Source organism: Lissotriton helveticus, chromosome 3_1 (assembly GCF_964261635.1).
Source record: "Lissotriton helveticus chromosome 3_1, aLisHel1.1, whole genome shotgun sequence".
Taxonomy (NCBI): domain Eukaryota; kingdom Metazoa; phylum Chordata; class Amphibia; order Caudata; family Salamandridae; genus Lissotriton; species Lissotriton helveticus.
Genome location: NC_136061.1, coordinates 12031815 through 12103903, shown reverse-complemented (window position 1 = coordinate 12103903; position 72089 = coordinate 12031815).

Genomic DNA, 72089 nt, shown 5'->3' with positions numbered 1-72089 from the left:
CTGGAAGCACGCAGAGATCAACGCCCTACTGAAGAAACCCACGGCGGATCCCAAAGACCTCAAGACCTTCCGCCCCATCTCTCTTCTTCCCTTCCCGGCGAAAGTCATCGAGAAGACCGTCAATAAACAGCTGACCGCTTTCCTCGAGACAAACAACTCGCTCGACCAGTCCCAGTCCGGATTTCGAGCAAACCACAGCACCGAAAATGCTCTCATTGCAGCCACCAATGACATCAGGACCATGACGGACAACGGAGAAACAACTGCCCTCATTCTCCTAGACCTCTAGGCAGTGTTTCACACCGTTTGCCATCGCACCATAATAACCCGCCTCTTCCACATTGGGGTCCAAGGAAAGGCCCTGGAATGGATCACCTCCTTTCTCTCCGACAGAACCCAGAGAGTCCGCCTCCCTCCCTTCCGCTCAACGGCAACCGAGATCATCTGCAGCGTACCCCAGGGCTCCTCACTCAGCCCAACGCTCTTCAATATCTACATGAGCCCCCTCGCCGCCATCGCACGCAAACACAACATCAACATCATCTCCTATGCCGACGACACCCAACTGATACTCTCCCTCTCCAAGGAACCAGCCACCGCCAAAATCAAGCTCCAGGAATGAATGAAAGACGTTGCAGAATGGATGAAGCTTAGTCGCCTGAAGCTGAACTCAGACAAGACAGAGGTCCTCATCCTCCGGCAATCCCCCACGGCCTGGGACAACTCCTGGTGGCCCACAGCACTGGGCTCTGCGCCTACTCCCACGGACCATGCACGTAACCTGGGATTCATTCTGGACTCCTCCCTCTCGATGACCAGGCAAGTCAACTCCATCTCTTCAACCTGTTTCAACACCCTGCGCATGCTCCGAAAGATCTTCAGGTGGATCCCCACCGAAACCAGAAGGAACGTCACCCAGGCCCCCGACTGGACTACGGAAACGCCCTATACACAAGAACCCCAGCCAAACTCCAGAAATGACTTCAGCGCATACAAAACACCTCCGCCCAACTCATCCTCGACATCCACCGCCACAGTCACATATCCGCCCACCTAAGAAACCTGCACTGGCTCCCCATCAACAAGAGGATCACGTTCAGGCTCTCACCCACGCACACAAAGCGCTGCACGACAGAGGACCCGAATACCTCAACAACCGCCTCTCATTTTACACCCCCACCCGCCAGCTCCGCTCAGCCAGCCTCGCCCTCGCTGCCGAGCCGCGGACCCACAGAACCACCGCCGGAGGATGGTCTTTCTCCTACCTGGCCTCAAAGACATGGACCTCACTCCTGCACACCTTTGACTGGGAAGCACCTCAATACCTGGCTATTCAAGCAATGATATCACCCCTCCCTCCCTTTGGCGCCTTAAGACCCTCACGGGTGAGTAGCGCGCTCTACAAATGTATTGACTGATTGATTGATAGGCACAGCCCCAGAACCCACAGACCACTCACGCAACCTGGGGGTCATCCTCGACTCCACCTTCTCCATGACCAGGCAAGTCAATGCAGTCTCCGCGTCCTGCTTCAACAACACCCTCTGCATGCTCCGCAGGATCTTCAAATGGATCCCTCCCGACACGAGAAAAACCGACACCCAAGCCCTCATCACCAGCAGACTCGACTACGGGAACGCCCTCTACTTAGGAACTACTACCAAGCTCCTGTGACGACTTCAACGAATCCAGAACGTCTCGGCACGACTGATCCTCGACGTCCCCCGTCGCAACCACATCACACCCCACCTGAGAGGCCTGCCACTGGCTCCCCGTTAACAGAGGATCACCTTCAAACTCCTGACCAATGCACACAAAGCCCTACACCCCCACCTGAAACCACCACTCAGCCAACCTCGCCCACACCACAGTTCCTCGTATCTGGAAAACTACCGCCAGCAGCAGATCCTTCTCCTACCTCACCGCCAAGACCTGGAACACTCTCCCCACCAGCCTACGACAGACTCAGGACCTGCTGGCCTTCAGGAAACCCCGCAGGACCTGGCTCTTTGATCAGTAGCTGCCCCCCCGCTCCCCCAGCACCTTGAGACCCTCATGGGTATGTAGCGCATTTTATAAATGCAGTGATTGATTGATTGATCATATGTGGGGAATCGGATGCTCCTATGGCTGTGGTATTCGCGCAGAGCACAGGCAATGGGTTCGGCTACCAGCGTATATAAAATAGGAGAAAGGGGACATCCCTGCCTCGTGCCTCTCCCTATCTGTATGGGGTCCGTGGTGAGAGAACCTATGCATATGCGAGCAGTCGGGGAGATGTACAGCGTGGCCAACAGCTATAGAAACAGCTCTCCTATACCCATGCGGCTTAAGACCTGTCTTAGGAAAGGCCATTCAATAGAGTTGAAGGCCTTTTCCATGTCAAGGAAGACAGTAATCGCAGAGACCTGCGGGCATGTATGCTGGAATGCCGCAAAAAACGTCCTAAGCTTATACGTGAGATTACGAGTGGGGACAAAGCCAGCTTGTTCTGGGGCCACCAGTGTGGTTACATGGGGGCGAGGCAATTGGAGACTAGTTTAGCGAATATCTTTGCATCAACGTTCAATAGCGTCAGGGGACGGTATGAAGCACAGTCCCTCGGGTCCTTACCAGGTTTGAGAATAGCTACCAGTATAGCCTCCCGCAGAGTAGTCGGCATAGTGCTCATGTCTGCCATATCCTCGCAAAGGGTAAACAGATGGGGTATCAGTAAATCCAAGGAAGCCTTGTAGAAGGCAACAGTGAGGCCGGCATGCTACCAACCTTCAATGCTGACAATGCCCACATGATTTTCTCCCGCTCTATCGGGCGTGCCAAGAACTCGGGGCGTGTATTGGAAAGCCAGGGAAGTTCTATGTGGGTAAGATAATCAAGGATGCGCTCCTCTGGGGCGGGACCTCTCGAGGAATACAGTGTTGCGTAATACTCCCGAAAACTCTGCGAAACTTGTGCGTCTGAAAGCAGCTGCTCAGTCATTGGGGACCTCATTACGGGGGTCGTCATTCTACCTCTGCTCCGCTTTGCCAATTGCGCAAGCAGCGTGTCGGGGCGCTCTCCCTCACTGTACGATCTGGCTAATGCATATTTACCTAAATACTTGACTTCAGAGTCGGCCTCGTCGTTGTATTCACGCAATGTTTGAGATAGTTCACGGGTGAGGCTCTTGCTACCATCATGTAAGCGTTTCTGTTCTAGTTCCGTAAGTTTGGCTTCTAAAGTGCGAAGCCTGCCCCTAATCGATTTAAGGACCCCCGAATGTTTTGAGATGGTGATCCCCCTGACATACACCTTGAACGTCTCCCATATAGTCTGAAACGAATCGACAGAGTCCACATTGGTTTCAAAGAATGTCTCAATGCTTGCCGCCAGCTTTTCCCTGAAAGAGGCATCCAGTAATGAGTATGGAGGGAAGCGCCAGGTAAATGGTGGGATACGCCTCGTCGGAGCAATTATCGTCAGCAATATAGGAGAGTGGTCTGAATATGTATGTGGTAGTATAGTGCAGTTCTGAATCGCCCAGGTTAGATGTGCTGTGGCAAGTCAACAGTCTATCCTGGTGTGTATGTTATGTGGGGCCGAGTAATGTGTGTAACCACCTTGGGTAGGGTGTCTGTGCCTCCACAAGTCACATAAGTCCAGCCTAACCATTTGCGTCTCTAGCACTCTAGCAGAAGCCGAGGGACGACGATCGGGACCATCTGATCTATTAATTTGTGGTTGTCTGGTCATTGTGAAATCGCACCCCCAGAGTACATCCCCTCCATAGTGCTTTGCGACCTTGGCCTCTAACTCTGTGTAGAAGTCCGGGTGGTCATAATTGGGGCCATAGGTGTTCACTATGCAGAGCTCCATACCCTTACTGCAGCACCTCGTTATTGTGTAACGTCCGTCTCTATCAGTCCCTAGAGGCGTCATCCTCAAGAGCGTCTTCGGGTTGACCCACTTGAGCACTCCCCTGGCATGTGATGTAAACCCAGCTGCCTGTATATTCCCCATAAAGCCCCTGTAAAAAAGTATGTGGCTGTCTGGGTGTAAATGCATCTCCTGTAATAATGCAACATCAACACCATGTCTCACAAAGTATTGTAACACCTTCCCGAACCTTCCTGTGGTCATTAAGACCCCGGACATTCCAGGTTATCAGCGTCAAAGTGTCTAAATTGTCCCCAGATGTGGTCATCCTATCTACAGCGTTCTGTGTACATTTCCCAGTAAAAATGCCTGAACAAACATCCTAACATTGTATCATACCTTAGTCATGTGAGGTAACTTGCAAAAAACACCTTCCAACTGCAAACATTCCCCATGGCGCGCCAATAGGACTCCACTGCGCCATCTTATCGCCCCATTCCCACCCACGCCTGCCCATCCCAAACTAGGACGCGAGCAATCCCTCTCCCCATCAAAGCCTCCCTAGTCTCCCAGTTCCTCCCCAAAACTCCAAAACCCCTTAAAAGACAAACAAAATATTTTCCAAACTCAGTGGGATACACACGAGGGCAGAGGTAGCCAACAATATGCAAGCTCTCTGGAAGGTCAAATCAAAAATCCGCACGCCCCACCCCCATCTCAATGGAAAAACGTCATGTGTGTAACCAAAAGCACTATCATGGAGCACTCCAGGCTGGGCAATAGTAATTATGCACTCAAACATCAGTAAACAGCATAGTGCACAAAAAATGTCCTACAGTCCTTAAGTATCAATAACAGCCGTGCATGTAAGTAAAGCAGAACATTCCCGAGCTTGGGAAAAAATAATGTACATCTGTGATTCTTGGCACTCCCGCTGGTGCACACCCATGCCTAGACAGCACCCCTAGCACCCAGCTGCACAACCCCCCGCAATCCACTACCCAAATGACATAAACCCTCCAATAGAGTGAAGAAGCATCATGACCACAGCCCAGCCCCGCACCGTGTCCCCCCACCACCCCGCACAATGCAATGCAAAACATGTTGCTTATCTGCAAGAGTCACAGCTAGTCCTGTTCATCCATTGAGCCTCCCGCAGCATCATCCGCCCTATTCAGGGGGATAGCGTCTCTCCTTCCGCCAATCCTTCAGGGCCCTCTGAGGGCCTTAGGTTCCGTAAAGATCATGGCTTTCCCCTGTCTGTTCATTTGTAACTTCGCAGGATACAACATCGCATAATCTGCGCCCATTTCACGTAGCTGTCGTTTCATCGGTATAAACCGGTGCCGCGCCTCTTGCACCCTCACAGTGAAGTCCGGGAACAGTGAGAGGGTCGAGCCCTCGTATTGGAGTGGCTGTTTTTCCATTGCTAGCCCTAATGTCGCGTCATGGTCCCTGTAGTTGAGCAACTTGGCAATGATAGGCCACGGTGGTGCCCCCGGCTTTGGTCTTGGGCCAAGAGAACAGTGGGCTCGTACGACGACGAACATGGCAGAGAAGGCGGAATCACCGAGGCGAGACTTTAGGGGATTTTCAGTGAAGACTTCCATATTTCCGGTCTGCGTGGTCTCCGCCAGTCCCGAGAGCGGACCTCCAAGTCCTCCGTCTTGTCCTGGAGCATCTGTATCGCTCTACTCAGCTGTTTGTTATCAGTATCTAAGGTGGTCTGGGCTTCCTCCACCTCGGTGAGCCTGCGCTCAGACATGTCCAGGTGCTCCGCATGCTTGTCGAGCCTCTCTGCCATACGGTACATGCGGTAGGTGAGCGCATCCATTTTGGTGCCTAATGAAGCTATTCCCTCCTGCAGACTCTTTTCCATAGCTAATAGTAGGCCGCGGATATCTTGCTGGGAGAGTTCTTCCATCGGCTCCCGTTCCCCTGTAAATTGTAAATTGTAAGCGCACTGCTCACCTGCAAGGGTCTCAAGGCGCTTGTACGAATACCGCTGTGGAACCCATCCTGGCTTTCCCTGTGAGGTGTCCACTCCTGAGCACCCCCAAGGTGGAGGCCATGCATCCTTAGCATTGTGAGGGCCATTGTGGAGATTAAGCAAGCTATTGCCCAGAGTTGCAGAGTGGGACTCCATGATTGGAATAGGCACCGAGGCGAGTATTATCAGGTCCGTGGAATTTTTGAGCCCAAGACCCGCCGAGGCGGGGAATTGAACCCTGGTCCGGGCTAGACCTTTGCATCAGGGTCTGCCGCTCTAACCATTGAGTCACACTTCTCCGACGCAGAATCACCAGGCTTGGTGCCTTTAGGATCAAAGGACAGCTTGGTCTGTGTCCTATCAATGCGCCCCATCCCGACAGGGCCCAGTGTCCAATCGCCGTCCGGTTCGGGCAGAGACTCTCGGTGTGTTGTAGTCGAGGACTCAGCTGTGCAACCCCAAGACCAGCAGCAGCGTAACGTGTCAGGGCCGCGGACACCACCCCAAACTGGCAGTCCCCTAGATCGATCTGGATGCCTTACAGTACTCTCCTGCCCCAGGGCACCAACTAGCATGATCGCCTCGCAGTTCGACAGGATATCAATGTCCCCCTCTTAGTCACACCGGGACAACGAGTGGGCACAGTACCACTGCGTTATTGGTCCTTCAAAGCATCCAGGCCCTCCAAGGGCAGAACACAAAGACCCTAATGCATGGAGGGGGGTAGACGGTCACCCCAAGGCTACATAAAGTCCCAGGCCCTGCAGCAGTGCACCAAGGCCACGCAGGGAGCCTCCCAGCCACTGTCGCAGTGCTCTTATGTGTGGTCTGTACTCCATCGTGCCATACCACTGTCCGTATGGCCACCGGCGCCAGCTCTGCACGCTTCCTAAGTTGGATTGCCGCGTTAGGCACCCAGCGCCACCCAGGCCTCCCACTCCTGACCAGCGTGCCTCAGCTCCGTCATGTCTCCACGCCTCAGACCGGGGCCCTAACTTCGCACGGGAGACCCCAGCGTCACCTCACGTAGCCTCTACAGCAGTCTCAGGGCTCTCTTAGGCACGGGGGAAATGCAAAGACCGCAGCCGGGGCCGCAGCGCCCCTTCCAGGACCACCTGCCGTGCACTGCCGCCCCCACTGCCGCTCTCTCTCCCAGGCTTACCAGCTCAATCTGCGGCATACGGGCAGGGGTTCACAGGATATCACTGCCCTCTGGGCCTAATCACAGCCCAAACCTCAATGTCTGGTGGGGCACCCCAGGCATCAGGAGCTTGTTGTCCGCTTTCTAGCCCCATAGGCGTTGCCCGCTGCAGCGGCGCACTCCTCAGCCCGCTCCCGGACCTGCGGCCGGGAGGGCCCGAGCATCAATAAAACCCACAGCAACAGGCTCTCCTCTGGAGCAGGGGAGGCTCTGCCAGCAGGAGCGGGGATTAGGCCTCTTCTGAACTCCTCAACCGCCAGGGCCCCCTCCAGCGGCTTCAGGCAGCCGCAGCCGCACCGCCGACATCAGCCCGCCTCCTCCACCCAGTCCGCTGATCTCAATCGCCGTTCACGCCAGCAGGCCCCATAGACCGCAACTCTGCCAACGGGGGAGGGCGTGGGGGTCAGACTCGCTCCCACCAAGGTCCGCGGGAGTTCAGCGTCACCAGGTTGCGACCAGGGATCTTCAGAAGCTGGTTAGCATGCAGGATAATTGTAGGATTATTGTTGAGACGGGGGAGCTGTAAGCTCAAGCAGCCATCTTGGTTGTGAGCTAGCTCCACCCCCCCAGGGGATGCTTCCATATGTGATTGCTGAGCATACTTGGGAATCATACTTGGAGGATTTCTATGGTTCCCCGTCAACACAAGCCAATGAGTAAGGATTATATGATTTGGTTTTGGCTAAAGAAATCAAGGTCATAATCCATTCCCTCAAGTTAACCAGGGCTACAGGTCCTGATAATATTCCAGCGGTCTTAATTAAGGTAAACAACTTTGGAGGGCTTGGGTTTATGGGATTCTGTTTGGTTGGATAGCAACAACACGATCTATCTGCCATCATATGAAGATTTGTTATAAAACCCTTTCTGAAAGCTGTGCACTCCACATGGGGCACAAGAGAAACATGGGTCTCCCCTTCCCTACTAAACAAATAAATCAGCCCAGGAAGTGGGTCACACATTGGATGTGGCCCACTTGCAGGAAAAATATAGTTTATGTTGGGAAGATGTTGTCCTATCTTTTTCAGCTGTCAGATCCCATGCTGCATAAACAGATTTTGAAAATGAGAGTGGGGTGTAGCCCCATCTCTTCTAGCTCAGATGGGTGTCATGAAGTGCACGATACAAATGGGATTCGTGTGTGCTCTCAAAATGCTCATTATAACACATTTTGTTGGATTGTATTTTTATGACTGCTCGTATTAAGGTTTCAAGAACATTACAGACACGCTGCGGGTTGCATGCGATGGCACTGCAGGCTGTTGTTACAGTGGGAACTGGATGTTTTATGCCTCCAATTAGGCAGTGTTTTGCCGGTTTTAAGTGTATGTTTTTATGACGTATTATGTACTACTACAACACACTAAAGTGCACTAATAACAAAGAACAATAAATACTCCTGCTTGAAGTTAAGATTAGTTCCAAAAAAGAGAAGATAATTATGGGGTGGAAGAATACATAAAAACTGGTGTGCTTTGAGCTCAGTATGGAGCAAAGTGCCTCTTTCTCTGGGAACAGGAGCAGGTTGGCTTTAGGGCATAAGTGCATGAGGTACCTATGATAGAGCGCGCAGGTAACCCGGCCAACAATTTACCACATAGGTATCGGGCCCATAAAACTTCAATATACCATATTAATAATCGGGTCACCATACACTCTACTACCAGTATCCCTTGTTCTTTCCTATTTATTTCCAATGTACCCGACGTACCATTCCACTGTCACGGGTACCTAAGATCACAATGGATCAGGGAGCTAGCTGTAAAAGAAAGGCAGACACCAAATACTTATACTTTGTATTTTCTATTTGTACTTTTATAATAACCACAAACTCGAAAAGTTTTGAAAACCTTTATCTAAAATTCTTCAAGTTCAGAAAACATGAGGTTTACAACAAGCAAGCAATCGATAACCAGAATTACAAAGAGCACGTATCCATAAAGGAAATAGATCAGACCAACCATCTATGAGTCTACAGTAAAGTAGGAACAAAGAACATGCTAAACAGCAATTTCAGAATTTTGACTTAGTAAGGAGAGACTACAGGACGGGGAAAAATAAAGAACAATACTAGAAACTTCACAGTGAAATATTTCCCCATAAAGAGGAACTACAGGTAAGGTGCAAATAGACCGTACTAATAAACCGGTGCAATTACTTGAATCAACTAAAAGATGTGTAAAACAGGGAACATCGATATATTATGACCTGAAAAGGAAATGAACTTAAAGGATGGGTAGAAAGTGGAACATGCCAGAATAACGACAATTTATGTATGGCTGGTTCATTCAGAGATGCGAAAATGCATGGAAAATTAATTTGCAAGAGTATAACTTTATTAAAGCAAAAGAGAGGAAAATATAGAAGGTGCAGAGTAGACTTTTCAGCACTATATTTACCTAAAGTGGTGTGAAGACCAAACCTGGCCACGGGTCAGTTAAGGACGGGAGGAACCTCAAGGAAGGACAGTCATCAGTAGGACAGCAGGTGCAGAATGGACACCCCAGGACAGGACAGGAAACCCAGATTAGGATCAGGACAAGACCACCAAGGCAAGACCAGCACCCGCAGTTTGGAAGCAACGCCTGCGCTCCACCCTCTCTGCAGCTATCAGTCAGAACCCCGATTGGGTTTTCGAATTCCCCAGCAAAGTGCTCCGCCAGCACTTAAGGTTTAAAACCTCTCGAGTTTATGGAAAGTTCGGACAGAGTGCTCCGCAGCCCTCTGTATCAAGTCACCTATTGAGTGCGTTGGGTCAGTGACAGGTCAGCTATTCGGACAAGTCGGACAATTTCTCTAGCTAAACCTAGGCTAGTTATACTGTTTTTGGGTCAGTGTACCACCCCCCAAATGTTGCAAGCGTAAGAATCCCCAATTTTGATTGGTCCCCAAGTAGGATAGGTCAACACACCAATCACATTTCACTTCTACAAGCTCACATTTACATGGTCTGGGACCGCCTATTGAATTTGGGGTTAACCATGAGAAGTTCTACAGAATACAATGGAACATGTATAAATGTATCTTTTGCAGGACATTTCAGCTTCTTTCTGCTGGGTCGCAGGTCACTCTCTCAGGAGCATCTTAGCTTTAGCTGCCAGCTGGCTGAGTGCCACTGTTCAAGGTTTTCTTCCCTCTGCCAGGGTGACATGCGCAGTAGGGACTTCTAAGATGGGGTTTTCTTCCCTCCCAGGCCCATGCATACGATACATGAAAAGTAAGCGAAAACAAATTAGAAATATAAGAAAAAATTAATACACTGTATACCGTGAATAGCTACTCTATACCCCTTATTTTATAATAACTATAGCATTAGTGTTAGAGGCTCACGAAACAGCAGCGTAAAAGCAGCAGCACAAGCATTGGCATGTGAGAACACAAAGCAGCCATCTTAATGCTAGTGCGCAAGTGCAAAAGATTCCCACCAGAACTGCGAGTACGTCACGTCACGTGATTGTGACCGACGCATGCGCAGAAGAAAACCCCGCTAAGCCTCGGCCATTTTAATGACAAGCGTCGTTAAGGTTAATACACACATATGCAAGCATCTCTCGGATACCCCAAATGTCAGAATAAAGGGAAATTAGTAGAACAAACAGGTTGAATTAATATATTATGGTTACATGAGGTTCATGAGTACGAGCAAGTTGCATAACGTGCAAAATCTTACTCCATCACCTACACCCTTCAGCACCACTCCAAGTGGGCCACTGTCAATCCGGAAGCAGAAGTGGTTGGCACCACTGTGGAAATCTTAGTTTAGCTGCCTACTCCCTAGCCAATGCTTGTGCCCCATTGGTCAGAAGGGTGAACCATGAGGCTATACAATTAAACGTCATGTACTGTGGTACTGTGGAGAACAACCCATATGTGGTGGGAATAAAAGAGTAAACAACCCGTAACATAATGTAACGCAGATCAATTCCAACACTCTCTTTGTACATAAAGCAAATGGCACCTCAGTAATCTTGTGTGAAAGAGCACAAGGGAAGAAACACACTGAGCAGTAATCACCAGCTCAGAAAACAGAAAACAGATTTAAATGTCCTTCCAAAGGAACATAGCAAAGGGTGAATGAATTGCATGAAGTGTTCATGCAGAGATACACACACCTGTTGTGGGTAGAATGCAATCTGTGGATTGTGTAGAAGGAGAACAACTATATACACTTCTTCCATTAATAGAAAAAATATGTGCATGTGCCTTAATGTGCAATTAAAGCCCTTTATTGGCAATCCGTCCAAGATATGGGTTACCTTTGAAGAGGTTAGACCCAAATGTCTAGACCACTTCTTCGGCTAATGGAGACAATGTGCACACACACACACACACACACACACACACACACACTGCTGTGCAATTAACAAATTCCTTTACTGGCAAATCTGTACCAGGAAAGGGTTGCGTTTTAAGGTCCCTGAATGCATGTGGATGGACAGGGGTGAATGGCTACTCTCTCTGTTCTAGGCCGCTGGCTGCTCTTAGTGGCGTGTAAGATTGTGCTCGCCCCACATCTGCTCTTAAATGTGATGAGAAATAACTTTTCTGTGCTCTGCCTGAATGATGTTGCTGTGAAGGGCCTTTGATCTCCTAGCTTTCAGTCTCCACCAAGCCCAGCTGCATGCACTGACTCCTCTGCTCCAGGCCAGACACATCTCTCCTCTCTTCTGTCAGAAAACGTGCATGGCTCTCTGTGGGCTAAACTCTTTTAGCTGCACTCTCACTCCTTGAAGAACCCCAGGCCATCCTACATGGTTCCCTTAACTTCAGGTCAATACATTGTGTACTCTATAATACATATCACTTTGCAAAGCTCCAATGTTGCATGTTAAACATACCCAACCCCTCTGCTCAATATAGTGCCTTTGGCATGCATTGTATCTATCACATTAGTGTTTAAAAAAAATGGAAGCCACACCGTTTCAAGTGTTTTTTTCTATGATAAAAAAACATCATACCTATGCTATACCACACATTCAGTGAACCTCAAAACTCAAGGGCGAGAGCTGAATCGTAAAAAGATTGTGCAAAAATGCCTGTTAAATGTTGTGCAGGAAGGATCCGGGGCTCCAAATAATCATTGGGTCACGAGCACTGCATACTTGGCGCCTTCTGCAGGGTCACCCCCAAATGTTTTTCCTTCACTCTCCATGTTTTTGAATTTTGGATTTGTTGGCATTAGGACTTTGCATTTTACCATTGCTAACCAGGCCTCCAGTGATTGTCCCCTCTCCTTAAAACATGGTGCAACTTGTTCCCCGTTCCCATTTAGAGGCGAGAAATCACAAGAATGCGGTACGGCTCACATCTGTTTTTAAGACTAAGGTGCTGAACTCCCAGGAGTTATAAAATGACCATCGGTCTAACAACCAGTGCATTCCTTTGGTTCACAGAACGGACGCAAACATTACGGTGTTACCATTGTAGTAACGAGTGGCGGCCACAAACTGTTTCCCAAGCTGCGGCAGGTATGTAGACTCAAGATGGGGAAAATGCATGAGTTACAGCGATAAAATCATGCCCTGGAAAGAGCAGTTGTTTAAATGCTTCCCTTCCATTTTTAGGTCTCGGACTAGGCAGCGCATGCACTGTATCGTCAAGACATGCTGTATACAGTATTGTGGGGGAAACTCCGCCCACTTTCCAATCTATGTTTTCATTAGCTTTAATTGCAAATGCTGCATTTTCATTGGTTTTTAGGTTGTTAGTTCCTCCTCCTGACAGCCATGTTGTCACGTATATCCTTCCCTGGCTATTGGCCCCTTTACTTCAAAACTATTTTTGCCCTGTGTTCCCTCATCCCCTCCCAAAGTCTGTGACTTTTTGGACCCCCTTTCACATCCCCCACTCCCGTTTATGCCTTGCTGTACCTCCATCCTCCCATTTCCAATGCAATAGAACTCTCGTAAATACGAGTCCTATTGCATTAAGAAATGCTTGTTTGTTGTGGGATTGGCTGGTTGCTTGCACTCCTTTTCCATGTCGCGCTGCTGACAGCTTTTTTTTCCTGACTCTATAACACATGCGCGATACTCACTTCCACCTCTAGTCTCTCACCGCTTCTTCCTTTTGGTAGCCTGCCCTGCCCTCCTTCGCCCTCTCCCTCTCCCCGGAAATTACCACACTCCTCTCCACGGCTGCTCTCCTCCAGCACAGGCGGGCCCTGGCCAGAAGGGTAACAGGAGACCCCCTGGTTCACTGCACTGGGAGGTGAATATTTGGCTAAAGACTCCCCTAAGGATACAGAGCTAATAAAGTGGACGTCCAGGAAGATTAGGCAGGCTTTTCATGTACTTGTGAAAGAAGATGCATCAGGGGGATATCGGGTAATGTGCAGACAAGAACCCACACCGGCCTGCCAGGAAGGTCGCAGGAGGTTACTATCACCTTGCCTAGTACTGAGGTACTGTATTGTATGGAGGACTGCAGATCTCAGCAGCTGAAGTGCACCTTGTTTCGTTGTCATAAGATAGGTCTTGGGATAGTTCACTGGGTTATGTGCCTGCTGCTGGGATCTAATTGTAGGCTTCAGAACACAGCTTTCAGTTCTGAGAGGGCCGACTGTCCATTTCAGTCTTCCAAGCTTAGGAACATGCATTTTGTTGGCTAATAATGATAGGTATTATTTAAGTATCAAGAGACGGACCTGCTGATCTTTCCCACAATGGTTGAAACTCATGACCAATACTGGGAGAGAAATCTCTACAATAGCTGCATTAAGCTGCATAGTTTTCCAACTGCGACTGGACTCTGTGGCCTGGTTTATATACAAACACACTCACGTTTCCATTTTTACTCTGTTTCTCTCCAATCACCTTTTTTCCTTCTTAATTATTTTGCTAATTTGGCAATTCCCTCTTATCTCTCAACATGTGTGAAGTGTGTTATCATCATTTTCTATCTTTTTATTGTATTGTTTTGTAATTGCATTTGTATAGCGCTTTTCTCGCGAGTAGCACACTACTCCCAAACCCATAAAGGATTAGTGTTGAAAATTAGTATAGTGAAATATGAAGTAATTTGAGCTTTTTTTTTTATAGTGCTTAATATCCTTGTTCACAGCGTATAAGCGGTTAGCGTCTAAACGCTTCTACGCTGCGAACAGGGATATAATTGCAAGTTACGCATTATTACATCTTAAATTCCAGTGTGGATATCTTTCTACGAAAAGCTCTGCTCTGCTACAATGTTTATCCATCTCTGCCCGCAAATGATTTCCTCAGAGGTCCAGAATATTGGCTCCTGCAGTGCTTGAGAGATGTATTGGTTGAGTAAATAAACATCTTTATTTTAAATCGACATCTTTGTTTTAAATAGACATCTTTGTTTTAAATATAGATCTTTGTTTTTTTATGGATTATTTTAGCACAGTGAAGTAGGTGTGTGTTATGTGTACATTTTGGTCAAAAAGCAAAAATGTCAGGAAGCAGTTAAAAACTTTTGTTTCAGGAGAGTACCTGCTTCATTGAATTGGCGAGTGGGGGTGGTGCTGCGCGAGGGTCATTAATTGAGCTGTGGTGGTGAGGCTCGTTGAGCTGTGGAGTTGTGGGTTTAATTTGCTGCAGGTGGTTCATACATTAGTAAGATGCTATAGGCTTCAATGGCACGGGGTGTTATTTTGAGCTGTATATATTGGATTCAGTAATATGTTGGGTGATACTTTGAGCTATTTGCTCATTAGCAAAGAAGAGGGGTCATTGAGCTGTGGACCATCATCGAACTGTGGGCAATTTAAATTAGCTGTGAGTTGTGTCTTTAGACTGGGGGTATATGGAGGTGCATTTGTGCTCATTAGAGCAGTGAGTTGTTGAGCTGTCCTTAAGTTGATCTGGGGTCATTGTGGTGTAGGTAGTTCACTGTTCTCCGGGGGAAGGATTCCTTCTGTCACGGTGCCGTACATTGTGCTTCCCGTACAGGGTTCATTGAGTTGAGCTGTAATGTGATGCGTTTGGTTGAGCTGCAGCAGGTCCTTGTGACGTGACGTAGTATGTTAATTTGCCGGTTGGTCACTGAGTCTATGGGCGTTTCATTGACCTGTGTAGTGATTCCTTGTACTGTGGGATCCTTGAGTTGATGGGGGAGGGTTTCATTGAGATGTAGGTAATTATCTGATCTCAGTATTATGCTGTACATTGAGCTGTGTGTGAGGAACTTATCAAGTTGAGCTTTGGGGAGGTTGGTTGAGCTGTAACAAACACCTTGTAAAGTGACATAGTCGGCTGAGTTGCTTAGAGGGGTCACTGAATTATGCGGTGGGCTTACGTGCTGTGGGGTCCAATGAGTTTTGGAGGGTTCAATGAATTGTGGGGGTACAATGAGATGTATGTGGAGGATCCCTTGAGATGTGACTGAGTTGTGGAAGATCAGTGAGCAGCGGAACAGATAGTTGAGTTACTTTATGGCCAGTTGGTCGTCTGTGAACTAGTAAGTGGAGCTGTTGCTTAGTCTGTTGAGCTTTGGGCAGTTAATTGGCTTTTTAGATTGGACTGAGCTGCTGTGTCGTTCAGTGAGTTATGTGACTGGCTCTTTGACCAAGATATTTGCTCGTTGCATTGGGGGAGGGGAGTGGTGGGTGTTCATTGAGCTGTTGCGCATTTCATTCAGCTGCGTGTAGTTTGCAGTGGCTGGTTCTTTGAACTGTGTGTGACTATTGAAGTGCGTGTTATTTACTTTTTTTGCAGAATGGCATGCTGAAATGAGTAACTGAGCTGATATGTGGCCAATAGGGCTATGAATTGGTTCAATGAGATAGCAGATTGATTTAATTTACATGAGTGGTGTGGGTCACTGGGCGGATGGTTTGTGTGAAGGTTACTTCTGATACTAAACACAGTATAATAATTTATTTATAATAGCAACTACACCACTAAGCTCATTAATATGCCGAGACCAAATGGCATTGCCAATGCTTGTTTATATTGAGTCATATGCTTGGCAGTGGCTTTTATGATAGAGCGCCTTTCAGACTCGTAGCACCCATGAAAGTCGAGGTATGTACAACAAGCTTGTAGCCATGACACAAATGCTAATTAAGTATGATTAATACGGAGAGTCTAATTAGACTTTTGTGCGAACAGGGCCGTCCAGCTTGTTCCCCCTATTTCCCAACAGTGGCAAATCTGAAGAAAAAACGGTAAATCAGCAGGTAGGGCACATTTGACAGAAGAGAAGTGAGTAACTGAGATAGGAGGAAGAGTGACACTTTTGTTTTATTTTGTAGATCATACCAATGTGTGCATAATTGAGAAGCCCTGATGAGAGCCCCTGGAGGTCCTGTGGGGTTTGAAACGCATCAGCATGTGCAATAGGCATTTAGACCATGATAGAAGGGTTGTTAGATACTGAGGAATGTTGAATGTAATTGGTGTTCCCAGTTTCAAGAACTGATTTGTATTTACCACCTATAATATAATATATTGTTTTTGTCAAATGTATGTATTATGTATTGTGGTAAATGTTGTAAAAATATGTGAATAGGTGTAAATAGTGGAATTGATGTGATATGTGTTGGATTAGAAGTCTTTTTTCACCTACGTTCTTCTCGATGTATATCATTTTCAAAAGATAAAAAACTACTAAAAAGAAACAAGGTTTAATAAATAACCTAATCATATGAAATTATTCAATGTGATTATTGCTATAAGGAAATTTCATGAGTAAATCAGAATACCGGGTTCCCCTTTGTTGTACTTCTTGAATATAACCCTCCCTGGTATCTGTCCACTCATTTTTCCCTAGTTTTTTGTGCCCTTCTGCCCTCTGTTCCATTCATTTTTTTGTGCCCTTCTGCCCTCTGTGCCAACAGTGCCACTCGTTTTTCTGTGCCCCTCTGCCCTCTGTGCCACTTTTTTTTCCCTCATTTTTTGTGCCGTTCTGCCCTCTGTTCCACTAGTTTTTCTCTCTTTTTTGTGCCTTTTCGCCCTCTGTTCCGCTTGTTTTCCCCTCATTTATTGTGCCTTTCTGCCCTCTTTTCCATTCGTTTTTCCCTAATTTTCTGTGCCTTTCAGCCCTCTGTTCCACTCGTTTTTTGTGCCTTTCTGCCCGCTGTTCCACTCATTTTTCCCTAGTTTTTTTTGCCTTTCTGCCCTCTGTTCCACTCGTTTTTTGTGCCTTTCTGCCCTCTGTTCCACTCATTTTTCCCTCACTTTTTGTGCCTTTCTGCCCTCTGTTCCACTCGTTTGTCCCTCATTCTTGTGCCTTTCTGCCCTCTGTTCCACTTGTTTTCCTTGTTTTCTGTGCCCTTCTGTCCTCCGTCCAATCGTTTTTTGGGCCCTTCTGCCCTCTGTGCCACTCATTTTCCCTTAGTTTTTTGTGCCTTTCTGACCTCTGTTCCACTCGTTTTCCCTCGTTTTTTGTGCCTTTCTGCCCTCTCTTCCACTCGTTTTTCCCTCATTTTTGTGCCTTTCTGCCCTCTGTTCCACTAATTTTTCCCTCACTTTTTGTGCCTTTCTGCCCTCTGTTCCACTCGTTTGTCCCTCATTCTTGTGCCTTCCTGCCCTCTGTTCCACTTGTTTCCCTCATTTTTTGTGCCCTTCTGTCCTCCGTCCAATCATTTTTTGGGCCCTTCTGCCCTCTGTGCCACTCATTTTCCCTTAGTTTGTTGTGCCTTTCTGACCTCTGTTTCACTAATTTTCCCTCGTTTTTTGTGCCTTTCTGCCCTCTCTTCCAATCGTTTTCCCCTCACTTTTTGTGCCCTTCTGCCCTCCGTTCCACTGTTTTTTGGTGCCCTTCTGCCCTCTGTGCCACTCATTTTGCCCTTATTTCTGTGCCCCTTTTGCCTTCTGTTCCACTCGATTTTTGTGCCCCTTTTCTTTCTTTTACCTTCGTTGTCCCTCACCGCCTTCGCCACTGCGTCCCCTGCGGCCCCACCCCCCTGACTGCCCGCTAGTCATTCGCTGCCCCTCCTCCCGCCTCCCAGCTGCTCCTCCCTCCCACCTCCCCATATACGCCAGAAGGCGCAACTAAGGCGAGCCCTGGGACCTGCTCGACACAACATCCCCAGACGTCGCCTTCCTGACAGAGACCTGGTTTAAAGACTCCTCCGCACCCGACATCGCCATAGCTATCCCAGATGTCTACAAGATCACCCGCAAAGACCGCACCAACGAAGTCGGAGGAGGAATCGCCACGGTCCACAAGAACAGCATCAGAGTTTTGACTAGCACCGACGACGAGCTCAGCACTGCTGAAAACATGCATTTCAAGATCAACACAGACCCTAATTCCACCCTCAGAGGCACCCTTGTCTACCGACCCCCCAGACCGTGCCCCCAGTTCAGCGACTCCATCGCCATCCTGATCAGCACGCACTCCTTGACCTCCACCGACTACATCCTCCATGGAGACCTCAACTTTCACCTTGAGAACAACAACGACAACAACTCCACAACCCTGATCGATAACCTCACTGTTGTAAATAAATAGTCCAAAGCGTAAGCCAGGTGGTAGTTCCAAGTAGTTCCTTTATTAGCTTTAGTTACAGTTGTAGAAGAAGATGGTAGGATGGTAATAGGATAGAAGTAAGGATATACAGCAGCCCCACCAGGAGCAGTCTCCCTCTGCTCATCCTCTCATCCTCCAACTGACACTCTCCACTCGTCCACACACCAACATTCCATGACATCATACATTAATCTACTGTCATGCAGGCTGAACAGAGAGAGCATTGATGTGAAGAAAGAAGAAGGGAGTTAACCATTACAACATATCCTCTCTCTTCACAACAAAAGGAAATAGAAGAATAAGAAGTAAAGAAACAGAAGGAATACAAAGTCATTGCAATAATGGAATGCAATAAAGCGATTAATAAAAATGGAACATAGTGCAATAATGCAAAACAATGAAATGCAATATAATAATAATGAAATTGCAAGCAATGAAAGCACACCGAAATAAAAACAACTAAGAAATGCAATGTAATAATAACGCAATCAAAATGTAAGCAATGAATGCACAACGAAATATAAGCAACTTAATGGCACTAAGAAATGCTATGTAACAATAACGCAATCAAAATGTAAGCAATGAATGCACACCGAAATATAAGTAACTTAATGGCACGCACACCATCCCCATTTCTCTCAAAGGAAGGCAAAACCAGACCTGTGCCAAGAAAATACCGACAAAGAAAGAGACAAAACGTCACAAGCAAAGAAAGAAGAAGAGAAACACACGCACAACATAAGTGCACCTGACGTCTCAGGCTCGCCTATGTGTAAGAGATCCCATCCTCGTCGCCAAAATGTTGTAAGGTGGAAGGTATATAGGACCAGAGGTAGCCAAGTATTTCAATGTAGAGGTTTATTAGTCAAGTTCCAAGATAGTAGTTACAGGTTCCAGGCTAATTCAAGAGCTGGTTCAAAGCTGGAACAGAGCCCCACCAGGAGCTGCATCTTCGCTGCTCAGCCCACTCTCACCAACTGTCATTCTTCCCATCCACCATGCACACCAACATTTCACGCAGTCATCACTCATTCCAAGGTTCCATACATACACACATACACACTGGCTGAGCAGCATAAATGTAAGTACAACATACACCAACCTCGGAGTGAAGCAACTCGTCACAATGTCCACCCACTCTGTCAGCCACACGCTCGACCCAGTCTTCTCCTCAAGCCTGTACGTCTCCATCAGCCACACCACCGAACTCCTCCGGACCGACCACCGCTACATCCACTTCACCTTGCAGAAACCCACCAAATACCACCGCTCCCAAAACATGCAAACCTCGCTCTCAGACCACCCACCGAACCCTCCAACACCGACGATGTGCCCACAGCCTCAGACGCTGGATCGAGGACTGCGCCAACACCCTCGCCCTGCTGAAGTAACCCTCCCACAGAGACACAAGCAAGAGGGGCAGCTGGCTCACCCCAGAACTCCTAGCCTCCAAGACAGAGAGAAGAAATAGCACATTCAACAAACTAAGGACAGCCACGTAGCACACAAAGATGCCATCCCAACCACCATCACCTCATCAGGGGGGCCAAGAGGACCTCCTTCAAAGACTGCCTCGACAACAACGCAGACAATAGCAAGGAGCTCTTCAACATCGTGAAGGAACTCTCCAACCCCAGCTCCAACACCAACAACATCCCGCCATCGCAAGCCCTGTGCGACTCCCTCACCACCTACTTCCAACGCAAGATAGCAGACAACCACGATAGCTTCAACACCCAGACAGCCCCTACAGACAGCAACACAAGAGACCGTCTGTACACCATCGACCATGACCCCCTGCTAGCCTGAGCTGGCGTGAGCATTGATGACACCATCAAGACCGTGCGCTCAATCCACTCTGGCTCTCCATCAGAGCCATTACCGTACCACGTCTTCAACAGAGCAAGCAGCACCATTGCACCCCACCTGCACAACGTCATCAATCTCTCCCTCGATACCGTGACCTTCCCAGAGATCTGGAAACAAGCCGAAATCAATGCCCTACTCAAAAATCCCAAGGCAGACCCAAGAAACCTCAAGAACTTCCGGCCCATCTCTCAGCTCCCCTTCCCGGCCAAGGTCATCGAGAAAACCGTCAACAGACATCTAACCCGTTACCTTAAAAAAAAAGAATCCTGGACCCTTCCCAGTCAGGGTTCCGCAGCAACCACAGCACCGAGACTGCCCCCATCGCCACCACCGACGACATCAGGACCCTGCTGGACAACGGCAAGACTGCAGCACTCATCCTCCTAGACCTCTCTGCCGCCTTTAACACCGTCTGCCACCGCACACTACGTACACGCCTCCACGCCGCAGTTATCCAAGACAAGGCTCTAGATTGGACCACCTCCTTTCTCTACGGCAGAACCCAGAGCGTCCGCCTCCCCCATTCCATTCCAAAGCCTCCCAGATCATCTGCGGCATACCCCTGGGATCCACCCTCAGTCCGACGCTGTTCAACATTTACATGGCCCGCTCGCATGTAGCCCGACAGCACGACCTCAACATAATCTCCTACGTCGACGACACTCAGCTGATCCTCTCCCTCACCAAGGCTCCCATCACAGCCAAAGCCAACCTCCAGGAAGGAATGAAGGCCGTCTGAAGCTGAACTTGGACAAGATGGAGGTACTCATCCTCTGCTCCAACCGTTCAGCCTGGGACGACTCCTGGTGGCCGAGGGCACTGGGGGCAGCCCCGACACCCACCGTTCAGGCACGCAACCTGGAAATCATCCTCGACTCTACGCTCTCAATGACCAAGCAAGTCCACGCTGTCTCCTCCTCTTGCTTCAACACCCTCTGCATGCTCTGTAAGATCTACAGATGGATCCCGACAGATACAAGAAAAACAGTCACCCAGGCCCTCGTCAGCAGCAGACTCGACTATGGAAACGCCCTCTAAGCCGGAGTCCCGACCAAGCTCATCAAACGACTACAACGCATCCAAAACGCCTCGGCATGACTGATCCTCGAAGTACCACACCACGGCCACATCACCCCCCACTTGAGAAACCTGCACTGGTTCCCCGTCAACAAGAGGGTATCCTTCAAGCTCCTCACCAATGCACACAAGGCACTCCACAAGACTGGCGCAGCCTATCTCAACAGACGGCTCTCCTTCTACATCCCCAACCACCATCTACGCCCCGCCAACCGCTCACTCGCCACGGTCCTGCGCATCCGAAGAACAACCACCGGTTGGAGATCCTTCTCCCAACTCGCCACCAAGACTTGGAACACCCTCCCCATCCTCATACCCAGGACCTACTAACCTTCAGGAGGCTACTCAAACGCTGACCATTCGAACAATAGCATCACTCCTCCCCTCACAGTGCCTTGAGACCCTCAAAGGTGTGTAGTGTGCTCTACAAATGTTCTGAGTGATTGATTGATTGATTGATTGACCATTCTAGGCTTTTGTTTTGTAAGCATTTTAAGTAATAAGTGCTTTGTGTGTGTGGGTGAGGAGCTCGAAGGTGATCCTCTTGTTGACGGGAAGTCAGTGCAGGACTCTCAGATGGGGTGTGATGTGACTGTGGCGAGGGATGTCAAAGATCAGGCATGCAGAGGAGTTCTGTATGCATTGTAGTAGTTTCAGGATTTCGGACGATGCTCCTGTGTACAAGGCATTTCCGTAGTCCAGCCTGCTGCCGACGAGGGCCTGGGTGACCGTTCTTTTTGTTTTGGTGGGGATCCACCTGTAGGTCTTGTGAAGAGTGTTGAAGCAGGATGATGAGATGGAGTTGACTTGCTTGGTCATGGAGAGTGTTGAGTCGTGGATGAACTCCAGGTTGCGTGCCTGGTCGGTGGGTGTCAGAGATTCTCCCAGTGTGGTTGGCCACCAGGAGTCCACCCAGGCTGAGGGGGTGGAGCCGAGGATGAGGACCTCCGTCACAAAGTCATTCTAAAACTAAGCATGCTGGCAAACATAATTGTACATATAAGCAAAAACCCACATATACAGTATTTCACATTGATACGCCCACTGACATCTGCCTCGGACAGACAAAATAGGGAAGTTTTTTTTTATTTAGCCATGTAACTCCAGATCCTGCCAATGAAATGTTGTTTGTCATTGTGATAAAGTTTTTAAGTGTCATGACCTGCTGCTTACATTTACCTCTCCGCGTTAAATTTGCACGGAAGCGTGAACTTCCGAACTACCTGACGGTGAACGCATTCAAAAGCAGGAAAGGCTGGTAGGGTGCATGGAGAGTTAGCTCCTTCTGAAGAGAGGATTCACATCTTTGCTGCATGCACTTACAATAAACACATTAGTTCAATAAAGGAAACTACATGTCGCATGAAGCCTCAGAGAAACCGCAGGGCTCTCAAGATATTCGCAAGCATTGGTCACCCTTTTGAAGTCACAGTTTATAAATTCATCATAGTCCTCATTGTCCTTGCAAGCAGTCAAGATACACAACTGCTGCCGTGGGCTCTTGTTACCAAAGTATAGAAACTTCAAATACTGTTGTCATACTCAGACATCATCTAAACACTAAACAGAGTTTAGAGAAATAATGTAGGTTATTTTTGTTGTTGCAGTTTTATATAGCGCAAACTCGACTGAAAGCCACTGAGAGCTTTACATGTGCACCAGTTACATTAAACAAGGAAACATTCTTTTGTTTTGGGCACAGGGAGATTAAGTGATTTTCAGGAATCATCCTTTGAGTATTATAAACTCACATGTTGTACATTCTCTATTTCTATGTGAGGAGCAAATATGATCCTCATCGCTGCACAGACTTTGAAAAACCTTCCTTTTGATGCTCCCATAATATTAAGGGATTGATATAGGGTCAACATGTATTTGCCTATTGTTGAGTGACTTCCATTATACTTTTTTTTTAAACATGTTTATTAAGGTTTTCGTAAAACACAGAGAACAAAACGGGACAACGAAAGGTAGACATTGGCATGGTCCAAGTATTATCATCCATATTCAGCAGTACAGAGATCATACATTGTAGTAGCAGAAAATAAGAGAGAGGGATAAACCCTCAGCTCAACTGACACACATGTGGTCCCGCCCAGAGAACTATGCATTGTCCCACTTCTTTCATATCATAACTCAGAGGAATAAGGTGCATGCAGAAATGTAATGGTTAGCAACAAAAATGAGGATCTCTTTACGTTACAGGGTCTTGAGTGTCTTGGGCAGATGTATCCGGGGGTAGAGGGTCGTTCTGGTCAGGGGTTGTCGAGGTGGATCTCCTGGTCATTTATAGGGACCAGATGTTTTTGGGTCTGTTGCGGAATGGTAGTAACTCGCTATAATTTTCCATTTGGGTGCAGCAGTACAGTACAGCATGTCTCTGGATCATTGCGCCACTGTAGGATTCAGTCCGCAAAGCCAGCAGAGCACCACGCACCTTTTCGCCAGGAGGAGTGTCATGTCCACAAGCCATCTATGTGCCTTAGGGAGTGGTTTGGAATAACCCAGCAGTGCTAAGAATGGATCAGGAGTTCACGCCATATCCGTAACGCGATTAATCTCGGCGAAGACCTCTCCCAGAAGAGAGCAACTCCCGGCTGGACCCAGGCCAAGTGAAAGAAATCTGCGACTAGCTCTCTGCATCTTTCACACTGAGAGTCTTCACGTAGGCCATAACGATATAATCACTCCAGCGTGTAATAAACACTATTAAGGAATTTAAAGTGAACTAACCTATGGTGTCCATTTAGCGAGATACACTTGGTGTTTAAGCAGCAGTAAAGCCACTTGTCATCTGTCAGCTCCACCTGTAAGTCTCGTTGCCACACAGTTTGGTGTATTCGCCGTCCCTAGAAAATAGTGCAGTATGATATATTCTGGATACCAATTTCAGCAGGTGATTTTGACCTAATGACTACAGTCAGCGCCAGAACCTCCGGGGGTTACACCATATCATCTTCGAGTAGCTCTCTGAGAGCGTGTCTAACTCTGTGGAATTGGAATGGAGCAAGGGGCAGCTGTACATCCTCCCTCTCCATGACATCCTCCTAGGAACGGGCAATGCCGACTGTGAAGAGATCTTCTATAGTGTGCAGGTTTTGCATCTGCAATGCAAGTATAACTCCCCTCTCAGTGCACGGAGTGAGCCAGTGGCACTAGTCTAGACAGGCCATTGGAGCACACAATATATTACCAGTGTGCGCATCCAGAAGGTAATGCCAGGCATGTGTGATCGAGTTCAGAGAGTCCAATATGCCAGTGTGTCTGTTACGGGATGAGAACAGCCGAGCCGGAAGAGGCTTGGGATCTGCAACTATGGCCTCAATCTGTACGTGAGGTATGTCACAATGATATGCATGTGAGCATTGAGCAGTTCTATAGTATAGTTCTAGGTCGGGAGCGCCAAGTCCCCCCATCTTGTACAGCAATATCTTCCAGGCTACGAGTGGCTGTTTGCCTGCCCAGGTCAGCCGGACCATTAAGGAGTGCAGACGCTGGAAGAATGTTTTTGACAGGACCATGGGGATGTTCATGGGGATGTTCATAAAGAGGAAAAGGAGGCATTGTAAGATAATCATTTTTATTAATGATACCCTGCTCATCATTGATAGCGGGAGGCTGACCCATCTCTCTATGTCATCTTCAAATTTGGAGAATGCCACTCTGTAATTCTCCCTAAGAACAACCTCTGAGTCGGTATGCAGTTGTATGTCTAAGTATCGCCCCACCTCTGTGGTCTATAACAAGGGATATTCTGTCTCGAATTGCGTCGACGTTCATGAGAGACAAAGGCCTATACGAGACACAGTCCTCCGGGGTTGCCCCGGTTTGAGTATGGCCACAAGAATCACTTTTTGCATAGTCAGAGACATCGTTCCTAAGGTGCAAATATCCTCAAACAGTGTGAGTAAGTCTGGGAGTAGAAGATCGGGGATCACCGTATAGAAGACAACGGTGATGCCGTCACTCCCCGGCGCGCTCCCCGCCCTCATCTCTGAGAGAGCCAAGACCACTTCCTCCCACTCAATGGGGCACATCAGGAACTTGCGATGCACGTCAGATAACCACGGGAGTTCAATGTGAGTCAGATAGTCTTGTATACGCTCGTCCGGGCCGCAGCCACGGGAGGAGTAAAGGACTGCATAATACCTTCGGAACTGCTCTGTTACCTGGGCCTCCATGAGTGGGGCATCTCCCGGTGGTGGTGCAATGTCTGGTATTGTAGCCCTGTCCCTACGTTGTTTAAGGATCTGAGCGAGAACCGCCCCGGCTGTCCGCCCTTGCCATGGATACGGGTGGTGGCATATTTCCCAAGGTGTTTTATTTCCACGTCTGCCTCATGATATTCCCGGAGTGTCTGCATGAGCTACAGAGTAATTTCTTAGCTTTGGTTTGCCATGCGAGAGGACTCAAGGTCCTTAAATTTGTGCTCCATTGCCGCCAGTCTGTCACATATCGACTTAAGGACCCCGCTTGTTTCGAAATAGTTATCCCCCTGATGTATACCTTAAAGGCCTCCCATATAGTTTGAAATGAGTCAACGGAACCTATATTTGTCTCGAAAAATGTCTCAATGGACACAGCAAGCTCCTCCTTAAAGACAGCGTCAAGGAGGGAGTATGGCAGAAAGCGCCATAGGAATTAGGGGGAACTGTTTCTTAGGGGAAGCAAGTGTCAGTAGTAGTGGCGAATAGTCAGAGTAGGTACGGGGAAGGACCTTGCATGTATGTATATTGGGAAGTAGTTGTCGTGACGCGAACCAGTAGTTTATTCTCGTGTGAATATTATGGTATGCTGAGTAATGCGTATAGCCACCCTGGCGAGTATGTCTGTATCGCCAGATATCACACATGTCCAACCTCATCGGTGACTTCTTCACAACTCTGGGTGAGGTTTTGGGTCGTCTGTCTCGGCCATCAGACCTATCCAGCGCCGGGTGTCTGGTAAAGTTAAAATCCCCTCTCCACAAAGTACGGTCCTGGGCGTGATGTTGGGTCAAGGCTGTCAGCTGAGTATAGAGATCAGGGTGGTAATAGTTAGGACCGTACACATTAAAAAGGAAAAGTTCCACAGCACCAGCAAAGGACGAATCTACACTCCCTGTCAGTTTCCAAAGGTTTGAGTTGCACTTGTAACTTTGGATTTACCCACGTCAAGACACCCCCTAGCCTGTGATGTAAATCCCGCAGCATATATATTTCCCAGTTGTCCTTTAGTACATAAAATGGGACTGTCCGTTCGGAGGTGTGTCTCTTGTAAAAGACCTATGTCAACATTGTGTCTGTAACGGTAGCTTAGTATTTTACGGAACTTGCGGTGCTCATTAAGACCATGCACGTTCCAAGTAAGCAGGACCAGGGTTTCATGTGTGATATCAGGAGAAACCGTCAATGTGTCTGCCATAAAAAGTGGATGTAGCTCAAAGGTAGCAAGGATAGTCTCACCAGGACCATGTCATGCCGCGTCTGTGCAGCATGAGTTAACACAACAAGAAATACGTCACAACCTGTGCTCACCCCCTACTCACGTCTGACCAGACTCGTGAGGGCCAATACTTTTTAACTGCAATCCCATAATCATGCAGAACATAGAAGCAATCAGCGAGAGTGAGCATTGTAACTTTTCAAGATTCAATCCCCCTCCAACCCTCTCCCACGCCTGCCCAACCCCAACTTGGTTACGATACCATCCCTCCCACCCAAAAGGTAAACCCGCCCAGTCCCAAACAACAAAACACATCCCAGGTGTGTTTCACGCTGGGGAGGATGTAACTCGCACCACTATAAGGGTGCGTAACCACCAAGGTTCCGTCTCCTCAGAGCTGTGAGATAGTATAGTAAAACGTAGCTCGGCACATCCCCAGGAGACATGGATATATCATGGATCACTTCCCCAGACCAACCTGGTAATAGCCCATAGCGGCCAACCCTGCCCATCTTCACCACCAGGCGAGGTTAAAGCTAGGTAGTATATAAAGGTCACATCAATGTGTTCGCCTCCTTCTGAGGAAGTAGAACTCCGCCCCCTCCCACCATGTAAATAAGGAGATCCGGATCACCAAGGAGCGTCACAGAAGCGCCCACCCTACAGGTCCTGCAGGTCACAACCCAAACACAGCACCATCAAAATAACAGAGCCCCTACCCCCCCAGCAACAGCAGGCTATACTCAATAGTTCATGGCTTCATGACAGAGTCAATCCTGCTCATCCATGTGGCCTCCTGATGCTTCGTGCAGGAGATGTTGTTCCGGGTGAGATCGCTTCTCCTTCATCCAGTCTTTCAACTTTTTTTGTAAGGCCTTTGGATCAGTGAAAATATGCGAGTGCCCCTGCCAATTAACTCTCAATTTTGTGGGGTATAACATGGCGTAGTCCACTCTCAATTCCCCGAGTTGTCTTTTCATAGGGGCAAATAAGCGTCTCGCCTCCTGAACTTTGACTGTAAAGTCTGGGAACAGTGAAATTGTCGACCCCTCAAATCTTAATGGTTGTTTCTCATGGGCTAGCTTAGGGGCAACATCCCGGTCCCTGTAGTTTAGCAGTTTAGCTATGATCGGTTTGGGGGGTGCACCCGGCGCTGGTCTCTGGCCACAACAAACATTTTTGAAAAAGAGGAGTCGCCCAGTAGTGTCTTTAGAAGCTTTTCTGTGAAGAGTTCCATGTTTCCCGTAGATGTAGATTCTGCCAGGCCTGTGATGCGAAGATTACAGCGCCGGGAACGGGCCTCCAGATCCTCTGTTTTATCCTGTAAGACTTGGAGAACTCTACCCAGCTGTTTATATTCAGTGTCAAGAACAGTTTGCGCCTCCTCTGCCTCAATCAACCTACGCTCCGACATGTCAAGCCGTTACACGTGTTTTTCCAATCTTTCAGCCATGCAGTCCATTCTATAGGTTAGGGCATCTATCTTGGTGCCTAGGGAGGATATTCCGCCTTGGAGATTCTTTTCCATTGCCAACAATAGGCCGCAAATGTCTTGGCATTGATCATCTATGACCTGTTCCTGTTCTCCAATGCCATCCATGCTTGGTCCACTTCGGGTCGAAAGACAATTTGGATTGTGTTCTATCCACTCACCCCATATTGGCGTTGTGTAAGAGTCGCCCATTGGGTAGATGTCAAGACAGGTGTTGGGGTTGCAGTGGGGCGCACAGCACGGCCCAGCCAGAGCTCCCACAGGGAGAACAGTAAGTTTGTCCGGCCCAGCCCAGGGCCAGTCACAGCCACTGCGGGATGGAGCAACCACTCGGCGAGTCAGCCGCAGATGCTGCAAAATGGCGGCACCCCAAGGCCTCTCAGTATGCACTCTACTGGTGGGGCCTCCGCGTTTAAATATTTTTCTTGTAGGTGGTAGGTAGGTAGGTAATAGATAGGCAACCTATCAATAACCCATATAGCCACTCATATAGCTACTGATCAACACATTCAGCAGCTTACACAACAACAGACATAATGATGCACACATTCAGACAATTTACTCACTAACCCATGCATTCAGTAAGACACATTTAATCACTCACTCATACAGTCAGTCATGCACCTAAACAATCCTTCATCCAGACACTTATACATCCACTCATTCTTCAATATGTAAAACATATTTAAACTTTACAGAAACACACAGTCACTGGATGATGTCATCAGTGATGTCATCAGTGATGTCATTTGAGATGTCACCAATGATGTCATCAGTGATGTCATTTGAGATGTCATCAGTGATGTCATCATGGATGTCACTGACCATGTCATGAATGATGTAATATGTGACATCATCAGCAGTGTATTGCGGACGCGCGAGTTATAGTGAGTCCAACTAACTATAACCTGGGAATGTCAATGGTTTTGGAGTAAATTGTTCAGCTAACTATAACTGGTGTGAAACCTATGGTTTTTTCAGTGAATTTCAAAGGTTTTTTAAATGCTAATTTCTAACTATAACTAGTGTCAAACCTATGGTTGTTTAAGTGAATCATTAAGTTATTTTAATAGCTAATTTTTATAGCTATTAATTATGATTTTTTTTCTAATTAATCCAATATTCTATATTTTTATAATATTATTTTTTAATGTATTTTTCCAGTTTTTTTTTTTTACATTTAAACCCTGGAGCGCTCAGGGAGCACGTACCGGTACACGCAGCCGTACACGTAGCGTGAGCGCTATTCCCGTGATCGACAAAAAAATATAAGTATTTATTTAAAGTAAATGATAATGCAAGACATTCAGGGGCATACTCACATAACTAGTATTTTTGATTTTTAACCACCGTATTTTGACTTTTAAACACATTTTCGAAAATCGAGCAAAACGTCATTCATTCACGCCGTGTAAGCGCCCCCAGAAGCGCCTTCGTAAGTGCCTACGTACGTGCCGCGTAAACACCCCCGGAAGTGCCCCGGAGCGCGTAGCGTAAGCGCGCATCAAGCCATGTGACCTTAAAACAACACTTTTGATTGGTTAATAACAGTTTTTTACACAACTATGGAAAGTCTCCACCCATTTCCCTCACTACCTCTTTGCAATTGCTGAGAGAACACCTCTTCTCCATTCTTCTTGAAAATACTTTTTTTTTTGGAAAGATGTCTGGTTTCAGGGAGCCCTCTTCAGACTCTGATCTGGAATTCCTACCTGAGGACACCCCCCAGATAAAAGTGAAAGAACACTTCATTTGGAAGTTCTTTAGTTTCCCAGAGGGGCAAAAAAAAGTTAATGCAGCAAAAGTGACCTGCAAGATACGTGACACAACTTTGTCACGTGGGGATCCGACCCACAAATATAGTTTTGGGAATGCCAACTTGATCCGGCATATAGAGAGGAGGCACCCAAATAATTTCGCAAGGGAGAGCACCAGGGACCTGCCACGCAATCCCCCAAGAGATGGCGCCAGCACCTCCACCGGAGCAGCAACCCCTTCTGGTAGAGAAGCAGCAGATTTAATCCCGGAGATACAGCCGGTGTTTGAAGATTTTAAAATAAAATGCTAACAGTGTGATGAACTACTCTGCTACGGGGAGCAGAGCATTGAATTAATTGTTCGAAAGAAGGAGGAACACCGCTGCTCCACCCATCCCTAATTTTTCCCCTTTTTTTTGCTTCTGTTGAGCAGTTTGGCATTCCCTAGTTTTGTTTTTGTTCTGAAAAAAATACAAAAAAAATTAAAAACGTTAGGAAAAAGATAAAAAAGAAAAAACTAGAAAAGAAGAAAAAAAACAGTACTTTTTAGAACTACCTCCAATTCTGCAAAAAGAGCTATATTCATTACATATTCTCAAGGTGTGAGTGAAGTGGAGTACAGTGAGAGAGAAAAGGAAAATGAGTGAGGGAGCAAAGGAAGGGAAGAGAGGGGAAGGGAAGTGAAGCAGGGGGACTGAAAGAAGGTGAGTGTGGGAGGTGAGTGAGGGGAAGGGGAGTGAACAGTGGGAATGAGGATAAGTGAGGAAAGCAAAGTAATGGAACGGGGGTGAGGAAGGGTAAGAGAAGAGCAGTGAGGTTGAGGAAAGAGTGTCGATAGAGGGTGGATAAAGAAAAGTGAGCGTGAGACAAGGGGAGTGAGGAAGTGAGGAGACAGAGGGAGTGAAGGAAAGTGTGAGAGAAGGGGACAGAGTGAGGGTGCATAGAAAGGTAAGTGAGGGAGTGTGGGTGAGTTAAAGGGAGTGAGCATGAGGGAAGGGGACTGAGAGAGTGAGGGGACAGAGGTAGTGAAGCTAAAAGAGAGGGAGTGAGGGAAGGAGAATGAGGATGTGACTGGACAGAGTGAGTGAAGTGGAGTTAGGTGAGTGAGGGAAGGGGAATGAGTGAGGGAGCAAAGGAAGGGAAGAGAGGGACAGGGAAGTAAAGCAGGGGGACTGAAAGAAGGTGAGTCTGGGAGGGGAGTGAGGGAAAGGTGAGTAAACATGGGGAATGAGAATAAGTGAGGGAAGCGGAGTAAGGGAACGGGAGTGTGGGTGGGTGAGAGAAGAGTAGTGAGGTTAAGGAAAAGATTGATGAGAAAGTAAATTTTGTTTGTCAAACTAACCTTATAAGTAATGTAAACTTAATTACATATTTTTACTAAATGTAATATCTGTGGAAGAGAAAGAAAAGTAAGTTATAATATTTATAATATATATTTCAAAATACAAGAGACAAGGCAGGAGATTAAAAGTCATAAAAGGGTACTAAGAAATAAAGTAGGAGTGAAGGACACAGAAAGGGAAACAAAGGAATGGTGAAGGACAGAGAGAGTGAAAAAGAAATAGAGGGAGAGCAAATTACTAAGAATATAATGAGACGGATACATTCAGTGACAGAGAGGAAGAGAAGGAGAGAGAAATGAAGTGAAGGTGAGTAAGATACTAAAGGAATGTGAGTTAGGAAAACTAAAGGAGGAAAGGGGAGTGAGTGACAGAGAAGGGGAAGTGAGTGAGGGTGGATTCACGACAATGAGGGATGGAAGGTGAGTGAGGGTGAGTGTAGGGGCGTAAGAGAGTGAGGGGACAATGGGAGTGAGGGTAACAGAGAGGGAGTGAGGGAAGAGGAGTGAGGAAGTGAGAGGACAGAGGGAGTGAGAGAAGGAGTGAGTAAAGAGGAATAAGGTGAGTGAGGGAAGGGGAATGACTGAGGGAGCAAAGGAAGGAAAGAAGGGGAAGGGGAGTGAATCAGAGGGACTGGGAAAAGGTGACTGCGGGAGCAGAGTGAGGGGAAGGGCAGTTAAGGATGGGGAATGAGGATAAGTGAGGGAAGTGGTGTAAGGGAACAGGGGTGAGGGAGGGTGATAGAAGGGCAGTGAGGTTGAGGAAAGAGGGATGATAGAGGGTGGATAAAGGCAAGTGAGTGTAAGACAAGGGGACTGACGGAGTGAGGACATAGAGGTAGTGAAGGAAAGAGTGAGAGAAAAGGACTGAGTAAGGGAGCATAGAAAGGTAAGTGAGGGAGTGTGGGTGAGTTATAGGGAGTGAGCGTGACGGAAGAGGAGTGAGAGAGTGAGAGGACAGAGAGAGTGAGGCTAAGAGTGAGAGAGTGAGGGAAGGGGAGTGAGGATGTGAGAGGACAGAGGGAGTGAGAGAAGGAGTGAGTGAAGTGGAGTAACATGAGTAAGGAAAGGGGAATTACTGAGGGAGCAAAGGAAGGAAAGAAGGAGAAGGGGAGTGAAGTAGAGTGACTGAGAGCTGGAAAGTGGTGGAGGGGAGAGAGGGAAAGGGCAGTGAAGGAAAGGGGAATGGGGGTAGTGAGGGAAGTGGAGTAAGGGAACGATGGTGAGGGAGGGTGAGAGAAGGGCAGTGAGGGTGAGTTAAGAGGGGTGATAGAGGGTGGAAAAAGGTAAGTGAGCGTGAGACAAGGGGAGTATATTATATATTTCATAATACAAAATACAAAATAACTTGTACAACATGTTATATGTTTTTTTTGCTGTTCTCAGAATATATTGAATTTCACTTAAAACAGTGAGTTCAATACTACTCATCATATGACAGCGGGCAAAAAACCCACAATCAAAAAGATTGTGTTTAAAAAACCCATACAATGTTTCAATAAATAATGTAAAACTTAGAAAAAACATATCTTTACTCATTTCTGATCCACTTAATTTTCCACGAGGCCAAATAGTATATGGAAAGTCCTTTTCTTTGGAAATTACTCAATAGTACTGTTAAACTTCCATTTACCCGAGTTTCTGAAAGAAAAGCTCCAACATCTTTTACATAATGTAACAATAGTTATATTTCCAGCTGTGGCTCAGTCATGATCAACATTTCCTATAATACTGATATCACTCACTATGTGATACATTTACACTACCTCTATGACAACTACAAGTTTTTTATTATCTTGATCACTCTAACTCACAAAGTAATTTTGAACAGCAAACTAACTAACTATTAACTGCTCCAATCTTCATAGGCCAATTACCTTTCCTAAATTTTCAGTTGTAAGAACACTAGATAAGAATTTTGTAAGTCAGAAGGCAATTGAGTATCATTACAATTAGTCCAGCCTTTTTGACATTTTAAATAAGCTGTGTAATGTCCTGATGTTGTCGAAGGACCACCATGGTAAATAATTGCTGCAGTTGCAAAGGTTCTTCCTGAAATTGATAATTGAGAAGCCACAACAATTTTAATTAAAGTTGTCAATTTAGTTCCATCAGGCCTACATCGTTGGAACATTAAAATTACATACTGTCCATATCTTTGTATAAATAATGTTGATAGCATTGCAGATTTACATTGAGTACAGACCATGTTTTGATTTGCTTCTCTAACTAGATTATTAAAAGATACTGATTTGCAGTCTGGTAAAGTCAAATATATATATCTTTCAGTGTCTATTGTAGTAGTACTTGAAAAGGAACAATTGTCGCAGTTATGCTGCCATTTATAAGAAAGGCCAAAAAGATTTTCTACAACTATACATTCATCTTGCAATACACCAAGCATATACATTAGAAATTCCTGACAATCTTGCTGAATATTCTGTGAAAATTGATTTAGACCAGAACATTTCGAATTTCAGAAACACTTTCTATTTTTGATCTATCACTGCTAGATTTCTCAAACACATATTTCAACAAACAACAAAATCTTTGATCCCGATTATCAACAATCTGTTCTTGTAAAGTTTGAAGAAAAAAAACAACATTAACCACTACATTAGCATAGTAGTTGACCCCAGAACTGTTTTAAAACTGAAATCCAACAACATCTTTAACTGAATCCTTTTCCTTTCTACTTACAATTACTGGTTCATCTACTTTTTTTGCTACAACTTCACTACAATTGTTCTCATTTCTTCTTTTTCGGCCTACCACACGCTTTTCAAATAGAGGATATTGAGGTAAATTTGGAGCATACTCTCTACTTAACCTATTATATTCTTTTTACACAATTTAGATCTGCATTAATCTTTGTCTCATCAAAATCAATCAAGTACAATCCAGATAAAGTTCTGACTCGAGATAAAGCAACATATGCCATACCCTCCTTGAACACAGAACTTCCAATATTCACCAAAGCACTATCTACACTTAAACCTTGAGATTTATGAATAGTCACCGCATATGCCAAAGAAACAGGATACTGTTTTCGGCGGACATATAAATCTTTCACAAGCAAAAATCGAGCAGAACAACAACTGATTTGTTGTACTTCTTCAATTCCATCAAATTTAATTTTTAAAAATTCAATTCCATCTCTATTTCGGTAATTCACAAAATCAACAACATGACCCATTGCTCCATTTAGTAAACCTCTTTCCACAGGTAAATTCCGTCATAAATGTATACGACAATTTAAACATGTATACAGAGTCTTTTCCAAACCAGCAGTTTTAGATATTGTCTTCTCTAAAGAATCCAATTTTGATTTCAACTTTTCTGAAAAAATAATAGTTTCTCCTTCATGCTCTATTTTATCAATAGCTTCCAATTTCACAATCTCTTGATTTTCTAACTTTAACGTTTTGTTGTTGAAGATTGAACATTCTGACGGAGTTGGCATCAAGCATATCACAGATTTTTTTCAGGAATTTTCTTAAAAGTATTCTCTGGGAGAGTATTTTCATTCAGAAACAAATTTGAAATTAATCGTGCATGTAAAGCTTCTTTGCCATGCTCACTTACTTTTCCAATTCTTACATCTTGTAGAATATCTTTATAATCTTCATCCTTTGCCTGTCGCATATTTTGAAGCAGTTCTGCATATTTGAAATTTAACCATATGTTAACATTTACAATGCTTCCTAGGCAATTCCTTGTATCTTCATGCGTAAGCATTTTAAACACTGGTTGTACTTTCACTGGAGTTAGCTGCAGTAGATCTCCAAAAACAATGATGTGTTTGCCTCCAAATAACACATCATACTCTGTTTTAAGACTTTCTTGCATTCTTAAATGCACAAAAGCAAGCATCACATTTGATACCATGCTTACCTCATCAATGATAAGAAGTTTCATTTTCTTCAGGACTCTGGAAACTTCACAACAAGCTTCTCCAGATAGCTTGTGGTATTGTAATTTATTATCATGCTCTACTGGCAGCATCAATAAACGATGTAAAGTAATCCCTTTAATGTTATGTGCTGCCAACCCAGTTGGAGCGGTAACAACACATGACAGCGATGACTCCGTTCTTTTCTGCAGATAAGTTGCAATTGCTTTAATCAGAGTTTTTTTCCAGTTCCTGCTTCTCCACTCACGTACAGCCGGACAGGCATAAATGACGTACATGAGCATTCTTTTTTCTCATGATATAAACCATGCTCAATCTGTTCTGTGACTTCATCATATATTTGTTTCTGCTCAACGTTTAGTTCTTTTTCCAAATCTTCTAAGTTAACGTCATCCTCCTGAGCTTGTTCCATGGCTCTTTCCACTTCACCCATGGCAATGGCAGCTTCATTTTGGATAATTGGTCCTCCTAGTGGATCCTGACTCAATGAAGTAGAACTCTGACTGTCTTGAGAACTGTCTCTAGCAATTTCTGCTGCAATTTTAGCTCCTTGCTGTATTTCCTCGTTCAACATTTGCAGATAATTTGAAAAAACAGGACATTCTATGGTATCCTTGGTTGCATTGAAGGAATCTTCATAACTGAGAAAATCTCCAAGTAGTTCCTCTTCTGTACGCCATGGCTTAAAGAGTTGCAAAAGAGCTAAATAGTAAAATTCACTTTTGTCAGGAGATTCGCAACTCAATTTTCAATGATTAATCAAATGGCCTTTTCTTAGTTCCACCAGACATCCTTCACATCCAATTACAGCATATAATCCTTTATTGATATCTTCTGTGATGTTCCTCTAAAAAGTATAGGTTTGCAGAACTTCATAGAGACAAACGTTCTCAAGATGACTACTTCTATTTGGATAGTATGTATCCAACAAGTTTGTCTTCAAATTATCTGTACTGTTTGGTTCCTTCTCTGTCAAATACTCAATTTCTTGTACAGATTTAAAAACTCGGTTTCGTGTTGCAGCAAGACCTAGACTCACCCAAATGATTGTTCTAGATTTTGCATATAGACTTGCTGATGATAACCGATCAGAACATTCATATGCTCCGATTTCTCGATGCAACAACATTTTCAGACTGTAACTGTACAATTTCTTACTTAGACTCTTTTCATTTCCTCCCACATTTCCTTCAGTTCCATCTTTTCTGATTTTGTGATGTAAGACGTCACATATCGAGCCACAGCAATAGAGTTGTCAGCAACATATTGAATATCCATGTTAGCATTCCACATGGACAAAATGACTGGGTTGTAGTCATTTATGTATTTGGAGTCTTCATTTCTTTTTAAGTTGTATGTATTTTTATGTGATTTTCTTGTCACAGTATGTCGTATAGATGACATAAAATTGTTCACTCTTCCTTTCGATGTTACTGGACGTGCAAATGCAAAACGACACTTTGTGTAGAACTTGTCCTTGGATTTGAAATTTCCACAACGATGGGTTTGAAAGCGTAAAACTTGATGTCTTACATTGTTTTCTTCTGTACTTTTCGGAACAGCACATGTAGAATACTGTTCAATGAAACTCATCACTGCGTCATCCGAATCTGTTCCGAATTTGGGTGCATCTTTGATCCATACCAGCATATGTATGTGAGGAGCACCTCTTGCTTGATACTCCTTTCTCCAAAAGAAATCCAAAACCTCTCCAAGCAGAGGATTTTTTTTTGTTTGTGATAAAAGACATCATAGCTTCAAACCTATGATTGAAATACCTGCATACATTAACTGGATCCAATGAGCACAGTTCTCCAGGTGTCTTGTATTCAATATTTTCTATGTTTGCATTTTCCTCTCGTAGAAATTGAAGTAAGTCTTCCCAAGCATACTCAGCACAGCTAAGAGTGAGGAACCATGTAGGAGTTCCTAAGTTTCTTAGCATACATTTCAATTCCCCATGACAACGGTACCAATACTCGTTAGTACCACGCTGACATGCCATGAGATTAATTAGGTGACATTCCAAATACTGTCTTGCAGTTGGACTTTATCCATAAAGTCCCTTGCCGAAACATTTTGCCGGCTCCTCACCCACGCACACAAAGCCCTACACAACCAAGGACCAGGATACCTCAACAGCCGCCTCAACTTCTACGCTCCCAAACGCCAGCTTCAATCGACCAGCCACGCCCTCGCCGCCGTCCCCCGCATCCGAAGAGCCACCACAGGAGGAAGGTCCTTCTCCTACCTGGCCGCCAAGACTTGGAACTCCCTTCTGACCCACTTCCGCCTGACCCAGGACCACCTCGCCTTCAGGAAGCAGCTCAAGACCTGGCTGTTCGAGCAGTAGCGGACCCTCTCCCCCAGCGCCTTGAGACCCTCCGGGTGAGTAGTGCGCTATACAAATGCATTGATTGATTGATTGATTGATTGATGTACTCCACTTTTCAGTATATGGTTCACTGCATAAGAAAGTCCAGACAAGTCACTCTCAAACAGTAGATGAAACAAATATGGAATGCATTGACGAAACCTTGGTTCTTCTGCATATAATCTTAAAGTCCGGTATTCAGATGCAGGAATTTGAACAGGTCGGTCGTTATATCGTCCACCTTGACCTGTTGGAAATAACTAAGGAAAACAACGAGCTTCCAAACTTTCTTCCCACACACTAATGGGACTTCCTTTTGCTTCTTTCATTTGAAACAAGTCAATAGCATTCCCCATTACTTCTTTTGAATGCAAAGGATGAACACTATAATGTTCATACATTTCTTCACTTCTAGAGACATCAACTTTTTCAATTTGCCCAGCTGAGAAATCACTGTCCTCTTCTACATTTGTTTCCTCTTCTCCAACATATACATTTTTGTAGTAGTGATTGTTTTTTACCAAATACAACGATGCCTTTTTGACTTTCCTAACATCCACTAATTCTTGCCAGATTTTCTTACTCTTTGTCGGAACACCATTAACTAGAATAAACAGAGGTTCCTCTTCTACTTTTTCTACACCAATTGTATCAATATTTTTCTTAAAATCTAGAGGCAAATAAACAACTCTTCCCTTTAATTCTCTTTTTAAATCTGAAGGAGTCAATTTCCCTGTCTTAGGCTCCATGCGAACAATAGCCTGAAAAGGATGCACACATTGAATCAGAATAGACTTATAGGTATTTAAATCCATCAATTCAGAAGGAATGTCTACCAACTCCAGATTATTATGAACAGCTCTAGCAGGCATTCTGTTTTGATTTAATTTATTATAACAATATTTACAAATACGTTGATTAGAACCCAAATCAAAACAATTTTCTACAACAAATAAGTTGCAAAATCATTCCAGTCATTATTATTTTCCATTTCACTTTTTTTATTTTAAATATTTTTATTTATTGCAAGAAAAAGAAACATCAAAATATAGATTTTCACCTGGAAGTTAAAGCAGAGGAATACAGTACATTGTTTCTAAATATTTAAATCATAACACAAATACCAATACAAATTAAGCTGGTCATCTCAGATAATTTCAAACATATGAAATAAATGCTCCCAAAAATGTTTTCCCTCCCTTTCAGTGCCTTGGGACCTCTTAATTTTGCTAGTGCTAACTCCATTGTGTGAATTACATTAATAAGACTCCACCACTCCATAATATCAGGCGATTCCTTGGATATCCAAGACCTAGCTATGACTAACCTAGCACAAGCAAATATTATAGTTATCAGATCTTTTTGACCGCTAGTAATGTCGTGGATATCAAGCAATATTAAATGAGCTGAAAGTGGTGGAGATACTATTAGTTTACTATTTAAACCATCTGTTATTCCCTTCCAAAATAGGGCAAGTTCCGGACATTGATAGAGCATATGCTCAACACCTGCTGCTTCTAAGTTACATTTCGGGCATTTCGTTCGTTCGCTGGAGACATTTCCTAGTATCCATCTAGCAATTCTCTCAGGTGTATAATATCTTGACTCACAGTTCTATAGAATTGCAACCTTAGATTAGAGAATTGGACTACCTGATTGATTTGTCGAAGTGATGCTGAAATCTGATTCGGACTGATATTAATTCAAAAACCTAGTCTGATTCTTATAATGAGTTTTTCCACAACACACACAAGACAAATTAGGCCTTTCACTTGAATTGACCTTAAACTTTGTAATTTCATGGTCAAATTTTTCTGTACTTGAAATCTGTACATTCCCTTCCACATTACCTTCTATTACTGTATCAGTTTCTGCACTGTCCTCTTTTTCACCAAAATAACAAAACTCAATTTCTTCACAAATGTTCTTCACATCTAATTCAAATCCATGCAAAAGAGCACTGTTTAACTGTTTTAGCTTAAGTGCTGGACTTTTTTCATAATACAACCTTCTCACTAATTTCCTCACTTTAGTATGATGCACTGCTAACATCCTAAAATGGTGAAAAACACTCTGACATACTTTTCTTGAAAGACAAGCCAGTGAATGCCCATGCAAACCTGTTTTTTCTCTCACTATGCAAGGATCTAACTCTTGCAAAATTTTTATCCTTTGTTTTAGACTTTTCTTAGTATATGTCCGTAAGAAATTGAGAAACAAATCAATTGAATCTTGTCGCACACTACAAAAACTACTACAATTCCAAGTATACCCTGGAGCCTTAGGACATCTCCATAAAACGTCATCAGCTAACAACTCTTCTGCATTTCTAGGCACAATTTTTTCTTTTTCAACCGGACAACCGTCCTTCACCTCATATGCTCGACCACTGGTGTCAACTGCATGCACCAAATCAATATCCTGAAAGTAACTCTCTTCATTAAAAAATGGCTCACAACTTGAACTATGCTTCCATTCGCCAGAAAAAACATCACAAAAATGAGTCCGATTAATTACTCTTTTCCACTTACATTTTGATTTCAAATAATTGATTATTCTTATCTAGAGTACGAATTCTATTGATTACTAAACTGAATATTTTTTTTTCACTTCCAAAGCATGATCCTCAATTTTCACTATGCTTTGCTTTTTCTTGTAAAAATCAGTCTTCTTTTTTATAAATCTTAACATTTTTTAATAAATTTAAAACAATTCTGTTATAAAACATTCGTATACGAATGTCAATAAATTGATTTCTCCTTCTATTACTATAGACAATATCATCTCCTTCTACAGGTCTAACATTTTTTAGGGCGCTCTGCTTTTTCTTTGTATTTACAGATGATTTTTTTTTCTTTGAAACAATATCCAGATGTTTTTTACATTGCGTGTTAATTTCCTAAAAATCTCCTTTGTTTGCTTACCAGGAGCATTCTTTTTTTCACTGAAGATTGTGTTTTGGATGAATCTTCTAATTGTGCTTTCTTGGCCAATAAACTATGTTTATAACTTTTAATTCTTCTTTCCTTCGTCGGCATATTTTTTTTCTCTTTCTATAGATGATTACAATCTGTGGTTAAGAAAAAATAACATATTATAGACCACTACTAACATACTACATAGCAATTACAATGAGTGAACCATATAAACACTAGTTTACAACATAAGCAAATGATTCACCCAGATTTATTTAAAATCAAGCTTGACTCACAGTGTGATCTTAGGCACATGACCAGGATGTTACATGTAATCTGCCATGTCTGTCTCTGCATGGAATATGTGTGTCTCTGCTCATACTATCTCACTGTCTCTACTGCCAAAAAACAGACCACATATATATAAGCAAGGCATAACATTCCTTATTCATTTCAACAGCATACCCTGGATCTTTATTACATAGGTTAGAGCCTATTTGGGAACTAAGAGGCCTCACAGACATGCTGCCTAAGATTCTCTACTAGTACATATCCTAAAGCCTAACTGACTTCAAGAATACATGTATTCCCATATTTTTAAACACATTAACTAAGCAGATTATTCACCCAGATACATTTAAAATCAAGCTTCACTCACAGTGTGATCTTAGGCACATGACCAGGATGTTACATGTAATCTACCATGTCTGTCTCTGCATGCAATATGTGTGTCTCTGCTCATACTATCTCAATGTCTCTACTGGCAAAAAACAGACCATATATATATAAGCAAGACGTAACATTCCTTATTCATTTCAACAGCACATCCTGGATCTTTATTGCACAGCTTAGAGCCTGTTTGTGAACTAAGAGGTCTAACAGACATGCTGCCTAAGATTCTGTACTAGTACATATCCTAAAGCCTAACTGACTTCATGAATACATGAATTCCCATATTTTTAAACACATCAACTAAGCAAATTATTCACCAGGATTCATTTAAAATCAAGCTTAACTCACAGTGTGATCTTAGGCACATGACCAGGATGTTACATGTAATCTACCATGTCTGTCTCTGCCTCCACTATGTGTGTTTGTGCTCATACTATCTCACTGTCTCTTCTGGCAAAAAACAGACCATATATATATAAGCAAGACATAACATTCCTTTTTCATTTCAACGAAACAAAAACAATGTTGTCCCCCAGGATAATTTTCTCTCACAACTTGGAGACCACAAACAAGGGAAAAAAACCTATTGTTTGTATGGGTTATTTTATTCAAACCCCTTTAGAAATTTTTTAATTAAATCATTTTGAAAGGCATTTTAAGGTTGAGAAAAACACTACTTACAAACATTTACACTATTTACAACTATCATACAAACAATTCTAGACACAAAACAATAACTATGTACAAATAAATCCACAGTTATAAACAAGCTTCTTTTACAATAAGAAAAACAACAATTCTGTTCGCACAAATAATCAATCTTTGTGACAAATACAACTTATTAGAAAGCCCAACCAGGGTCAAAACAACAGGAAGAGGCAACAAAAAAATCACTTTGTACTCAACAATCAGTTACAGATGACAAATGACTGTTAATTTTGCTCAATCAAAAGTGCCTATTCGCCGTTATGCCGACGCGTTTCAAATCTGGATGAAATCACAGATTCTCTTCAGGGCTCTGTCAGTGTGGTATTCTATAAAGATAAAGGAAGCTTGATTTAGCCACTATTTACAAAGATTAAGGACCTCCCCCTAGAACACAGGGACAGAAGTCACAGGATTTTTACCTTTTCATATGGATAACGCGGTCCCGTGGTCCAATCATTCAAATAGAGAGGGGCCTTTTATTATGCAGAGGTTCTGTTAAAAAGATTATGAGAGAGGGATTTAATACCAAGCCTCTCAGAGACATGCAGGTGGATGGTCCCACAATTTCAAAGCACACATTCCGTACCTTAGATTGTTTACAACGGGGGCACCACTAGTTATTTTCTCCAAACATGGTTCTTCCGCTGTGTATTCATTAACGCTGCCGCCTGAAAAGCAACAGACATGTGCTGTACTTACTACTTAACCGTTCACTTTGCTAGCTCGATCTAAAACAGCGGTTTGCCTAACTGTTGGCGTACCTGGGTTTCTTTCTGAGGAGCAGTGAGTGATTTAGCTGTTATGCCGGACACTCGCTGATGGGCGGGGATGCCTCCGCGGTATAACACTGCGTGCTTCAATCTCGCTTCGATCTGAAATAGTTATAATACAATTGTGAAGCGCGAAGAAGCTACTTGTCTACCATCTACAGGAGACGCGCCAACACTCACCTCTCTTTCCAACCACGTACCAGGAAATGCGAACTCATTGGTGGAAAACACCATGTGAGGCAACTACTTCATAGCTAATCCGTCGCTAAGCATTGTGGACTTTGTAGTTGAACAGATACTTAAGGTTTATAAGCGGGAAATCTCAGATAAAGAATTGAGCCCCGTTTGGGTACTATTGAACTTTAGTATCAAATACGCTTCTTTTCTCAGAAGCATTTCATCGCTGTTTCCACTCAAATTAGTTTGATTCAAGTTGAACAGCACAGTCCACTTGAACTCATTTTCACCATGATTTTGATCAATAAAGTGTTGGACAAGGGGCGCTGTGAGCACTCTGTTCTTAATGCGTGACCTATGTTGCGTCATGCGTGTGTTGGCCTGTTGGTTTGTTTTACCTATATACATTTTTGAACAAGGGCAAATGATAGCGTACACCACGTTTTTAGTTCTACAATTCGTGAAGTTCGAATGGGTCCACGTTGTAGTAGTGTGGCAGAAAGTTTTCCCTTCAATCGTTGTATCGCAAGCGATACAATTTCCACATCTATGGTGGCCCTCGATTGGTTTCAGTCCCCATTTGGACAATAAGTCGCTTTTTGGTTTTGGTATTCTAATATCTGCCAGACTAATTGTTGGCCAATATTCTGTTTTTTTTTAAAGGCAAATATTGGACGGGGAAATGGCATTTCCAATTGTTCTAACAAATGCCAATGTTTCAAAACCATCTGTCGAATTTTGTGTGTTTCCGCACAAAACGTGGTAACGCAAACTAAGCTTTCAAGTTCACGCTTCTGTTTTTTCTCAAAGAGACATTCTCTTAGTCCGCGCAGATATTAGAATACCAAAACCAAAAAGCGACTTATTCAACTTGAATCAAACTAATTTGAGTGGCAACAGCGATGAAATGCTTCTGAGAAAAGAAGCGTATTTGATACTAAAGTTCAATAGTACCCAAACGGGGCTCAATTCTTTATCTGAGATTTCCCGCTTATAAACCTTAAGTATCTGTTCAACTACAAAGTCCACAATGCTTAGCGACGGATTAGCTATGAAGTAGTTGCCTCACATGGTGTTTTCCACCAATGAGTTCGCATTTCCTGGTACGTGGTTGGAAAGAGAGGTGAGTGTTGGCGCGTCTCCTGTAGATGGTAGACAAGTAGCTTCTTCGCGCTTCACAATTGTATTATAACTATTTCAGATCGAAGCGAGATTGAAGCACGCAGTGTTATACCGCGGAGGCATCCCCGCCCATCAGCGAGTGTCCGGCATAACAGCTAAATCACTCACTGCTCCTCAGAAAGAAACCCAGGTACGCCAACAGTTAGGCAAACCGCTGTTTTAGATCGAGCTAGCAAAGTGAACGGTTAAGTAGTAAGTACAGCACATGTCTGTTGCTTTTCAGGCGGCAGCGTTAATGAATACACAGCGGAAGAACCATGTTTGGAGAAAATAACTAGTGGTGCCCCCGTTGTAAACAATCTAAGGTACGGAATGTGTGCTTTGAAATTGTGGGACCATCCACCTGCATGTCTCTGAGAGGCTTGGTATTAAATCCCTCTCTCATAATCTTTTTAACAGAACCTCTGCATAATAAAAGGCCCCTCTCTATTTGAATGATTGGACCGCGGGACCGCGTTATCCATATGAAAAGGTAAAAATCCTGCGACTTCTGTCCCTGTGTTCTAGGGGGAGGTCCTTAATCTTTGTAAATAGTGGCTAAATCAAGCTTCCTTTATCTTTATAGAATACCACACTGACAGAGCCCTGAAGAGAATCTGTGATTTCATCCAGATTTGAAACGCGTCGGCATAACGGCGAATAGGCACTTTTGATTGAGCAAAATTAACAGTCATTTGTCATCTGTAACTGATTGTTGAGTACAAAGTGATTTTTTTGTTGCCTCTTCCTGTTGTTTTGACCCTGGTTGGGCTTTCTAATAAGTTGTATTTGTCACAAAGATTGATTATTTGTGCGAACAGAATTGTTGTTTTTCTTATTGTAAAAGAAGCTTGTTTATAACTGTGGATTTATTTGTACATAGTTATTGTTTTGTGTCTAGAATTGTTTGTATGATAGTTGTAAATAGTGTAAATGTTTGTAAGTAGTGTTTTTCTCAACTTTAAAATGCCTTTCAAAATGATTTAATTAAAAAATTTCTAAAGGGGTTTGAATAAAATAACCCATACAAACAATAGGTTTTTTTCCCTTGTTTGTGGTCTCCAAGTTGTGAGAGAAAATTATCCTGGGGGACAACATTGTTTTTGTTTCATTATATTACGGTCCAGTTGACCCCCTGTCCCAGGACCAAACTCCGTTTTTTTTCATTTCAACAGCACACCCTGGATCTTTATTGCACAGCTTAGAGCCTATTTGTGAACTAAGAGGCCTAACAGGCATGCATCCTAAGATTCTCTACTAGTACATATCCTAAAGCCTAACTGATTTCAAGAATTTCTTGGACAAGATTGAAAAAATCAAAGCCAATATCCCCCTCCTCTCTTCCTCCTTTCTCAATCCCCCTTGACCTTTAGCTAAGGCTCGTTTTGACTCTTTCCCCCCTTTAACGGAAGAATCCCTTCTCTCCCTTCTACCTTTGGTTAATTCAGGTTCCCCTTTAGACCCTTGTCCCGCTCACATCCTCAGGCTCATTTTCACGACCTGTGTGCTACCCCCTCTCTTTTTTCTCAACTGTTCCCTATCTCAGGGCGTTGTTCCTCCAATTTTAAAAACATCCATAATCCTTCCCATTCTCAAAAAACCTGGCGCTGACCCCTCTGCTCCTGTCAACTACCGTCCCATTTCTTTACTACCCTTTTTAGGGAAAGTACTGGAACGACATGTGACCAGAGCCCTCACCACCTACGTAGAAGAAAACCAAGTATTAGCCCCCTGTCAGGCCGGTTTTCGCCCCGCTCATTCCACCGAGTCTGTGGCGTTATTCGTCCTTGACAACCTTAGAGAAGGTATGGACTCTAATCTTCCCCAGGCCCTGGTCCTCCTCGACCTCTCCGCCGCCTTTGACACGGTGGACCACTCCATCTTAATTTCCCGTGTCAGGGCGGCCGGGGTCGGCGGTGTGGCCCTGGTCTGGTTGTCCTCCTTCCTAAGGGGCCGCACCCAAGCGGTGCGGCTGGGCGACTTCTCGGCTGAACCCTGTAAGGTCCCTTGCGGGGTCCCCCAGGGTTCCTCCCTTTCCCCATTACTCTTTAACTTGTACATTGCCCCCTTATCTTTGCCCTTCAACAAATGGAGGTCTCCGTATATAATTATGCGGATGACCTCCAGCTCATATTCTCCCTATCCTCATCCCCTGATTCTATGTCTAACTTTCAAACCATTATGATTTTTATCCGGGACTGGATGAACCACAACCACCTGAAATTAAACCCTGACAAAACCGAACTGGTTTTGACAGGTGGCTGTGCCAGTCCCTGGTCTCCCCTCTTCTGGCCCCCATCCCTTGGTCCCTCGCCATCCCCCTCTCCTTCCATTAAAACGCTTGGTTTCAAGATTAATGATAAACTCACTCTGCACTCCCAGGTGAGCTCAGTGGTGCCCTCTTTTTTCCTCTCTCTCCGCACCGTCCGCAAAGTATCCCACTTTTTTACTTTCCCTGCCCTAAAGATCATTGTACTGGCTATGGTCATTTCTCGATTAGACTACGGCAATGCTCTATACTGTGGTATGCCCGCTTACAATGTTCGACGGCTACAGCTGGTGCAGAACCAGACCGCTCGTCTAGTCTACAATCTGGCAAAATCCCACCATGTCACCCCGCTTCTAAAATCTTTGCGCTGGCTTCCTATTCGCGAACGCTCCCAGTTAAAAATGGGTTGCATCACTTTTCAGGCTCAGTCAGGATCCGCCACTGCCTTTATCTCATCCGAGATTAAAACCTATGCCCCCGCAAGGGAACTGCGATCTTCTTCTCAACACCTGTTGACTGTTCCCCGGTTTCGGCGAAAAAAATGGGGAGGCTCTAAATTCTCCACACTCGCCCTCACCTTTTGGAATTCTCTCCCGCTTCATCTCAGATCCTCCACCCAATATCCTCTTTTCCGAAAGGCACTAAAAACCTTTCTTTTCCTACAGGCTTTTCCTCAATAATCCCTCTTTATGTCCCCTGGTCCCCTCTGCTAATGGAGGTTCAATGAACGACAGCGCCATGAAACCGTCAGGTGTACGTGCGCATTAGAAATTATTTAAACTCAAACTCAAACTCAATACATGTATTCCCATATTTGTCAACACATCAACTAAGCAAATTATTCACCCAGATTCATTTAAAATCAAGCTTGACTCACAGTGTGATCTTAGGCACATGACCAGGATGTTACATGTAATTTACCATGTCTGTCTCTGCCTCCACTATGTGTGTCTTTGCTCATACTATCTCACTGTCTCTAAAAACAGACCATATTTATATACAAGCAAGACATATCATTCCCTTTTCATTTCAACAGCACACCCTGGATCTTTATTGCACAGCTTAGAGCCTATTTGGGAACTAAGAGGCCAGACAGACATGCTGCCTAAGATTCTCTACTAGTACATATCCTAAAGCCTAACTGACTTCAAGAATACATGTATTCCCATATTTTTCAACACATCAACCAAGCAAAGTATTCACCCAGATTCATTTTAAATCAAGCTTGATTCACAGTGTGATCTTAGACACATGACCAGGATGTTACATGTAATCCACCATGTCTGTCTCTGCATGCAATATGTGTGTCTCTGCTCAGACTATCTCACTGTCTCTACTGGCAAAAACAGACCATATATATATACAAGCAAGACATAACATTCCTTATTCATTTCAACAGCACACCCTGGATCTTGATTGCACAGCTTAGAGCCTATTTGGGAACTAAGAGGCCTGACAGACATGCTGCCTAAGATTCTCTAGTGGTACATATCCTAAAGCCTAACTGACTTCAAGAATACATGTATTCACATATTTTTGAACACATCAACTAAGCACATTATTCACCCAGATTCATTTAAAATCAAGCTTGACTCACAGTGTGATCTTAGACACATGACCAGGATGTTACATGTAATCTACCATGTCTGTCTCTGCATGCAATATGTGTGTCTCTGCTCAGACTATCTCACTGTCTCTACTGGCAAAAAACAGACCATATATATATAGATAAAAGCAAGACATAACATTCCCTTTTCATTTCAACAGCACACCCTGGATCTTTATTGCACAGCTTAGAGCCTATTTGGGAATTAAGAGGCCAGACAGATATGCTGCCTAAGATTCTCTACTAGTACATATCCTAAAGCCTAACTGACTTCAAGAATACATGTATTCCCATATTTTTAAACACATCAACTAAGTACATTATTCACCCAGATTCACTTTAAATCAAGCTTGACTCACAGTGTGATATTAGACACATGACCAGGATGTTACATGTAATCTACAATGTCTGTCTCGGCATGCAATATGTGTGTCTCTGCTCATACTATCTCACTGTGTCTACTGCCAAAAAACAGACCATATATATATAAATAAAGACATAACATTCCTTTTTTATTTCAACAGCACACCCTGGATCTTTATTGCACAGCTTAGAGCCTATTTGTGAACTAAGAGGCATTACAGACATGCTACCTAAGATTCTCTAGTAGTACATATCCTAAAGCTTAACTGACTTCAAGAATACATGTATTCACATATTTTTGAACACATCAACTAAGCAAATTATTCACCCAGATTCATTTAAAATCAAGCTTGACTCACAGTGTGATCTTAGACACATGATCAGGATGTTACATGTAATCTACCATGTATGTCTCTGCATGCAATATGTGTGTCTCTGCTCATACTATCTCACTGTCTCTACTGGCAAAAAACAGACCATGTATATATAAGCAAGACATAACATTCCTTATTCATTGCAACAGCATACCCTGGATCATTATTACACAGCTTAGAGCATATTTGGGAACTAAGAGGCCTGAGAGACATGCTGCCTAAGATTCTCTACTAGTACATATCCTAAAGCCTAACTGACTACAAGAATACATGTATTCCCATATTTGTCAACACATCAACTAAGCAAATTATTCACCCAGATTCATTTTAAATCAAGCTTGACTCACAGTGTGATCTTAGACACATGACCAGGATGTTACATGTAATCTACCATTCTGTCTCTGCATGCGATATGTGTGTCTCTGCTCAGACTATCTCACTGTCTCTACTGGCAAAAACAGACCATATATATATATACAAGCAAGACATAACATTCATTATTCATTTCAACAGCACACCCTGGATCTTGATTGCACAGCTTAGAGCCTATTTGGGAACTAAGAGGCCAGACAGACATGCTGCCTAAGATTCTCTACTAGTACATATCCTAAAGCCTAACTGACTGCAAGAATACATGTATTCCCATATTTTTAAACACATCAACTAAGCAAATTATTCACCCCGATTCATTTAAAATCAAGCTTGACTCACAGTGTGATCTTGGGCACATGACCAGGATGTTACATGTAATCCACCATGTCTGTCTCTGCATGGAATATGTGTGTCTCTGCTCATACTATCTCACTGTCGCTACTGGCAAAAAACAGACCATATATATATAGATAAAAGCAAGACATAACATTCCCTTTTCATTTCAACAGCACACCCTGGATCTTTATTGCCCAACTTAGAGCCTATTTGGGAATTAAGAGGCCAGACAGATATGCTGCCTAAGATTCTCTACTAGTACATATCCTAAAGCCTAACTGACCTCAAGAATACATGTATTCTCATATTTTTAAACACATCAACTAAGTACATTATTCACCCAGATTCATTTTAAATCAAGCTTGACTCACAGTGTGATATTAGACACATGACCAGGATGTTACATGTAATCTACAATGTCTGTCTCTGCATGCAATATGTGTGTTTGTGCTCATACTATCTCACTGTCTCTACTGGCAAAAACAGACCATATATATATAAGCAAGACATAACATTCCTTTTTCATTTCAACAGCACACCCTGGATCTTTATAGCACAGCTTAGAGCCTATTTGTGAACTAAGTGGCCTAACAGACATGCTGCCTAAGATTCTCTACTAGTACATATCCTAAAGCCTAACTGACTTCAAGAATACATGTATTCTGATATTTTTAAACACATCAACTAAGCAAATTATTCACCCAGATTCATTTAAAATCAAGCTTGACTCACAGTGTGATCTTAGGCACATGACCAGGGTGTTACATGTAATCTACCATGTCTGTCTCTGCCTCCACTATGTGTGTCTGTGCTCATACCATCTCACCATCTCTCACCATCTTACATTTTACCAAAAACATGTAGCATAGTAAATCGTTTTACACACAGAGCACAGCCCATTTAAATGATCACTACATTACAAGAAAGAAATCTGACTCATTTTCAAAATACATTTCCAATATGCACCATTCATTTTTTTGCCAGCATTACATAGAAACATGAGACACAATGCAAGAATACACAAGCCCAATATGCTTTTAATCTTCCCCATAGTGCATACAGCACTCTATCTATATTAAATGAATCATTACTCACCTTTAAAAATGCTTTTGAAGATCTAGAACAGTGTCAGTAACACACACCAGATTTTCTTAAGCAGAATCTCTGAAATGCACCTCAAACACTGCAACCACAAATGGCCCTGATTCCCTGTAATTCTTCACACATATCCCTTGTCTTAACCAATCAAAATTCTTCCCACACTATTTCAAAACCAAACTGACATTTTAATTGGTTCTACATTTCAACACTTTCAAACTCACATAATATTCACCCATCCCCCCAGTGCTCATTCAACATGTTACCATGGTAACTCCCACCTAACTCAGCACACAGGTGAAAAGTTCATCATACTATGTTGCAAATGAATCCAGCAAGGGTGTTTGAGCTCTCAATATACTAGCTAATCATATGCAATGTTTCCTTCAATGACTTTTTCTCAACCATTAGAATAACTTCTTTCAAAAAACAAAAGTATGCACCCTAATTTTCAGTGGAGAATTTTAAAAAACCACCAATCATTTCTTCTTTTTCAAGTGCACTGAATCTCAACCACTTTTTTTCCATAACTCCTACTTTCAAACTGCCACAACTCATCTGAATACAATGACATCTACCTTCAAGATGCCTAAAGTCTGGATTGTGGGTCATATCTTTGTTCACTGGAGTGAAAGATATGCAGCAAATAGAGGTATTTACAACTTTGATTTACCAAATGTGGATATTATGTGGATTGGCCAGAGAGGATTGAGATGTCACCAATTGATACCATTGGTAAAATCCTTAATGCATCTACCACACCCTGACCTCATAATTGTGCACTGTGGTGGCAATGACCTGGGCACTTTGACTGGGGTACGTCTGGAAATGCTTTTAAAGGACATCTTTGGACAATTGATGTCACTTTTTCCAAAAACTGCCTTGGTATATTCTAATATATGCCAAAGGCAAAAATGGAACTGGTCCAACCAATTTTGTCCACAGAGTGAGAAAGCAAGGAAACATGTGAATAAATCTGTTTCTGCTTTCCTCAGAGACTATGGTATGGGTTCCATGTACCACAACAACTTGCGTTACAACATGCAAGGCATCTATAGGAGAGATGGTGTACATTTTACAGATGAGGGGAATAGAGTCCTCCTCTTAAATTTTAGACTCTGCATCGGTACCTACTTGTAGGTACAAAAAACACCCACATAACACAACAGCTCTCTTCAGAGCTACCCTACCTCTAAGCACTCTAAATTATTTATTTACTCTAAATTTTACACTGTTTTTCCCCGTGGTGCGCTCAGGGTACGCGTACCTGGAAGCGTACATGGGAACGCACCCAGCGCTTACCCAGCGAAGATTAAAAAAAAAATGTTTTGCCCTTCAGGGTCCTTCTAGGCCCCCCTAAGAAAACCTAGGGGGTCAGGGGGTGTCTACCCTGCCCCCTTTTAATCATTTGCCCCATTTTTTCACCTCTTGTGTCTCGATTCTACCAAGACACAAGATAGCGGACTCTCCGGACTGTTTGGAATGTTGACAGACACCCGAGAGCCAATCAGCTTTCCGCTCGCGCACTTCCATGGTGCGCCGGGTGCGCTTACCGGTACGCGTACCCCAAAGCACTCAGAGCGTGCCTATAGATATATATGTGTTTTCAAAGTTATTTTTTGTAAAAACCACTGGAGCGCTCTAGTTGTTCTTTAGAACACTCTAGGAGGCTGCAGTAGAACAGAAAGGAATCAGCTGACAGTCTCTGTCCTTGTTGGATGTACATGTTTTACTGAGAATGTCAGACTTCATTCTCACATGACTGAGAAAGATAATGTGAATTTACTGAAAATATGCTTGCAGTTTAGCTTATAGATCCCCTTCCAAACCACTGTGGGAAAAGCATGAGATAATAGTTTTCTTTCAAACATGATTCATGATATCCCAGCAGAAGGCTTTTTCACATGGTAAAATCACCTTAGAACACACCACAATTCCTAAAATGAGTATGGTACCATCAACAAATGATTTATAACGTAACTAAAGTCCTAAAACCGTCTATTAACTGCAATGCTTTTGAATGAGGTTCTATCATGTATATTGGTCCCAAGATGGCTGCCAACACTTCTTGGATGAAGTGCTGACAGCCAATCAGATCTCACGCGTACCCCGCGATTTAAAAAAAAATAAAAAATTGGCGGAGTCCTTGTGGGACCCCCTGAGCAGGCCTAGGGGGTCAGGGTGCTTCTACCCTGCCCCCTTTTTGAGTTCTGCACATTTGTTTTTCTGCTTTCCTGTACCTCAGTCAACCGAGGTACAAGATGGCTGCCAACAATTTCTGTTTTGGAGTGTTGACAGACATTGGCAACCAATCAGAATGCAGCACGCACTCGGGAAGGTACAGAGTACAGTAAGCTTACAGTAAGCTTATATAGATATATACATTTTTTCAAATTCAATTTTCTCAACAACTACTGGAGAGATTTACACCTTTTAAACAAAAGGCCGTACTGTGTACCAGTCCCTACCATTTTGCCAAGTTTAGTGTAATTCTGTTCAGCGGTTCGGGCTGTAGCCGTGTCTAATCGCCCTATGGAAAATAACATGGGGAAAACACGTTTTGGGACCCCCCTTTTTTCTCATCCCCCACTTGACGAATCCCCCCAAAACTTTCAGGGAAGGAGGGTAGCGGAGCGGGCCATCTTCTTTGAGAAATTCGCGGAGATTCATGAACCGGTGCCAAAGTTATTCCCAATAGAATGTTGCCGATTTCCTATGTAAACTAGGTCCTAACTATATATACCTACTGGCGACCGCAACACGCAAAATGTCAAATTCAATTATAACTAGTGGGACTCATGATGTTATTGCCCCAGCTTGCACCACATCCAGTGTTAATAACGTAGCAGTTGTTTTGGGAGAAGCATTAACACAAGAACTATTTGAGCTTCAAGATTAGGAATCTCCCGGTCATATGAACAGTCAGACAGCTTTAGGAGGTGAACCAGTACCGCCATTGTGCCAAACACCGTTTAAACCTAAATCCAAATTTTATCCTTTGATGATCAAGGACAATGTGGATACCTTTCATGAACTTGTTACTACACAATTAAAGCACTTACAGATCAGGAATGCATATGCAACCAAACGCTACTATCACAAGGACAATGAGTACCACAAATTGATAAAAAAGCTTAAGGCCAACAAACATTTGGTGGTAAGGCAATCGGATAAAGGCGGCAACGTGGTCTTATGGCCACGTAAGATGTACATGGAAGAAGCGCTCAAACAACTCAATGACAGAGACTGTTACAGGCGTATTACCATGCAAGGTGCTCTCAAAGCCAGGAATGAAATTTACACTAAACTTTCCGCCTGGAGGAGCAAAGGCCTGCTCACTATGGATGAATATAAATTTCTAAAGAAAGACTATCCAGTTACCCCTGTAATTTATTTCATTCCGAAGGTGCATAAGGACTACCAGCAGCCGCCTGGAAGGCCCATTATCTCTGCGTGTAACAGCCTGCTGGAGAACATGAGCAAGTACATCGACTTCTTTCTACAAGACCATGTAAAAGGCTTGCCTTCCTTTATGCTGGACACTTGTGATCTACTTAGGAAACTCATTGACTTCGAATGGAATTCTAATTACATTCTGGTGTCTATGGACGTTACTTCATTATACACCAGCATAGTCCATCAAGATGGTTTGAAAGCTACCCAACATTTTCTAGGAACGAGAGAAGTGTGCTTTCAGGAACATTCGAAAATGTTATTTGACATGATTTCCATTTGTTTAGAAAACAATGTTTTTCTATTTGCTAATCAGCTATTTTTGCAGACCAGGGGGGTGGCAATGGGGGCCTGCTTTTCCCCCAGTTACGCATGTTTGCACATGGGGTACTGGGAGGAGCAGGTCCTCATGAAGAACTACACAGCCACCATGAACACCAAGGTGAAACTCTGGTACAGATATATTGACGATTTGTTTTTAGTTTGGGATGGCTCTGAGAGTGAAGTAAATGAGTTTATACAAGAATTGAATGACAATAATCTCAATATCCACTTCACTAGTAATATCAGTGCACATTCCATTGTGTTCCTGGATGTGGAAAATTTTGTCCAGGATGGTAGCCTCCACACTAAGTTATATCGGAAGCCTACAGCGGGTAACACACTGCTGCACGCTGGTAGCCACCATCCAGCACACTTGATACGGAGTATCCCCTACGGGGAGATGCTCCGCATCAGGAGAATTTGCAGCAGTGATGAGGAATGTCGTTTGGCCCAATCCCACTGTAAGGCTCGATTTCTCCAAAGAGGCTACAAACCTGATATCATAGATAGTGCTACACTCAGAGCCAATAAAATGGAAAGATCTGCACTCCTGGGCTCAGGAGTGGCATGTGAGCAGTCATCTGCCCATAGAACATGTGAGGAGACCAGGTTGATTATTGGATACAGTAATCAGCAAAAAAGTATCCACAAAATTATCAAGGACAACTGGTCCTTAATAGCCAGTGATCCTGTTATTGGTCCCACCATGCCCAAATATCCCAGCATTACATACCGTAAAGCACGTTCAATGCAAGATAGTTTGGTTTCCAGCAGCCCTGAGGTACCCACGGGTTCTTGGTTAGAAGGTAGTAAGGGATTCATTAGGTGTTCCGCCTGTAAAGCGTGTAAACATGGTGTTAGCAAAAGTGAGTTTAATACACCACTTTCTCCATTCCCAATTAAAATCAAGCAGAAACTTAATTGTAAATCTGAGTTTGCTGTTTATGTTTTAGAGTGCCCTTGTGGGCTTAGATATGTGGGCAGTACTAGGCCACAAGTCTACAAGCGAATTCTACAACATCTGCGTGCCATCACCAATGCAGATGCGGCTTACCCAGTAGCCAGGCACTTTGCGAAAACACATGGGAAAGATGCTTCCCTATTAAAGTACTATGTGATAGATTGTGTTCCTCCCCAGAGGAGGGGAGGAGATAGAGAGTCCTTGTTGCGCAGGTTAGAGACCCGTTATATCATAACACTTGACACCAAGTCACCGCAAGGGCTCAACATTGGGGAGGACTGCCACACCTGTCTGTAGTACTTTGTTTATTGTTAGGTACGCGCTTTGCACTTTATTTATTAGTACTGTGATTGCCCTGTTTGCACTGTATTTAGACCAGAGATATGAAATTTTAACTAGTATCCTGGACCCTCCTTGACCTAAAGTTTACAAATGATCTTTTTTTAGATCTATGAATTAACTTTTTTGCACTTCTGTTTTTGGTAGCACTTTAATGCCATACAACATGTTTTTGCACTCTTTGCTTATTTGCACATGACAGCCTGCACTTTTTAACCTCAGTGTTAACATAATAGCTCACATGGGCTTTAAATCCACTTAAGTTATTGAATCCATGACAACAGGGGTTTAGAGATATGTTCTTGTATAACTTCCGCAGCTATTTGACCTAATTTGTATACATAACTGTGGTTTTTTGGATTTTTTGGATTTTTAGGCAATAATATGATTATTTATCAATATTTATTAGGCTTTTAACTTTTATATTCATTTTAGAAGTTTTTCCTAGCCGTTGCCATGAATACTAATTAACTTACTTTTTATTCACTGAGGTTTTACAACTTGTGTCTGTAATATGTACTTAACTGTTATTATATTATGAATGTTTTTGCTGTATATACTGTATGTGCAAATACTGGCATTCATGCCGTGATTCTGCTTTAAGAGGCTTTGAAATCAATAGTATTTCTTTGATTTCTATGACATGTGATGGCACTCTTGCACTTTAAATGGGTGGTCAGCCCCCTTGACGCTGACATGTGATCAAGGCTATCCTTAGCCGAAACGCGTCATGGTGGACTGGTGCTGGGCTAAATTTGAATAAAAGAAAATTTTGCAACTTCTCGGGTCTTGCTGGTTCCTGCTTGTGTGCGTGGCTGCTTTGCTGCGCTTGCCGGTGTTGGGAATTCAACATACCTCATATATATATATATATTCACTGAAAAAACCATAGGTTATACACCATATATAGTTAGGAATTAGCATTTAAAAAACCTTATTTTACTCACACAAAACCATTGAAATTCCATATATAGTTAGTTGTACTAACTATATATCGCGCACCCGCAATCCACTGCTGATGATGTCACATATTACATCATTCATGACATGGTCAGTGACATCACTGATGACATCACTGATGACATCTCAAATGACATCACTGATGACATCACTGATAACAACATCCAGTGATTTTTTGTTTCTGTAAAGTTTAAATATGTCTTACATATTGAAGATTGAGTGGATGTGTAAGTGTCTGGACGAAGGATTTAGTAGGTGCATGACTAACTATATGAGTGAGTGATTAAATGTGTCTCACTGAGTGCATGGGTTAGTGACTAAACTGTCTTAATTTGTGCATCATTATGTCTGTTGTTCTGTAAACTGTTGCATGTGTTGATCAGTAGCTGTATGAGTAACTATATGGGTTATTGATTGATTGCCCAAGTATTTGTATGGGAGACTGAGTGTGTGTGTGGCTGGCTGGGAGGTGTGTGACTCTGTGCAGATCAATGTGTACTTGTATCAATGATTGTATAAGAAGGTAAGTATGTGTTAGTATATGTTTGAAAATGTAAGGTGCTCTATGTTTAACTGTATAGACAAGAACATGGAAGTGTCATTGATTCTTTACATGACTGACTAGGTGAGTGAGTAACTCCATGGATGAGTGGCAGACTGTGAGTGTCTGTATAGGTGTATGAGTGCATATGATAGTGTTGTAATAATGAGTGACTGTATGTATGAGTGATTGTATGGGTGAATGAGTGAATGTGTGTGTAGACGTAGGAATCAGTGAGTGCGTATGTAGTAACTGGTATTGGTGTGTCATGATGTCATCAGTGATGTCATTTGAGATGTCATCAGTGATGTCATTTCAGATGTCATTAGTGATGTCATCAGTGATGTCACTGAAGTATGGTGTTCTGTGTTTAACTGTATAGATGAGGAAATGGAAGTGTGATTGATTCTTTACAGGACTGACTTGGTGTGTGAGTAACTCCATGGATGAGTGGCAGTGTGTGACTGTCTGCATAGGTGTATGAGTGCATATGATAGTGTTGTAATAATGAGTGACTGTATGTATGAGTGATTGTATGGGTGAATGAGTGAATGTGTGTGTAGACGTAGGAATCAGTGAGTGCGTATGTAGTAACTGGTATTGGTGTGTCATGATGTCATCAGTGATGTCATTTGAGATGTCATCAGTGATGTCATCAGTGATGTCATTTGAGATGTCATCAGTGATGTCATCAGTGATGTCACTGACCATGTCATGAATGATGTAATATGTGACATCATCAGCAGTGGATTGCGGGTGCGCGATATATAGTTAGTACAACTAACTATATATGGAATTTCAATGGTTTTGTGTGAGTAAAATAAGGTTTTTTAAATGCTAATTCCTAACTATATATGGTGTATAACCTATGGTTTTTTCAGTGAATTTTCAAGGTTTTGTAAATGCTAATTCCTAACTATATATGGTCTATAACCTATGGTTTTTTCAGTGAATTTCATTGGTTTTTTAAAAGCTAATATCTACAGAAGTAAAATGTATTCTTCTTTAAATCCCAAAATATATTTTATATGTTTATTAATAATTTTTTTTTTATATTTTTTTTGTTTCGCTCCCGGTCCGCTAACCGGGAAGCTTCCCGTTAGCTCAATTCGATTCCGCGATCCGGTCCGCGAACCGGTAACAAATCAACATAGTGACGGTATCGCGTTGCCGCGTAATGCGTCTTATGACGTACTGCGTTAGCGCACCCGGAAGTGCCCCGGGGCGCGGACCGAGGCGCGAAACGCAACTCCCCGGAAGCGATCCGCGGCGCGAAAGCGCGACATATCGCGTTGCCGCGAAATGCGTCTTGTGACGTATCGCGTTAGCGCACCCGGAAGTGTCTCGGGGCGCGGACCGAGGCGCGAAGCGCAGCGAACCGGAAGCTAACCGGGGAGCGTTCCGCAGCGCGTAATATGAGCGTTAGAGGTCATGTGACTTGTTAATAAAGCTTTTCATTGGTTCATTTCACTTTTAGTTTCATAATTATGGAAGGCTAGGTCAGGTGACCTAAAAATAACACTTTTCATTGGTTGAGAAGTATTGTTTTTTCCAAATGATGAAAACCCCTCCTTCTTTCCTCACTCTGACTTTCATCATTGTGAGAGGAAGACCTTTACTACTATATGAGAAATGGCTTCATTGGTAGCTTCAGCTGGTGCACCCCCACCACCACCTCCACCTCCTCATGGGAAGAGAGGACCACCTCCCCAGGTGGTTACCAACACTGAGGAGGAAGATGAAGAGATGGATGAGGAGGGAGAACAACCACAATTTCTTGAAGAGTTGCCCCGGGTTTCAAGAAAGAAACCCAGTTTCATCTGGCAGTTTTTTTCCATCCCTCGTGGCCAAAAAAAGGTCAATGCCAGGTACGCAACATGCCTCATATGCAAGGAACAATTGTCCAGAGGGACGGACAAAAAATACAGCTACGGTAATCATACCATGCATAGGCACATGACGAGGAAACATCCCTTAAATTACAGCCGGGCGGAATTAAGGGATATGATGGACAATCCTCGACCAACTCCTGTGACGAGACCAACAACATCGGTTTCTTTATCACCAGAGGAGGCACGGGAAACTGTGCCAAATATCCAACCCAATTTTGGGAACATGATACACTTATGTATGCGCTGTCGTGCATTATTAGCTTGTGGCAACATGAGCATCAATGCACTGAACCTGGCGTATGAACACCATGATTGCCCTAACCGCCCCCAGTAATTTTTTTTTGCTCCTGTTGAGCCCTTTTCAACGCCTGTTTTTTGTTGTTTCCCCCCCCCAAAAAACCCAAAAAAAATATAAAATCGTTCAAAAAATACAAAAAAAACAAAAAATGTTCAAAAAATACAAAAAAAATATAAAACAACAAAAATATTTTAAAAAAAGTTCTTTTCAGAACTACCTTCCCTTTCAAAAAAAATTGCTACAATGTTTAGCACTCTGGCAAGCTCTCTTTCTTTTGGTTCGCTCCCGGGTTAGCTTCCCGGTACGCGGACCGGGAGCTAACCAAAAAAAAAATTTTTTTTTAAAAAAAGAGTAAGTATAAGGAAAGTAAACAGAGAGTGATGTTTCAAGAAAGACAGCTATAGGGAGTAAAGAAGAGATACTGTTTAATAGATCTATTTACCAAAGAACAGACAGAAGAGGGTATAATTGTGAAAAACAAAATAGATAACGAAGTGAAAGAAAAACAAGCATTGGCATAGCCAATAGGTATCGACTTTGGGACCTTCTAAGTATTTAGTTATGCAGCATAATATCCTTGTTGCAGCAACATCAACTGTTGCATGGCTAAACACGTATAAGGTCCCAAAGGCGAGACCTATTGTCTATGCCAATGCTTGTTTCTTAAGTAGAATTGCAATACGTATGGCTCTTCCATGTAAAAAAATCTTATCTTGTGCTCTAAAGATTGCTAAAGTCTCGACAGAGAACAGGCTAGATTGTAAGTAGGGTAAATTGCGCTTGGTGATCTGTTTGAGGGAGCGTCTGCTTTGCCTGGTGTCTTTGGAGAGCAATTTTGATTGTTATACTGGACAATATAGCCCTAATGTAAATAACATAGGGGCATATTATCAACATAGGCAATAAAAGTTTTGCAGCTTTTATCGGCAGAAATGTGTCGCTAAAGCTGCTTTTGCGGCAGAAAACTGCCGCTAAAGCCGCTTTTGCACCAGTTTTCTGCCAATAAAAAGAGCAATAATTTTATTGGCTGCATTCATAATATGCCCCTTAGTGTGCTTCAACTACACAGAGAAAGCATTATGAACAAATAGTGATACAGTGATCAGTCAAAGACACTAGGAGTAATAGAGACGGAGTGAGTGAACAAGAGTGAGGAACTATGAGAAGAGAGGGACTGAGAAAAAGAGTGGAAGGAGTTGAGTAAGTAGGTAATAGAGAAAGGAATGAGGGAAGTAGCAAAGGCAGGAAACTGAGGATTAAAGAAATGAAGCAGTGGAACTAATAGTAGTTCAATGTGATAGAAATGTAACGAAAAGAGTACAAAAATACTTACCTTATAATTGTCGTTAAATTCCTCACTTTTTATTTTTATACTTTCAATCTGTGAAAGAGAGAACAAACATTTGAAAAATATAAAAACATGTATTAAAAAATTACAAAAGACAAGGGCAAAGATTGAAGGACAAACAGTTTTTCAATAACTTTGACACTTACAGAAGCTACACAGTCCTAAAGATATACATTTTAAACTAACACTATCTTGATGCAGATGAAGTGAGGCCTATCTTAAAACATGGTGCATCTTTTGCATTGCTGTTGTCTCAGAAAAGTGTCGCAAGACACTAAAATTTAAAATAATTCAGGATGCCAATAAGATGTCTACTATCCAGAGTTTTGTTTCAGGTGAGGCCTACTCAGGGTTGCAGATGAAATTTCGAGTTGTTGAAGAGAATAGAGGACATAATACATGTGAAGGTCTACCAATGAAGTGAGTCATGTCCACTGCAATCTTCAACAAAGTCCAAACCTCCTATGTTTCCCTGGACAGACCTAAACTTGATCTGCACAATGTGATTCGTAATGATAGGAAACACAGGTGATGTAATTGAAATACATGCAATTTATTTTGCTCATTTCACAATCACATCACTTGTGTTTCCTTTGCTTAGGTATCTCATTGTGCAGATGTAGTCTAGCATATGAAAGAATACGCAGAAGTGCAGCACTGCATGCAACAACTTTGACACTTACAGAAGCCTCACCTTCTCCATGCCTCCTACACAGTTCTACATATACATCATAAATGCAAACAGCACAGAATTAATTATACATGTTAAATGGTTTATTTTTGCTGTTCTCAGAATGTATCAAAATTCACTAAAACAGTGACTTGAAGATATTCATCATGTAACAGCGGGGAAAAAAAACACAATCAAAATGATTGTGTTTAAAAAACCCATACAACATCAGAAATGAAAATTCAGAACTCCTTAAAGTTAACTTACTTTCCATGACGTCCAAGGATGTCCTATGAACAGCTTACACTCTTTTGTGCTGTTATTACTTTCAGCCCGCCACTTTCTGAAAGAAAATCTCCATCGTTTTTAAAAACACGTTACATACAATAAATGACTTCTTGCTCTCTACCACAAGATTCCACAAGGCCAAATCTGGTCAGAGCCATGTATAACTCTTGGATTTCTTGTTAGCCAATCCCATCATTTGGCATTTCCGCAACTTTCAGAATTAAAATGTTGAAAATCATTTTCACAATCCAGGAATAGTAATATCTTCCCCTTCTTGCTCAGTCATGTTCTACATTTCCTATGACACTGATACTGCTTAATATGAAGCAGACTTACACTACCTCTATGACTACAACAATTATTTAATTCTCTACATCACTTTTAATCACAAAGCAATGTAAAACAGTAGACAACATTGCAGACTTACATTCCCTCTACTCCATGTTTTGATTGGCTGCTTCAATTAGCTTATAAAAAGAAACAGTTTTTCTGAACTCATTCAAAGTGCACATATATCTCCATGATGTCCAGTCCTATGATTAGAAGTTATGTCTCTGAACTACACTTATCCTCAAGGCCAAATTGTGTAGGAGCCATTAGAACTTCTTGAAATTCCACAGAGCACATCCCGAGATTATTTCCCTAAAATTTTGGTTTTAAAAACACCAGGTAACAGTTTTTAAGGTCATACGGCAATTTTTTTTTGAAAATTAAAACAGAATCATTGCAGAATGACCAGCCATTTCTAGACTTTAAATAAGCTGTGTAATGTCCTGATGATATTGAAGGGCCGTCATGATATATAATTGCTGTAGTTACAAAAGTCCTTCCTGATATTGACAACTGCGAAGCTACAAATTTTTTTATTAAAGTTGTCAATTTTGTTCCATCAGGCCTACATCGTTGGAACATTAAAATGACGTACTGGCCATATGTTCGTATAAATAATGTGGACATCATTTCAGATTTACATTGGCTACACTCCATGTTGTGATTAGCAGCTTTTACTAGCTTATTAAAGGAGACTGATTTACTGTCTGGCAAAGTTAAATATATAAATCTTTCTGAGTCTACACTAGTAGTACTTGATATCATACAGTTCTCGCAGTCATGCTGCCATTGATAAGAAAGCCCAAACAGCTGGTCTACATCTACACCTTCAGCATGTAATACATCAAGCATATACATTAAAAACTCCTGACAATCTTGCTGAATATTTTGAGAGAATTGTGTTTGGCCTGAACATCTGTCTAACAGATTTCGAATTTCAGACACACTTTCTATGTTTCTTCTATCAGTGGTACATTTCTCTAACACAGAATTTAACAAACCGCAAAATCTTTGATCAGAATTGACCACAATCTCTTCTTTTACATTTTTTAGAGAAAACAAAACATTAATTACTACATTAGCATAGCAGTTGACACCAGAACTGTTTTCAAACTGAAAACCAACAACATCTTCAACAGAATCCTTTTTGTTTCTGCTTGTAATTTTAGGTTCATTCACTTTTTGTCTTTTTGCTATAACCTCCCCAGTATTGTTCTCATTTCTTCGTTTCCGGCCTACCAGACGTTTCTCAAACAAAGGAAACTGAGGCAAATGTGGCGCATACTCTCTTCTTAACCTATTGTATTCCTTAACACAATCTAGATCTGCACAAATGTTTGTGACATCACACTCAATCAAGTACAATCCCGATAAAGTTCTAACTCGTGACAATGCCACATATGCCATACCCTCCTTGAACACAGAACTGCCAATATTCACCAATGCACTGTCTACACTTAAACCTTGGGATTTATGGATTGTCACCGCATATGCCAAGCAAACAGGAAACTGCTTACGGCGAACATATAAGTCTTTTACAAGCAAAATTCTAGCAGAACAACGAGCAATTAGCTGTACTTCCTCAATGCCATCAAATTTAATTTTTAAAAATTCAATTCCATCTCTATTTCTGTATTTCACAAAATCAACAACATTACCCATTGATCCATTTACCAGACCTCTTTCAACATGTAAATTCCTTCTTAAAATTATACGGCAGTTCAAGCACACATTCAGAGTCTTTTCAAAACCTGCAGTTTTAGATATACTCTTCTCTAATGAATCCAATTTTGTTTTCAGATTCTCAGACAAAATAATTGTTGATCCCATATGCTCTACTCTATCAATAGCTTCCAGTTTCACAATCTCTTGCTTTTCTAAATGCAACATTTTGTTGTTAAATTTGGCACATTCTGCAAGAGTTGGCATCAAACATATTCCAGATTTCTTTTCAGTAATTTTCTGAAAAATATTCTCAGGCACAACATCTTGTTCTGGATATAAATTTGACAGTAATCGTGCATGTAAAGCTTCTTTCCCATGCTCGGTCACTTTTCCAATTCTAACATCTTGTAGAATAGTCTTGTAAACTTCATCCTTCGCCTGACGCATATTTTCATGCAGTTCAGCATAATTGAAGTTTAACCATATATTGACGTTGCCAATGCTGCCTAGGCACTTCCTGGTATCTTCATGCGTGAGCATTTTGAACACAGGTTGCCCTTTCACTGGTGTCAGCTGCAAAAGATCTCCGAAAACAATGATGTGTTTGCCACCAAATAACACATCATACTCTGTTTTGAGAACTTCTTGCATCCTCAAATGCACAAAGGCAAGCATGACATTGGAAACCATGCTTACTTCGTCAATGATAAGAAGTTTCATTTTCCTCAAGATTCTTGAAACTTCAAAACAAGCATCTCCAGATAGCTTATGATATTCTAATTTGTTGTCATGCTCCACTGGCAGCATCAGTAAACGATGTAAAGTAATCCCTTTAATATTATGTGCTGCCAGTCCAGTTGGAGCAGTGACAACACAAGACAGCGATGACTCTGTCTTTTCCTGCAAATAGCATGAAATTGCTTTAATGAGGAAACTTTTTCCAGTTCCCGCTTCTCCACTCACGTACAGTCGGACAGGCTTCAACGACGTACATGAGCACTCTTTCTTATCATGACTTAATCCATGATCAATTTGCATGGTAACTTCGTCATATATTTTCCTCTGCTCAACGTTGAGTTGCCTTTCCAACTCTTCTAAGTTAACCGCATCCTCTTGAGCATGTGCCATGGCTCTTTCCACTTCATTCATAGCAGTGGCAGCTTCATTTTCGATAACAGGTCCTCCTAGTGGATCCTGACTCAATGAAGCAGAACTCTGACTGTCCTGAGAACTGTCTCTGGCAATCTCGGCTGCAATTGTTGCTTCCTGCTCAATTTCCGCATTCAACATTTCTACATATTTGGGAAAAGCAGGACATTCTATGGTCTCCTTGGCGGCATTGAAAGAGTCTTCGTAACAGAGAAAATCTCCAAGCAGTTCCTCTTCTGCACGCCAAGGCTTGAAAAGTTGCAAAAGTGCTAAATAGAAAAACTCCTTTTTTTCAGGAGATTCGCCACTCAATTTTCGATGGTTTACCAAGTGGCATTTTCTTTGCTTGACCAGACATCCCTCACTTCCTATTACAGCATACACTCCTTTCTCAGTATCTTCTTTGATGTTCCTCTTGAATATGTAATTTTGCAGAACCTCATACAGACAAACATTCTCGAGGTGACTGCTTCGATTTGGATAATATGTATCCAACATGTTGGTCTTCAAAATGTCGGTACTGTTTGGCTCCTTTTCCGCCAAATACTCAATTTCCCGCACAGGTTTGAGAACTCGATTACGCGTTGCAGCAAGACCAAGACTCGCCCAAACGATACTCCTGGACTTGGCATAGAGACTTGCTGAAGACAACCGGTCAGAACATTCGTACGCTCCGATTTCTCGATGCGACAACATCTTCAGACTGAAACTGTACAACTTCTTGCTGAGGCTCTTTTCATGGGAAATGTCCTCCCACATATCCTTCAATTCTGTCTTCTCTTTTTTGGTGATGTAAGACGTCACATACCGCGCCACAGCCATACAGTTATCAGCCACAAACTGTATATCCATGTTAGCATTCCACATGGACAAAATCACCGGGTTGTAGTCATTGATGTACTTGGACTCTTCGTTCCTCTTCAAATTGTAAGTGTTTTTAGGTGATTTCTTCATGACATTGTGTCGCAACGAAGACATCAAACTGTTTACTCTTCCTTTAGAAATCACCGGTCGTGGAAAGCCGAAACGACATTTAGTGTAGAACTTGTCTTTGTTTCGGAATTTACGACGGCAGTACTTTCCACATCGATGGCTTTGGAAACGCAGAACTTTTTCTCTTAGACTTTTCTTCTCCTTTGCGTTTGGAACAGCACACGTAGAATACTGTTGGATGAAACTCATCACTGAGTCTTCTGGATCCGTTCCAAATTTAGGTGCATCCTTGATCCACAGCAACATATGTACATGAGGAGCACCTCTTGCTTGGTACTCCTTTCTCCAGAAGAAATCCAACACCTCTCCAAGAGGTGGATTCTTCTTATTCATGATGAAAGACATCATAGCTTCAAATCTATGATTGAAGTACCTACGTACATTGACTGGATCCAAAGAGCACAGTTCTCCGGGTGTCTTGAATTCGATGTTATCTACGTTAGCATTTGCCTCTCGTAGAAATTCAAGTAAGTCTTCCCAGCCATACTCGGCACAGCTCAGAGTGAGGAACCATGTGGGAGTACCTAAGTTCCTCAGCATACATTTTAAATCACCATGACGACGGTACCAGTACTCATTAGTACCACGCTGACACGCCATGAGATTAATCAGGTGAGAATCCAAAATACTATCTTGGACATTGACTTTATCCATAAAGTCACTTGCCGAGATGTTTTGCATGTGTATACCACTTTTCAAGATGTGGTTCACTGCATATGACAGTCCAGACAGATCGCTTTCAAACAGGAGATGAAACAAATAAGGAATGCATTGTCGAAACCTAGCATCTCCTGCATACAATCGCAAAGTCCGGTATTCAGAAGCAGGAATTTGATGAGGTCGCTCATCATATCTTCCTCCCTGACCTGTTGGAAAAAGCTGTGGGAAACACCGAGCTTCCAAACTTTCCTCCCAAACACTAATGGGACTCCCTTTGGCTTGTTTCATTTGAAACAACTCAATAGCATTCCCCATGACTTCCTTGGAATGCAAAGGATGAACACTATAATGTTCATATATTTCTTCACTAGTAGAGGGTTCTACTTTCTCAATTTGACCAGCACACAAATCGCTATCCTCTTCCTCACTTACTTCCTCTTCTGCAACATATACATTCTTGTAGTATTTATTATTTTTTTTCAAATACAATGTTGCCTTTTTGACTTTCCTAACATCTACTAAATCTTGCCATATTTTCTTATTCTTTGTCGGAACCCCATTAACTAAGATAACCAGAGGTTCCTCTTCCACTTTTTCTACTCCAATTGTGTTAATGTTTTTTTTGAAATCTAGAGGCAAATAAACAACTCTTCCCTTTAATCCTCTCTGTAAATCTGATGGAGGCAATTTCCCTGTCTTTGGCTCCATTCTTACAATAGCCTGAAAGGGATGGATACTTTGAATCAAAATAGATTCATAAGTATTTAAGTCCTTCAATTCAGAAGGAATCTCAACCAATTCCAGATTATTATGAACTGCTCTAGCAGGCATCTGGTTTTGTTTTAATTTGTTACAACAATAAGTACACACACGTTGATCCAATCCCAAATCAAAACAATTTTCTACCATCAAGTATGTTGCAAAATCCTTCCATTCACTATTATTTTCCCTTTCACTTTTTGCATATAAATCCACTAACTTAGTCTGATTCTAATAAGTGCGTCGACAACACACACAAGTGAAATTAGGCCTCTCACTTGATTTCACCTCAAACGTCGCAATTTCCCTCTGGAAATTATCTGTACTGGAAACCTGTACACTATCTTCCACATGACCCTCTACTTCTTGCTCAATTTCAACATTCTCCTCTTTACTTCCAAAGTAACAAAACTCAATTTCTTCACATATATTCTTCACATCTATTTCAGGACCATGCAAAAGAGCAGCGCATAATTGTTTCAGCATAATTGCTGGACTCTTAGCATAATACAACATTCTAACTAATTTCCTCACTTTGTTATGATGCACTGCTAGCATCCTGAAATGATGAAAAACACTCTGACATACTCTCCTGGAAAGACAAGCCAGTGAATGACCATGCAAACCTGTCACTTCTCTTACTCTGCAAGGATCTAATTCTTGCAACAACATCATTTTCTGCTTCAAACTTTTTTTGTTAAATGACCGTACGAAATCACAAAGCAAATTGATGGAATCCTGTCGCACACTGCAAATACTACTACACTTCCAGGTGTACACAGGACCCTTAGCACGTCTTCCTAAAACCTCATTACCTAACACCTCTTCTGCCTCTGTTGTCGCAAGTTTTTCTTTTTCAACTGGACAACCATCTTTCACTTCATAAGCACGACCACTGGTGTCAACTGCATGCACCAAATCATTATCCTGGAAGTAACTCTCCTCATTAAAAAATGCCTCACAGCTTGAACTATGCATCCATTCTCCAGAAAAAACTTCACAAAAATTACTACGATTAACTATTCTCTTCCATCTACTATTTCTTTTGAAATCAAAAATTGCCTTGTTTAGCTTCCTAATTCTATTGATTATCAAAATAAATAACTTACGTTTAATTTCAAATGCCTGATCAATAACTTTCTCAACTTTTTTTTTTCTCTTATAAAAAAATAGTTTCTGTTGACCTTTCTTAATATTTTTTAACAAATTGCCAATTATCCTGTTGCGCAACATTCGTTTACGAATCTCCCTACACTGTTGTTTCCTTCTACTATCATGCACAGATTTATCTCTTGCTCTAGCAGTAACATTTTTCATTGTCCTTTTCTTTCCATTTGATTTCCTTCTCGTGTTATGGACTGAAACATTTTCTGTAGTAATATTTTTTTTATTACAAATATTTCTTATTAAATATTTAGAGCTCTTACCCGGTGATTTCTTCGTGTCTTGAGAAATCTTTTTGTTAGAGGACTGCTGGGTTTTTGTTTTCACCTGCTGTCTTTGACGTTTTGCAGCCTTTATCTGTCTTTGTATTGTAGGCATGTTGAAATCTTGAAATGATCTGCAGTTGAATCTGAGGAAAAATATAATAAAAAATGTTAATAAACATTATTACCAAACAGTAAATCAGTAACAGTGATCAAAAACTTAACACACTACTTGACATTTTAATTTGAAGATTTTTTAGTCATTGGCAATCTTACAATACAGAAATACCAGAAAAGAAATGACATTTATATTTATGTTACCTATGCTATTTTATATGTGAATCTGATCTAATTTTATGAACATATTTTAATATTTTATTGAAGACACTACACATAACCTGTTTTTGAAGGTGTCTTTATTTTTAAATTAAACGGTTTACCTTTTTACTTTTTATTAATTATAAAATTTAAAAATAAATGTTTATATTTCCAAAGGCTCAAGCAGGTCAGCTTCCCATCCTATATCATATAGTTCGGACAAATCTGCATCCTCATCACGCTCTTCTTCATCCTCAGGATTTAAATCATCCAAAGGATCAACATCCACTGATGTTTCAATTACAAGTTCAATGATGAGGTCAAAATCAACTGATTGCAGATTGTCGCTCATGTTGAGGTTGTCTTTATCTTTAAAGAAAGATAACAACAATGAGATGTTGCAGAGTAAGAGACAAATCTCAGAGATTATAATAGTAAAATTGTTTAACAAGATTAACATTTAGCAGCTATTATTTAGCCATGTCCAGCAATGCTGAGCAGGTGAAGCCTATGTCTAATTTTTCACTGAACAGGACTCATCTCTTCTTAACCTTGGATAAGCCTCACCGACTCTGTGTCCCCTGCACATACTTAAATGTAAAGGGGCAGATTTATATTAAATGGCACATCCCCAGGCATGCACCAGTTAACGTGCACCACTGCTCTGCCACCCATGGTGTGCCGCATTTACAATCAGATAGGAGAAAGCTGCGTCAAAACCCTGCGCCTGCTTGAAGCTGGCATAGGTCTTGACGCAGCATTGTTAAGATGGGGCACCCCTGAGCCTTGCTGGAGCTGCATCGCACTTGCGATACAACTCCAGCAATGCGCCACCTTTACGGCACAGATGCGCCACGCATCTGTGCCGTTTTTGCCCCATATTGCGTCGCATTGTAAATGCAGCACAACATGGGTGGCGGAACAGTGGCGCAGGATGACTGTCACATCCCTGGTGATGCGCCAGTCATCATAAATCTATCCCTAAGCTTCTTATCTTGTTACAGATGAACTGCCATATGTATCATCAAAATATTTTACATTTCCTAAATAGCGAATTTTAAGGAATAAATAGCGATTCTTTACCATTCCTAATTTGCAATGAGCAAATTGCTAATTGCAAGTTACCCATTCATTTCCATGGGCTAGGAGGCTCATAGGAATGAAGGTTGCAATTTGCGATTAGCAATTACCTCATCACAAAATAGGAATTTTTTCAAGGGTGCAGGGGTATCTCAAGAACACCCTGCTGCACCCCTGAAAAAGAAATTTGGGGGCATATGGCGCACATACATGCCCTAAGGGCATGTATGGGCGTCATATGTCACCTTTTGTTTTTTGGAAAAAAAACTTTTTGAAAAGAATTCACAAATTACCACCAATTTACCACAATATGCGAATGGTAATTACCTTCATACATATGGCCCCAAGTGAGGCCTGTCTTGCGGCATGGTGCATCTTTTGCATCACTGCTGCTTGGGTTTTATGTGGTACGTTTTTTTTACACCATGACATATCTGCCTAAATGCATCAATTTGTAATGTTGTCGCCTCATAGCAAATCTTTTGCACCACCGCTGCATCATAAAATTGACGCACAGTGGCACAAAAGAGGCATACACCTATCATAATCTGTCCCTACCATTTTAAATGATTAATCCAGGATGACAATAAAGTGTGTCCTATCCAGAGGTTTGTTTAAGGTGAGGCCTACTCAGGATTGCAGATTAAAGTTACGCTTGATGAAGAATACAGAGGAGATAATACATGTAAAGGCCTACCAATGAAGTAAGTAATGTGCACTTTTTTGCGCTAGTCATCATAAATGTATCCCTAAGCTTCTTATCTTGTTACAGATGAACCACCATATGTACCATCAAACTATTTTGCATTTCCTAAATACCAAATTTTAAGGAATAAATAGCAATTCTTTACTATTCCTAATTTGCAATGAGCAAATTGCTAATTGCAAATTAACCATTCATTTCCATGGGCTAGGAGGCTCATAGGAATGAAGGTTGCAATTTGTGATTAGCAATTAGCTCATCACAAAATAGGATTTTTTTCAAGCGTGCAGGGGTATCTCACGAACACCCTGCTGCACCCCTGAAAAAAAAATTTGGGGGCATATGGCGCACATAAATTTTAACAAAATTCCTTTACCTCAACAACGATTTTCAAATCATAACTTCAAAACACTACACATGGGAAAATTACTTAAATTGTCCTTAAGACACATAAAAGCGTTTTTTGATTGGCTTTCCTGCATGGTAGGGTCACTTTTAACATGGCTATGTAACACAAACATTCAAAATCTAAATTTTCCATGCACACGTGGAAGCTTATTTACAAGCAATTTGCGCCACAGAGAAAGGTCTTACACTAAAATGAGAAAAATAACATCAGGGACAGTCAATTGCCTTATAAAGAAGCATACACCATTATGTCCTTGTCATGATTTTAAAAACAATTCCTTTTCCCCAAAAACGATTTTCAAATCATAATTTCTAAAAACTGCACATGGGAAAATGACTTAAAATGTCCTTAAGACACATAAATGCGTTTTTTGATTGGCTTCCCTGCATGGTAGGGTCACTTTTAACATGGCTATGTAACACAAACATTCAAACTCTAAATTTTCCATGCACATGTGGGAGCATATTTACAAGCAATTTGCGCCACAGAGAAAGGTCTTACACTAAAATGAGCAAAATAACATCAGGGACAGTCAATAGCCTTATAAAGAAGTATACACCATTATCTCCTTGTCATGATTTTAAAAACAATTCCTTTTCCCCAAAAACGATTTTCAAATCATAATTTCTAAACACTGCACATGGGAAAATGACTTAAAATGTCAATAAAACACATGAAAGCATTTTTTGATTGCCTTTCCAGCATGGTTGGGTCACTTTTAACATGGCTATGTAACACAAACATTCAAAATCAAAATTTTCCATACACATGTGAGAGCATATTTACAAGCAATTTGCGCCACATAAATCATAATTTTCTCCTTAAAGCACACTATTCTCTATCTAAAGTAAAGAAATATTTTCTCACCTTAGCAAATACTTTGAGTTTGAAAACAGTCTCAGAAACACACCAATTTGTCTGCAGCAGAGCAAAAGGTATGCACTCCAGAGTCTGCAGCTATGAAAAGC